This window comes from Nicotiana tabacum, chromosome 22 (assembly GCF_000715075.1).
Source record: "Nicotiana tabacum cultivar K326 chromosome 22, ASM71507v2, whole genome shotgun sequence".
In the NCBI taxonomy this organism is placed as follows: domain Eukaryota; kingdom Viridiplantae; phylum Streptophyta; class Magnoliopsida; order Solanales; family Solanaceae; genus Nicotiana; species Nicotiana tabacum.
Window position 1 is genome coordinate 69,552,819 of NC_134101.1, and position 72,089 is coordinate 69,624,907.

Here is a 72,089-nt window from a genome sequence, read left to right on the forward strand (position 1 = left end):
TTACCTAATTGGTGTTATTTTAAACCCTTCTATCAAAATGGTCACTTGTCACCAATTAATCACTGCTTTATATTCTTATATGGATATTGGACCAACTGAAACTCCTGATATTGACACTTGTATTTCTGATCTACACAAACATTTAGAAACATTATATAATTATTATGCTAACATTATTGATACTTCTTCTGCTGTAGATGCAAATATTCCTTCAAGTTCAGTTTCAACATCTGGGACCAGTGCTTTGGATGATAATGATGGTGTTGAAGATTATTTGATTTGGTCTACAATAGGGGAGCATCAACAAACCAGTAGCAGGAATATTGATGAACTTCAATTCTACTTGCAAAAATCAGCAGAGCCCCACACAAAGGACTTTCTACCACTGGGTTGGTGGAGGAGCAACTCAAATCAATTTCCTGTTCTTTCGGCCATGCTCGAGACGTGCTAAATGTGCCGATTTCAACAGTCGCATCAGAGAGCGCATTTAGCCAAGTTCAAAAATAACAAAATCAAAAAAGAACTTGCAACTTAATTTGAAGTATTGTATATTATTCAATAAAAATATCAAATGAAAGTCTTCGGAGCTTGATCCTTACATATAGGTCTTATTAAATAATTTTTTGTAGCCACTTACTTTCAAATTTTAATTTTAACATTATAAAATTTAAATTTCAAATTTAAAATTTTAAACTTCAAAGTTTAATTCTAAGCCTTAAAAGTTTGCAAACACTTAAGTATCAATAACATTGAATAAGAAAAATAAAATTTACTTTAAAAAAAATTAAAAATTCACGGCCCGCTAATAACCCGCTAACAACCCACTAAGCCCGAACCCGGACAGATAAAAAAAATCCGAAAAGTACCACCCGCTAACAGCCCGCAACGTTAAACGGACGAACTGATTTTTTTGTGTCCAGCCTGCCCGTTAAACACCCATACTTTCAAGGCATAAAACAAATTCACATAATAAATTATATATTTATTCATTTGTCATAAGATTAATTATCTTGATATGAATTTTAATGATTATTAATTTAGTGACTGAAAAGTTATTGTATACCTGTTGGATTACATGTAGTATGATGAGGAGTTCGGGCTCGGTTTGACTCAATCTTGTAAAAAGGTACGATTAAGCTTAGGCCGAGCTCAATTAGACTCGACTTGGCTCAATTCTTCTTGGTGCCTAGGGCTATCTTTACTATAACTACATTCTTACTTACTTGAGAGAGAGAGAAAGAAAGCAGTTCTGTAACTTAAAAACTCAATCCTACGGATGAAATTAGTCACTTAAAGGTGACTTAAATAAAGAAGCTGATGTTTCTATAAGCTAATTAAGTAAAGCCACTTGAATTGAGGCAAAGAAAACAATACTAAACTAGAGTTTGACAAAAACAATGTCCTGTTTAGTGTTTAATTAATTTTTAAAGGCCGAGACTTAAAACCTCCCCTTGATAAAATGAGTCAAACCTTAATCCTAATCAGAAGCTCACTGACCTTATCTTGGATTATGAAAGATGATTGGTTTTGACATTCCACCTGTTGACAGCAACATGAGTCATGGAATGAATTCCCTTTTACTGCAAATTACACAAATGTCACTAGCAAATCATAGTCAACAAAATTAAGCGTACAATGATCTTTCCTAGTGACATAAAATTAATTTTCTTTTCATTTCTCTTAGATAATACCAAGCAAAATTACACATGTCATCTCGTTAACGATCTAGTTATGCTACAATTATAATGTATGTATTTCTTAGATAATTTAAGGATTTTTATGCGGTTATTCCTAATGTTTATATTTCTTATGACAATTAATAAAGATACATGAACTATTATGGAGGGATTGCATAAGTTAAAAGGCAATAGTTGATTTACCACCTTAGACCCCACATAAGTTTTCGAAGTACTAGTTATGCAAAATTTTATATCAAAAAACCAAATGCTACCGTATATAAGGTTTATCCGTAAAATAGTACAGTTAAATTTATACATGATTTCTAGACAAGCGGGCTAATTTGATTATGAAATAGTATAATAATTGAAGAAATGTACAATACTTAGCTTTGAAATACAGACGAAATAACATAGATGACAGTTCCGGAAACAAGGTTTCCGAGCACAACAAGGATGAGATCAAAAAGCAAGAAAGTAATATTGTATTAAGTTTTGTATAGAATATAGTATAAGTTTTTCTAGAAAATTCATCTCAAGACCCGAATCAATAACAATGGCGATCTCAAGGTAATCAAGGGAATTGGAACTCAAACAACCAAGGCAATTAGAGTGGTGGTAACAACCAAGGTAATTGGAAAATAAAAACAATCAAGGAAATTGGAATGGTCAAAACAACTAAAGCAATTGGGGTGGAAATAGTCAAGGATATTGGGGAGGCAACAACCAAGGGGGATGGAACAATAACCAAGGAAATCGGGATTCGGGATTTCAAAGACCCCCGATGTATCAACAACCAAGAAACCCGCCTCCTTATCCTTCCTATAGTCCTAGATCTTCCAACAATGAGATGGGGCGAATTGAGAACATGTTCAAACAAATGATGGAGAAGAATGCTGACTCCGATGCTCAACTATCCTCTCACAACACTTCAATTCACAATTTGGAAGTTCAACTGGGGTAAATCTCGCAAGTTTTGAACACTCATCCTAAGGGGGCACTACCAAGTGACAAGGTGGTGAACCCGAAGGGTGGGAATAACACAGGACATGCCATGGCCGTGACTACAAGGAGTGGAAAAGATGGGGATGCAATCACCTCAAGTCAAAGAATAATTGGGGATGATGAACAAGTGATTCAAGAAGATGAGATTTCAAACAATGTGGTGCAAGCAAATGACGAAATGAGAATTGATATTGATGAAAATGTGGAGGATACTCAAGAAGAAGTGAACCCGTCTAGGGAACACATTGTTGACATACCGGAACCGGTAGTGCCAAAGGCTAAGACACCAATGTCAAGGCCTCCTCCTCCATACCCTCAAAGGCTTGCCAAGCAAAATGGCGAGAACCAATTCAAAAAGTTAATTGACATGATGAAGAGCTTATCTATTAATGTGCCATTGGTTGAGGCTTTGGAGCAAATGCCCGGATATGCAAAGTTCATGAAGGATTTGGTGACAAAGAAGAGGTCGATGAATTGTGAGACTATAAAGATGACACATCAAGTGAGTGCAATTGTGCACTCAGTGGCTCCTAAATTAAAAGATCTCGGCACTTTCACAATCCCTTGCACCATTAGAAACGCCAACTTTACCAAAACACTTTGTGATCTAGGGTCGAGTATCAACTTGATGCCCTACTCGGTTTTCAAAACATTGGGGATTGGGAAACCAAGACTCACTTCTATGAGGCTAAAAATGGCGGATCGTACTATGAAGAGACCATTAGGTATTATTGATGATGTGTTGGTTCGAGTTGATAAGTTCATCCTCATGGCGGTCTTTGTGATTCGTGATTGTGAATTGGACTATGAGGTGCCTATTATTTTGGGTAGACCTTTCCTTGCTCCGGGAAGGCACTTGTTGATGTGGAAGCCGGCGATCTCACCTTCCGGGTGGGTGATGAAAAGGTGGCTTTTCATGTGTGCAAATCTATGAGGAAACCGAAGAGCAATGAAGTTTGTTCGTTTGTGGACTTAGTGACCGAGATGATTTTTGATGATGCTAGTGCCATGATGAATGTTGATGATACTTTGGAGGCCGTATTGCTTATTCGTGATGATGATGAGAAGGATGGCTATGTGGAATGTGTGAATGCATTGCAAGGAATGAGATCGTACACTTATGAACCCCGCAAATTGTCCTTAGATCTTGAAAACCGGAAAACTCCTCCAACAAAGCCCTCAATCGAGGAGCCTCCCACTTTGGAGTTAAAGCCATTGCCTCCACATCTCAGGTATGAATTCCTTGGCCCGTGTTCTACTTTACTGGTTATTCTTTCCTCTTGTTTGACTAACGTGCAGGTAGACTCTACTTTGGCGGTGCTCCAAAAGAGGAAGAAAGCTATCAGATGGACATTGACGGATATTCGGGGTATAAGCCCCGCCTTTTGTATGCACAGGATTATTTTGGAGGAGGATGCCAAACCCTCTGTTGAACATCAAAGAAGACTAAATGAAGCAATTCAAGAGGTGGTGAAGAAGGAGATCATAAAGTGGTTGGATGCATGGGTTGTATACTCCATTTCCGATAGCTCATGGACCTCTCCGGTGCAATGTGTCCCAAAGAAAGGGGGCATGATTGTGGTCACCAATGACAAGAACGAGTTGATTCCTACAAGAACGGTGACTGGGTGGAGAGTGTGTATAGACTATCGCAAGCTCAATAAAGTCACAGGGAAAGATCATTTCCCACTTCCATTCCTTGATCAAATGCTTGATAGGTTGGCCAGCCGTGCTTTCTATTGTTTCCTTAATGGATATTCCGGTTACAATCAAATTCTTATTGCTCCAGAGGACCAAGAGAAGACTACTTTCACATGTCCCTATGGTACTTTCTCATTATCGCGGATGCCATTTGGGTTATGCAATGCACCATCGACTTTTCAATGGTATATGATGGCTATTTTCACCGACATGGTGGAGGATTTTCTTGAGGTCTTCATGGATGATTTTTATGTGGTTAGGAATTCCTTTGATGATTGCTTGAAAAACTTGGATAAGGTCTTGGAAAGATGTGAGGAGACAAACTTGATGCTCAATTAGGAGAAGTGTCACTTCATGGTCGAGGAAGACATTGTCCTTGACCACAAAATTTCCAAGAATGGTATTGAGGTCGACAAGGCCAAAATATAGGTGATTTCTAAACTCCCATACCTACATCCGTGAAGGGAGTAAGGAGCTTCTTGGGTCATGCGGGGTTCTATCGCCGTTTCATCAAGGATTGTTTCAAAGTGGTGAACCGCTTGTGTAAGCTTTTGGAGAAGGATGCCAAATTCCATTTCAACGAGGATTGAATTAAGGCATTCAAATTGCTCAAGTTCAAATTGACTACTACTTCTATTATCACCGCACTGGATTGGAGCTTGCCTTTTGAGCTCATGTGTGACGCAAGTGATGTGGCAGTCAGAGTAGTTTTGGGGCAACATATTAATAAAATCTTCCATCCGGTCTACTATGCTAGTAAGACCATGAACGATGACCAAGTCAATTACACGGTGACCGAAAAAGAGCTCATTGCTATTGTCTTTGCTACGGAGAAGTTTCGCTCGTACTTGATGGGTACAAAGGTAATTGTCCACACCGATCATGCGGTGCTTCGGTACTTAATGAGAAAAAAGGATTCAAAGGCGAGGTTAATGTGGTGGGTGCTTTTATTGCAAGAGTTTGATCTCGAAATCCAAGACCGCAAAGCCAGTGAAAACTAAGTGGCAGACCATTTGTCTCGTTTGGAGGAGGAGGGGAGGCCACATGACGGCCTTGAGATTAGTGACTCCTTCCCCGATGAGCAACTTCTAGCCATTTCAATGACCGAGATGCCATGGTTTGCCGACTTAGCAAATTATCTTGTGAGTGGTATTGTACCGAATGAGTTCTCTTCAAACTAAAGAAAGAAGCTCAAACAGGATTGCCTTGACTATTATTCGGATGAACCGTATCTCTTCCGGATTTGTACCGATGGTGTGATTCGACGATGTATGCCGGAGGAAGAACAAGTGGAAATGTTTTAGGCTTGCCACTCTTTACCATATTGTGGTCACCATGGTGGAGCGAGAACGGCGGCAAAAGTGTTGAGTTGTGGATTCTATTGGCCTACCCTCTACATGGACGCTAGTGATTTAGTCAAGCGTTATGATGAATGTCAAAGGGCCGGTGGGATTTCTAAGAAAAATAAGATGCCACGCACCACCATCTTGGAAATTGACATTTTTGATATATGGGGCATTGATTTTATGGGACCGTTCGTAAGCTCTTGTGGAAACACATACATTTTGGTAGTTGTGGACTATGTGTCAAAGTGGGTTGGGGTCATTGCTCTACCCAACAATGATGCTCGAAGTGTGGTGGCATTTTTGAAAATGAATAGCTTTACAAGATTTGTCACTCCAAGGGCCATTATATGTGATGGGGGATCACACTTTTGCAACAAAGATTTTGATACCTTACTCACCAAGTATGGTGTCACTCACAAAGTCTCGACCCCTATCATCCTCAAGCAAGCGGACAAGTGGAAGTCTCTAACCGGGAGATCAAGAGTATTTTGTCAAAAACCGTGAATGCTAACCATACAGATTGGTCGAAGAAACTTAATGATGCTCTATGGGCTTATATGACGGCTTACAAAATGCTGATTGGGATGTCTCCATACCGATTGGTGTTCGGGAAAGCTTGTCACCTTCCGGTGAAACTTGAGCACAAGGCTATGTGGGCATTGAAGAAGCTTAATCTTGAGTGGGATGTCTCTCCTAACCTGAGAGTGGCACAATTGAATGAGCTTGATGAATTCTGGTACCATGCATATACAAGTTCTTCCTTATACAAGGAGAAGATGAAGTACCTCCATGACAAGTACATCCGAAACAAGGAGTTCAAAGAAGGTGATCTTGTGTTATTGTTCAATTCTCGGTTACGGATGTTTCCGGGAAAGTTGAAGTCTAAGTGGAGTGGTCCATTTGAGGTTGTAAAGGTGACACCCTTTGGTTCATTAGACTTGAAGAATAAAAATGATTAAGTGTTTAGAGTCAATGGTCACCTGGTGAAGCATTATCTTGGAAAAGTTGATGATGCCCACGTCGTGGCATTAATTCATTTCAAGTGATTGATGGTAATCTGCGTCGTGCCGCGACGTTAAATCAGGTGCTTCTTGGGAGGCAACTCATATTTCTTTTTATTCTTCTTTTTCTTCTTTTTAGATAGGTTTTGTTTTGTGCTAACTGGTTTTGAAGTGAATTGCAAGAATGAGTGTGCTTTGCAGGAACTGTGCTAGAAAAAATGGCCAAGTGTTGAAACAGTGCGGACCGCATATTTATTGTGCAGACCGCACAATCTTGTAAGGGTGTTCATGGTTCGGTGTGGGTCGGTTTTTCCTAAAAAAAATCAAACCAAGTAAGTCAGTTTTTCAAATATTGGAACCAAACCAACCAATTAAGTCGGTTTTTTATCGATTCGATTTTTGTCGATTTTTGTTAGTTTTTTGGTTTTTTGGTTATTTATCATTTTTTTCTTAAATATGAGACATACACTACCAAACTCATATTCCGGCAACTACATTTTCAATTTAACCCTATCAAATCAATTGCTCTTTGTGAAATCTATCATCTACCAAGATATATTGATGATAATTGACTCAAATAGTGATGAATAATTTAATTACTCAATTAAAAATTGATTATTTTTAACATGAAATAAATTATTATACTTAGTAAAAAAAACTATCAATCAAACTAGAAGGCAATCAAGTAGATTATTATAATAGCAAAGAACTAGACTAAAAATACAAATGACTAATATGTACCATAAAATTTTAGAAACTTTATATAAAAATATACATATATATAGGTGTAATAATAAATTTAAATAGCTACTTTTATAGTCGGTTTGGTTTGGTTTGGTTTTTTTCCGGTTATTTTTTGATTAAAACCAAAATCAAACCAAATTTGCTCGGTTTTTAAAATTTAAAACCAAAACCAAATCAAACCTAAAAAGTATCGATTTTTTGGTCGATTTGGTTCGGTTTTTTGAGTTTTTATGAACACCCCTACAATCTTGCATGCCACAGCAGAAAGGAGTCTGCGGCCGCACAATTCTTTGTGTGGACGCACAACTGGAGACCCAAAAATGCTAACTCTCTGAAGTTTGCAATTGCGGAGAAATGGACAAGCTGAGGCTGCACTTGGAATGGTGCGGCCCGTAAAAATATCTGCGACCGCACCCAATTTTGTGCGGACCGCAGATAATCAGAGGGACCAGGTACAAAGTGCGGACCACACACAAAATTGTGCGGCCGCACTCAGCTGCACATTTTCAACCTATAAATAGGCCCTCATCTTACTGTTCCAAACTTGATACACTTTGAACTCTTGGAACCTAAGCAAGCACAGTACACAAAAATTGTTTCAAACATCACACTCATTTCATCGTCCTAGATTCTCCCATGCATCCTTCATCGCTGGTATATTCAATTCGTGTTTAAATGTTTTCAAAATTTCTTAGTTTTTGTCCTTAATTAGTATAGTTATTTTTAGGCCTAAATGTCAGATGATTCATCATGTGTGCTTAAAATTGTGTGGGTAATTTTATTTGTACTCATTTGGGATTGGGTAAATCATGTATCATGTCTAATTTGCCAATACCATGTCTAAATTGTGCAAAAAAATTGAAAAACCTAAGTTTAGTGCCGTCTATTTTTGAATTGTGCGGCCGCACATGAAATTGTGTAGTCCGCAGATCCTTAGTTTTAGGGAAAGTCTGTGCATTCAATGTGAGGACCGCACTAAAAATTGTGCGGTCCGCAGAAAATAATTTGCGGCCGCAGATCCAAACTTCAGAGAACTGGTATTACTGTGCCTGGAATTGTGCGGCCACACTCACTATTGTGCGGTCTGCACTTCAATTGTGCAGCCGCATTTCAAAATTGTGCGGTCCGCACAAGGCAGTCTGCGTTCGCACTTCAAAATTGTGCGGTCCGTACAAGGCAGTCTGCGGCCGCACTCAGAATTGTGCGGACCGCACTTTCATATTTGCATACTATTTTGTCTGCAACTTTTTACAGCCTGTTTTTACACTTTAACTGACTCATGTTGCTTTGTATTTAAGACAATGGTTCGATCAAGAGGTCTAGGTGATACTTCCAAATGGAGGGGTGAACCCTCCCGAGGTCGAGGCAGGGGTACCCTACCATTCTCCGTGTAAAAAGTGATTGGTAAGAAGATAACAATTGGCTAAGGTAGACAGCCAGAGCCCTCCGAATCAAGTTCTTATATCCTGTCTAGGGAAGCTTCCGAGGGTCACTCAGTGGAGGAACAACCTGAGGCCCAATCTCAACCACTACAGTTACCTGGGAGATACCAACTCAGAAATTAACCCTCTACCTTAGCAAGCTCTTCTGAGGGTTCGGATGAAGGCAGACAAGATTGAGAACCCTCCTCTACATACACTCCCTCTACACCAGTTGCAGTGGATGCAGGGGTGGAGCCCAATAGCTTTGATACGAAGTTAAGGGCTAAGAAGCCCTTCTCCTAGTATTCTCTGAAGGACCCAAGTAACCCAAAAAACAAGGGTAAGTCGACTACTACCTAGGCCAGTCTGATGAGCCATCGGTGGTAGTTGCAGATTCTGCTGCTATGCCTTCTACAACTTCCATGCCTTCCACGACAGTCGGTCCTTCCACCGAGACAGCTGATATGCCACCAACTCCATCTTCTAGACCATCAGCTTCAGTATTAGTGCCTTCCTCCTCCACATATCCACTCACTGCACTGCGAGTCTCCCATACATAGATGAGTCTCAACAACTGGATACAGACAGCTACTGCAAAGTTGTCTGACATATCCAGTACTGTTGTAGCTCAGTCTTCTACCCCAGCAGCACCACAAGTTCCTCCGTCAGTGGAGGAAATATTAAAGAAGATCTTGGACAATTAGAAGGCCATCATGGATACATTGGTGGCACATGGGGAGCTATTGAGAAGTTGGGTAAATATGTGAAGAATATGGGGAGATCACAGGTCTCAAGAAAATCAATGGACAAGTTGAGAAAAGAGGTGACCAAGATAGCAGCTGGTGATCTTCCATTTGACTTACTGATGGAGACAAAACTATCAGTACCAGCAGACCCAGCAACACCATCAACACCAGTGGCACCAGCTGGCCAGTCTAACGAGCCAGACCTTGCTTCCCATACTGCTGAGGAGGTGCATCAGATGTTCACCAACCCTGTTACTCCCCGAGCAGAGGATGATGAGATCCAGTTGGAGGAGCCTGAGGCTGGTGATGCTGCCATGCAGACTGAGACCACATAGGGAGTTCTCTTTACTCTCTTCCCTCCCTTATTTTGATTTTTGTTAAGCATTGACAACAATACTAATTCTTATTCATGGGGGTGGTCTATTTTGATTTGATATGACATTGGTCTATAATAACTATAATACTCTTTTTATCTTTATTTTCTTTTTCATTATGTATATATTCCTCCGTCTCTATTGATGTATATATTCTCTTTCCCATTCTCGGTTTGTATATTAATTTTTGCTTTCAGTAGTTACTTCATACCTTCTTTATTTTGTTTCTTAGTAGTTTAGCTTCTTATTTACTTTAACAACTTCTTGTTGATTTGGTAGCTTCTTTTAATGTTTAAGTGATAAATAAGACTTTGGTTTTCTTAATGTCACGATTCTTTCCAAAGGTGGTTTTTGTTTGAACAGGTTGGCTCTTCCCAACGATGGATGTCATAACAACCTACTTAAGGAATTGAGTCCGTTTTTAATGATTAGGTAAAAACAGTAGTAATAATGAATAAAAGGGTCAAGCATGCTTCACTTAGTACCAACACACTTAGCTACACACTTATGGTTAAAAGCAAGTTCTTGGAAAGAAATGGCTCTAGTTAGTGACCTTGTGACTCTTGTGTTGACTTAGGCAATCATCGAGTGGTTTAGTTGAACCATTAGCAATTTTCAATCTTGAATACGGTTGTTGTGGTCCCTCGCCTCCATCCTATTTAATAATCCAGCTGTGTGAGAGGTGAGATATTTTGTTACAAATCCAAGTACCCGTGCGAATGGTCTAGAACTTGTCCCGAATGTGTTTCTAGGCAAAATTCTAAGTTTTTCTTGGCTTGATAAATAATTGTAGGTTCTCCTTGGCCCGTTTTAAAATTTCCCATGTCCCACCAATGATGTTATCCCTAGTCAACCCTTTTGAACTTAAAGTCTTTCTCATTTGATAACCAGGTTACAAGCCTTTACCCATTTTGTAGTGACCCTCTCTTGGCACCCGAGCTTTCTTTAGCACTCATGAGAAGCAAAGTGGCAAAAACATAAGTTTGGGGGGAGATGCGAGGAGTTTGAAAGTGGTATCAAGGTACAAAAAGAGAAAAGAAATGAAGAAAAAGAAAGAACAAAAGAAAAACACAAAAAGAAAGTGAATAAATTGAAGAGTTGATGGGATTCAAAGAAAAGAAAAAGTGCAAAGCATGGAGAAAACAAAGAAGGAGAAAATGAATATCATGACCAATAAAGAGTGATTTCAAGTCTCTCTAGTTCCCCTAAGAAAAAAAAAGAAAAAGACAATGACTCAAAGAGTCGGCAAGACATGAGCCAAAAAGAAAAAATGGAGTGCTTAAGGAAAGATGAACCCCTTCTATTCCAACATTTCCTACCTTAGTCCAAAAGCCTTCATTACATGCTGAAAAAGCCCTACGTGATTTCAAGCCGAGTGAGCTTACATTAGTGGTGATTTACATGAGAGGCAATCATATGGTACTTAGAACCGTACTTGTGACATTCTTTTGAGAGTGATGAGCGAACGTTTCACAAATCATTGAACTGAGTGCTACATTCTTAAGTGATATGAGCTAACGGAGCGTATATGAGGAGGAGTTTAGGATCCACAGTGACCTACATGAAAGTGCGAACTTTCTTGATGAGTAAAGTCAACTCTTAATGCTCAAGTGTCACATTAGAGCTATTTGCGCTTTAACCATCAAAATATTGCCTTGTTGATGATTCATGAGTGTGTGGGTAATTGTTGGTCCCAATTGATGTATGTTTGATTCACCTTAGCTTAGCTGGAATAGTTCTTTTATTGTGGAGGTGGAAATTACCTTATTTGCTTGAGGACAAGCAAAAGCTTAAGTTTAGGGGAGTTGATAAGTGGGGATTTTGACTAATTATTTGCGCCTTTTGACTTTCGTTTTAGTTCAAAATATTTTTAAGGTATTCTTGAAAACTGATGAAATATGCTTACTTACAGGAGTATTGGAAAATGAACCAAAGTGATGAAATTCAACTCAAGAAAAAGTGATTTTGAATAAGCACAAAAATTAAGCAAAAAGGGCTAAAGTGCGGACCACAGAATTCTGTCTGCGGCCGCAGAACAAGAAGAAAATTTGACAGTGTTGCACTACAAAAGAGCGGACCGCACAATAATTGTGCGACCGCAGAAGTCAAGGTTCAGAGAGTTAGGAATTCAAGACAATCAAGATCTGCGGACCACACTATAATTGTTCGGTCGCAGAAATCAAATGTGCGATGGCACACAAAATTGTGCGGTCCGCAGAACTCAAGATGTGCGGCCGCACCCAAAATTGTGCGATCCGCAGAACTCAAGAAGTGCGGCCGCAGTTCAGAATTGTGCGGACGCATAAACCACTCCTGTCAAGAGTTGCAGCAAAGTACGGACCACACACAAAATTGTGCGGCCGCAGAACCTCCTAAAGGGTAATTTTGTCCGAAAATTCTAGCTTTGTATAAATAGACTACTTTCACAAAATTAGGTCAAGTTTTGAATATTTGAAAGTTGGTAGCCGTTTTTCTTTACTGTTTTAAGAAACTTTATCATAACTTGTTAATTTTACATTGGATTTTCCTCTATTTATCATTAAATATGAGTTTAATCATCTTTTCTTCTTTATTTTCTGCTTCACCTACTATGAGTAGCTAAATTTCTAGCTAGGGTTGTGACCCAACCCTAGTGTGGGTACCTAATGGGTATTTGATTTAGGGATTGTTTATGGTTGGGTGTGTAACATTTAGCCTAGTTCTTACTATAATTGTAGAATTAATGGTTGCAAATATTGATTCAAGCCTATTTGACTTAGTCTCTACTTGAGAAAGAAAGACTTAGTTTAGGAAAACTTGGCTAACAAGAAATTGGGATGAACTCAAGAAATTGATAGTCCCAATTAAAGGGTTGAATCTAGAGATACTAACTTGATCATCTATCATTTATTTTGTGCATTACCCATTTGGACTTGAGAAAGCCAAATTGGGCAAAATCACTCTATTACCGAGAGGTATTGAGTGGGTAATTGTGTGTTGATTGCTATAATACACTCCGACCAATAAAACCCGCTCTAAAGCCCACAACCCGTTAGGCAAACACCTAAGTGGAAGTCACAACCCTAGATCTTTTACATACTTGAAAAACAACACCAAAAATATTATTCTCTAGCTTTATATTTGCAAATTGTAGCATAATTTAGAAGTAGAATCAAAACACAATTTGTGGAAGTGCATCTTACACACTTTACGTGCTTAATCCGAATATATACCTAATCTCATCTACGCTCCCTGTTGATTCGATCCCGACTCCTAGTTGGGTATTATTATTATAATCGAACACTTCACAACCCCAAACTGAGGTGTGATTTGGGCGAGATCACTCCTCATCAGCGTTATCGGGAGTTGTCTCCCGAAGCTGTCGAGGATTTTTCCTGTCATGCACCGGCGTGACGTCCTTTCCCTCATTGCAGGTGTCACTGATTAAATCCTAAAAATAAGACGGATCCCCTCGAATTTCTGGTTGTACGTGTTGTTAACAGTATTATCTGCCATTTTTTATGATTTTTTCTAAAACAAAATAATCAAATCGCGTTAGTAAATAAGGCAAAGATCAATTTAATTGCACGCCTGTCTAGGCCCCACAGTGGGCACCAAATTATTTACCCGTAAAATGGTACAGTTGAATTTATACGTGGTTCTTAGATAAGTGAACTAATTTGATCCTAAAATAGTGTAATAGTTAAAGAAATGTACAATACTTAGCCTTGAAATACAGACGAAATGACATAGATGACACTTCCGGGAATAAGGTTTTCGGGCACAGCAAGGATGAGATCAAAAAGCAAGAAAGTAAGATTATATTAAGATGTGTATAGAATATAGTTGTAATACCCGATACTTAAGTTAGGACATTTTAGTCATTAACGTAATAAATAAAAGAAAGAAAGAAAATATTACATGGGCCAAGGCCCACCCTATTAAAACATGACGGGATTTAGGGATTGGGAAAGCCAACTCCAAACTTAAAGAAACAAAAGGAGTAGTTGCTGGAACAACTACTTGGACATCAACGTCATTGGCAAGCAAGTGAGGAAGATAAATTGTTGGCAGTAAGATTTACAATTAAAGGAAGAAGGATTGGACCTATATAGCAGCTTCAAGTGAAAACTATCCTTCGGCAAAAAAAGGTTAATTTTTTCCCTTATGTTGATTCTTCTTTAGTTTCTGGTGGATTCCTTTAAATCTCGATTTTTGTGTTTATGGGATTCTATCGGGTATTGAAAATTTAATACAAAAAATGGATATTATGGACAATAATATTTATGTTTCAACTTATATACATGATTAAGAAAATTGAATAGTATAGGGAATAAACTATATAAATTGCCTTTTTATTTAAAAGATTTTGGACTAATCTAAATTACTCATAGCATGAGTAAATATAATTTGACGAATTGATGATAAAATATAAAACTCGGAGGATTGTGCCTAAATTAGTGATGAATTTAGCCTAAATGAGGCAATTAACACGAGATCGGTGTTGATGTTGTTATAGATTGATTGAAGAAAGTCGTACGGATCATTCGAGGTGACGAGTTTGGTATTTCGCACGAAGTACAGTGAGTAGTAATCTTACCGCAGTTTGTGTTTTCATAACTTGCATGATTTACACTTGATTTTTAATATGAATATGTTACCGATTATTTTGAGTTGCATGTGGGACAAGTCTTTTACTCGATATGATACCGAAATAGTTATTTGAGGTGATTACCGTTGTTTTAAATATTCTTGTTGTCACTAGATATGTTTTACCATTACTTGAATTTACGGTTATTGAAATGAAATTACATGATTTGATAAGAACCGAAATGCCCTATATTGTTTTAAAATATTTTCTTATGAGTATATACGGATTACAGAGATAAGTATAAATGGGAGTAGACTTTGAAGGATCACGTAGCTAACGTCGGGTTTATTAGACCTGGTGCACCTTGTAATTACCGATTACCGTTATATCCCTCGCTAGTGGGAAGGTAGAACTAGCATACCGTTACTGATTTCCCTCGAGTAACGACTACCGTTATATTTGACTTCTTGCGAAGAAGTCCACAGTTATACCGATTACATGATCCGTTAATTGGAACCTCCCAAATATGAATATTGATATTACACAGTATTTACCGAGATTATTACCGAATTGTCAATTGATTTATATTACATGAAAAACATGATGAGACTGATTATTGTTTATTGTTTCTAAAAGGGCATTCTTATGATATTGTTTGTTTAATATATATACTAGCATGTTTTCTGATTTGTCCCTAATAAAAAAACGGTTGTGGTTAAGTGTTATTACTCACTGAGCTAGCGACTCATTCCCCGCTAAAGTTTTTTACAGAGACAACAGTTGACGCGGGCAAGGATTTCGTTAATTAGAACGCACAAGTTGATAGTTCTTGGTGAGCCTCGCATTTGTTCGCGTGGGCGGAGATTTTATTTATTGTTATGGTATTTTCTTTGAACTCTTAGAGCCGCTCCATAGTCATTCTTTTAGTGTCATGGGTATTCTTTTGTTATTATAGATTTATGTTGAGTAACGCTCATTCTTATCAATGTTGGAGATAAATTAGTATTTCTAGCTTTTAGTGGGTGGACTATTAATGGTAAATATTTATTTTGGTTAATTGATAAAGTTATTGTTGTTTGAATTGATATTAGGATGTTTGTTGTTGATTTGAGATAGGAAAACTTTTGGGATAGTACAGAAATAGGGGAAACACTATCCGATTTTCTGTTAAACATTGATGAGGCTTACTTAGGGGCACTTGCTCCTAAGTGCCGGTCATGATCCTAAATTGGGTCGTGATAAAGTTGGTATCAGAGCTTAGGCTTTAAGTCCCGAGTCATGGAGAAATGTTTAGTAGAGTCTTGTTCATGGGTATGTAGGCGCCCATACTTATGATCTTGAGGCTACTGAACATTTAGGAATGTTTTCCCCTCTTTCATTCTTTGATCGTGCGTTGAGATAACTTGAGATTGACTTTGGAGTATTTCTTTAGCAGATGGCTAGGACATGCACACCCTCATCTGCTGGACGTGGTGCTGGATGTGGTACTACCCGAGGTGGCGATCAAGTTGGGGTTCATCAAACTAGAAGACATGTTGCTCCTCAACCTGAAGTTGGGAACATGGGTCAACCCCAAGCTACTATGCCAGATCAAGTGCAAGAACAGGGGGTTCAGGACGCTCCATCACCAGTACCAACTGTTGTACCTACTTTTACCTTACCTGCAGACGCAGTGGCAAGGTTAATGAATGTGTTAGAGGCATTGGTGCCTACTCAGGGTGGAAGTTCAGCTCCGCATGCTACTTTACAGACACAAGCACCTGCACAGACTTAGACTTTCAGGAATAAGGAAGTATCCCTACAAGAGTTCCTGAAATTGAAATCACCAAAATTCACAGGTTCCGATAATTCAGCAGATCCTCAAAGTTACTTGGATGGGACACTCAAGGCATTGCGTACTCTAGGATGTTCTAGTGAGAGGGCCGTAGAGCTCGTAGCATACAAACTAGAGGATATGGCTAACACATGGTATGAAAATATATTGCTAGGAAGGCCAGCAGGAGCAGCCCCACTGACATGGGACGAGTTCAGTAAGTTGTTTATGGATCATTTTCTTCCAGATAGCCTGAGGAAAAAATTTTCTAGAGACTTTGAGAGATTGGTTCAGACTCCAGATATGGATGTGTCAACCTACAACACGAAGTTTTGTAATCTAGCTAGATATGCTCCTTACTTAGTGCCTACCTATGAAGCTCGAGTTCGGAGGTTTGTTGATAGGTTGGTTGGTCGTCTATACACTGTAGTAGCCCCACAGATGAAGACTTTGTCCTACACTGATGCAGTCGATCTCGCTAGAAAGGTTGAAAATAAGGGACGTGATGAGCGTGCAACTAGTAAATTACGTAAGAAGGCCAAGACAGGAGGATCTTTCAATGGCGATTTTAGTGAAAATCGTAGAGCAGGAAATCAAGGACAACAATAATAGGGTCCTCAGACAGGGACACATTTGCCATCACAGTACGCATATAGACCACATTACAGACAGGGTACTAGAGGACCATCATCATCATCTGGACATCATAATTCTTGGCAAATATATGCCACTGCTCTAGTCTATCAGACCTGTGGTAGATCACATTTGGGCCAGTGTCTTGTTCTGACTGGAGAGTGCTTTCGATGTGGCCAGTTGGGACATCACTTGAGGGATTGCCCTCAGCCTCCGAGGAATTTCAACTAGGATTCTATCCAGTCAGTTGCACCTACTAAAACTACTCATAATACTTCAGGTGCTACAGGTAAAAGAAATAGAGGTCGAGGTGCTGGAGACCGTGCTACTATGAATCAATGACAAGGGAATGCTGATAGAGGTCAGGCGGGAGTTTTTGCATTTACTAGACAGGATGCTTAGGCCTCGAGTGCTGTGGTTACATGTATTCTTTCTGCATGTTCATGTGTTGCACTTGCGTTAATTGATCCGGGATCTACTCACTCCTATGTGTCCACGTAGTTTGATTTGAGGTTTAGTAGGCAACCTGAGCTATTAAATGATCCTTTTCTAGTTGCTACTCCTGTTGGAGAGTCTCTATTAGATGAATACGTGTATCATGCTTGTCAGATTCGGGTTGAGGGTATGGATACTCTAGCTGACCTTATTGTACTTGATATGATTGACTTTGACATGCTGATCAGAATGTATTGGTTATCTTCTTGCTATGCTATCGTCTATTGTCATGCAAAGATAGTTAAGTTTGAGATACCAAACGAACCTAGTTTTGTTCTAAAAGGGGGTCAGGTTCCAGAGACTTGCAAAGTTGTATCTTTTATGAAGGCTCAACAACTTCTGAAAAAAGGTTGGTTGGGTCTCTTAGATATTGTAAATGACACAAGGAAGGAAATAATTAATATAGAAAATGTATCGGTAGTTAGAGAATTTTCTGATGTATTTCCTAAGGATTTACCAAGATTGCCTCCAGTACGAGAAATAGATTTTGGTATTGATTTGCCACCTGACACCCAGCCCATATCGATACCCCCATATCGGATGTCACCATCATAGTTGAAGGAGCTAAAACAACAACTGCAGGATTTGTTAGATAAGGGTTTTATCAGACCGAGTATATCTCCATGGGGTGCACCAGTACTATTCGTAAAGAAGAAAGACGGATCCCTGAGAATGTGCATTGACTACATGCAGTTGAAAAAGATAATAATACGCAATAAATATCCTTTGCCTTGTATAGACGACACGTTTGATTAGTTACAAGGAGCTGCCCACTTTTCAAAGATTAACCTCCGTTCTGGTTATCATCAGCTTAGAATCAAAGATGAAGATATTTCTAAGACTGCTTTCAGAACTCGATACGGGCACTATGAGTTTCTTATGATGCCTTTCGGACCGACTAACGCTCTAGCTGCATTCATGGATTTAATGAATAGGGTGTTAAAGCCATTTATGGATAGATTTGTAATAGTATTTATTGATGATATCCTGATATATTCTTGTAGTCAAGGAGAACACGAGAATCATCTCAGGACTGTATTGCAGACATTCTGAGAACATCGGCTTTATGCTAAGTTCTCGAAGTGTGAATTTTGGCTAGACTCAGTAGCATTTCTGGGGCATGTTGTATCCAAAGATCGAATTATGGTAGATCCTAAGAAGACAGAAGCTGTGAAGAAATGGCCCAGACCTACTTCTCCTATAGAGATTCATAGCTTTTTAGGCTTGGCACGCTATTATAGGCATTTTGTGCAGGATTTCTCCAGAATAGAAGCGCCACTAACTAAGCTAACACAAAAAAATGAAAGGTTTCAGTAGACGGAAGAATGTGAGCAGAGCTTTCAAAAACTTAAAACGTGTTTGACAACCGCACCCATATTAGCCTTACCATCGGGTTTTGGAGGATTTACGGTGTTCTATGATGCATCGAGGGTGGGATTAGGATGTGTTCTCATGCAAAATGGCCGCGTTATAGCTTATGCTTCGAGACAATTGAAAAAGCACGAGCAAAAATATCCTACACATGATTTGGAGATGGCTGCAGTGGTATTTGCTCTAAATATTTGGAGGCATTACCTATACGACGAAACTTGTGAGATTTATACTGACCATAAAAGTCTAAAGTATATCTTTCAGCAGAGAGATCTATTCTTTGGTAGCGTCGGTGTATGGAACTACTCAAGGACTATGACTGTTCTATTTTGTCTCATCCTGGAAAAGCCAATGTGGTGGTTGATGTATGGAGTAGAAAATCTATAGGGAGTTTGGCACATATATCTCTTACAAAGAGACTTTTGGCCAAAGATATTCAGAGACTAGAAGGTGCGGGTATCAAATTTAGTGTCAGAGATTCAAAGGCATTGTTGGCTTGTGCTCATGCTAAGTCTTCATTAGTTGAGCGCATTAAGGCCACCCAATATGAGGATGAGCGATTTTGCAAATACAGAGATGAGGCCTTAGCTAGTAAAAGCAAGGATATGATTGTTGAAAGTGATGGTATTCTTCGAATGGGTGACAGGCTATGTGTCACAAATGTAGATAGGTTGAGACACTCTATTCTTGAAGAAGCTCAGAACTCTAGATACATTATACATCTGGGATCCACAAAAATGTACCATGACCTGAAGCAATTTTATTGGTGGGAAGTTATGAAGAAAGATGTTGCTAACTTTGTTTCTAACTGTTTGACTTGTCAGCAGGTCAAGGTTGAGCATCAGCGACCCGCAGGACTGTTATAACAAATTGAGATTCCAAAGGGAAAATGGGAAAGAATTGCCATGGATTTTGTCACCGGTCTACCATGAACCCTTAAAGGTTATGACTCTGTATGGGTGATTGTAGATCGATTGACAAAATCAGCACACTTTTTGCCAATGAAGATTACATATAGTTGAGTAAGATATGCATAGATATTTATGAACGAAATTGTCCGACCTCACGGAGTTCCAGTATCCATCATCTCTGATAGAGGATCACAATTCACTTCACGCTTTTGGAAATCTTTTCAAGAAGCATTGGGTACACGAGTAGATCTTAGTACTGCGTTTTACCCACAGACAAACGGGCAGTCTGAACGTACTATACAGATCTTGGAGGATATGTTAATAGCTTGCATTCTTTAGTTTGGAGGTAGTTGGGACGCTTATCTACCTTTAACTGAATTTGCTTACAATAATAGCTTCCAGTCCAGTATTCAAATGGCACCGTATGAAGCACTATATGGTAAAAGATGTCGTTCTCCTATCGGATGGTTTGAAGCTGGTGAGACTAACTTATTGGGACCTGACTTAGTACAAGAAGCTATGGAAAAGGTCTAGTTGATCAGACAGAGATTGCTTACAGCTCAAAGCAGACAAATATCTTATGCGGATAAGAGAAGAAGAGACTTAGTGTTCGCAACTGGAGACAAAGTATTCCTACGAGTCTCTCATATGAAGGGTGTGATGCGATTTGGGAAAAGAGGAAAGTTGAGCCCCAGATTTGTAGGACCATATGAGATACTAGACCGAGTGCGAGCTGTGGCTTATCGTTTGGCACTTCCTCTTGAGTTGTCTTTTATGCATCCAATATTTCATATCTCTATGCTTAAAAAATGTATATCGGACTCCTCTCATGTGCTTGAAGCACCGACTATACCGCTTGATGAGAAGTTGTCTTACGAGGAGGAGTCGATGGTAATTGTTGATAGACAAATAAGAAAACTACGGTCAAAAGAAATATTGTTTGTGAAGGTCTTAAGGAGAAATCATACAGTTGAAGAAGTTACATAGGAAGTGGAAGATGCTATGCGAGTCAAGTATCCTCACTTATTCCAGTCTACATGTATGCACTTGATTTAAATTCGGAGACCGAATTTCATAAGGTGGGGAAAATATAATACCCGATACTTAAGTTAGGACATTTAAGTCATTAGCCTAATAAATAAAAGAAAAAAAAATAATTACATGGGCCAAGGCCCACCCTATTAACACATGACGGGATTTAGGGATTGGGAAAGCCAATTCCAAACTTAAAGAAAAAAAAGGAGTAGTTGCTGGAACAACTACTTGGACATCAACGTCATTGGCAAGCAAGTGAGGAAGATAAATTATTGGCAGTAAGATTTACAATTAAAGGAAGAAGGATTGGACCTATATAGCAGCTTCAAGTGAAAACTATCCTTCGGCAAAAAAAAAGGTTAATTTTTTCCCTTATGTTGATTCTTCTTTAGTTTCTAGTGGATTCCTTTAGATCCCGATTTCTGTGTTTATGGGATTCTATCGGGTATTGAAAATTTAATACAAAAAAGGATATTATGGACAATAATATTTATGTTTCAACTTATATACATGATTAAGGAAATTGAATAGTACAGGAAATAAACTATATAAATTGCCTTTTTATTTAAAAGATTTTGGACTAATCTAAATTACTCATAGCATGGGTAAATATAATTTGGCGAATTGATGATAAAATATAAAACTCGGAGGATTGAGCCTAAATTAGTGATGAATTTAGCCTGAATGAGGAATTAACACGAGATCGGTGTTGATGTTGTTATAGATTGATTGAAGAAAGTCGTACGGATCATTCGAGGTGACGAATTTGGTATTTCGCACGAAGTACAGTGAGTAGTAATCTTACCGCAGTTTGTATTTTCATAACTTGCATGATTTACACTTAATTTTTAATATGAATATGTTACCGATTATTTTGAGTTGCATGTGGGACAAGTCTTTTACTCGATATGATACCGAAATAGTTATTTGAGATGAATACCGTGGTTTTAAATACTTTCGTTGTCACTAGATATGTTTTACCGTTACTTGAATTTACGGTTATCGAAATAAAATTACATGATTTGATAAGAACTGAAATGCCATATATTGTTTTAAAATATTTTCTTATGAGTATATACGGATTACAGAGACAAGTATAAATGGGAGTAGACTTTGAAGGATCCTGTAGCTAACGGCGGGTTCGTTAGACCTGGTGCACCTTGTAATTACCGATTATCGTTATAGCTCTCGCTAGTGGGAAGGTAGAACTAGCACACCATTACTGATTTTCCTCGAGTAGGGACTACCGTTATATTTGACTTCTTGCGAAGAAGTCCATAGTTATACCGATTACATGATCCGTTCATTGGAACCTCCCAAACATGAATATTGATATTACACAGTATTTACCGAGATTATTACCGAATTGTCAATTGATTTATATTACATGAAAAACATGATGAGACTGATTATTGTTTATTATTTCTGAAAGGGCATTCTTATGATATTTTCTGTTTAATATATATATTAGAATATTTTCTGACTTGTCCCCAATAAAAACGGTTGTGGTTATGTGTTATTACTCACTGAGCTAGCGACTCATTCCCCGCTAATTGATGGTTGTGGTTAAGTGTTATTACTCACTAAGCTAGCGACTCATTCCCCGCTAATTTTTTTACAGAGACAGCAGTTGACGCGGGCGAGGATTTCGTTAATTAGAGCGCACAAGTTGATAGTTCTTGGTGAGCCTCGCACTTGTTCGCGTGGGCAGAGATTTTATTTATTGTTATGGTCTTTTCTTTGAACTCTTAGAGTCGCTACATAGTCATTCTTTTAGTGTCATGGGTATTCTTTTGTTATTATAGACTTATGTTGAGTATCGCTCATTCTTATCAAAGTTGGAGATAAATTAGTATTTCTAGCTTTTAGTGGGTGGACTATTAATGGTAGATATTTATTTTGGTTAATTGATAAAGTTATTATTGTTTGAATTGATATTAGGATGTTGGTTGTTGATTTGAGAAAGGAAAAGTTTTGGGATAGTCCAAAAATAAGGAAAACTCTATCCGATTTTCTGTAAAATACCGACGAGGCTTACTTGGGGGCAATTGCTCCTAAGTGTCGGTCGTGATCCTAAATTGGGTCGTGACAATAGTATAAGTTTTTCCAGAAAATTTGTGTCCTCTACAATGATAACTGAGCTCACTATTTATAGCTATCTCTAGGGGAGAAGATCCTAGGATCGCGCCCTCCTTTAATGTCAATTATGAGGGTCATTGATGAAGACGTAATGGTGAGCATAAATGCCAAATTCTCTGTGACGGACCGTCGCTCTTAATGCTGCAGAATATTCCCTATTAAATACTACCGGGCGCAGAGCATTTAACACACCTTTATGAACGTTATCCTTTCCGGTGACAAGCGAAATGACTGTGTTCGGTCTTCGGCCATCCCCGTATCGGATCCACATATCCTCCCTTTAGACGATCGCGTGTCATATCATATTTCACCCGTACAATAAGTAGAAATACAAAATTTTATATGAAGATTAAATTATCTTCTACTTTAAACCAAACCACCCTTGCCAAGAAGTGGTTTGCCTATATGTATTTGGGTCCCGTTCCACCAACGCTTATTTCTGTTTAAGTGAGCTTCCACGAATCATCATGAGGAGCCTAACCAAATTTCATGTCTTACAAAAATATATTTTTTGTAATTTTAATACCTTTTTCCTAATTTTAAAAGTTGTTCCTGTTCATGTTATTCTCTTTTGCTAATTTTAAAAAAAAAGAAGAAAAGAGAGGTAGCAGGAGTGTGTACTAAAATAAGAAAACCTTTTTCATAAGTTGCAGTATCCACAAGCACCATCCTCATCCAATCACAACCCTCCACCTTTAGCCTTCTCTCTCCAAATTCCAATTATTATTTTTATTTCTTTTGGGGAACGTAAATTTAAATTAATTCCTCAAAGCTTATTACTAGATTGTTTACTTATTTCTTGTTCTTACCATCTTTTTTCTTGCTCTCTCTCTCTTTTCTTTGTTGTTGAGTCATAAAGGGAAAGGGAAGAAAGCAAACACAAATTTTCTCTGCTTCTTTCCTTTTTTCTCTCCTCAGACAAAGCCCCTTCAATTCTCAAATTCAGAGTCCTTTGTACTATTTGCTCACTTGGGTTTCAACAATTTTCAGCTTTTCACAGTGTCACCTTGTTTCTTCAGCTAGTGAGCTTTAATTATAGAAAGTTCTCTCCTTTTTCTTTTTTTCAAAATTATTCTGGGGGTTCAGATCTTAATGAGAATATTTTGTAAGATTTAACTCGGCGTGAGATAATCTTTGTCTGTTATAGTTAATCCCCCCCTTTTTTAAGATTATCATAGAGCTTAGGATTTTTTCTTTTGACATTGAAAAAGTTGTGTCTTTTCAAGATTCCTCAGGTTGGGGAGGTGGCTATGGTTAAAAAAGGTATTCTGATTCCTTATAGATGCTGACTTGTTGATTTAACACTGATATTGCCATTGTAAAATCTCAGCCTCTCTACATTTACTCTCTCAGTCCTTTGCTTCCTCAAATTCAAAAGCTTTTTCTTAAAAAATGCATTCTTGAACCATCTTTAATTTCTTGTAACTTTTCCCTCTGTAATTTGATTTTTGTGAGGTGGGGTTTATGGAGATATTATCACCAGCTCCTTATCTTTCAAATTCAAGCTGGTTTCTTGATGAGGAAAAGAGCACAAAATGGACTCCAGCTGAGAATAAGGCATTTGAGAATGCTCTTGCCTTTTTTGATAAAGATACACCAGATAGATGGCAAAGGGTAGCAGAAATGGTTCCAGGGAAAACAGTTGTTGATGTAATTAGGCAATATAAGGAATTAGAAGATGATGTGAGCAGGATAGAAGCTGGATTAATTACTATTCCTGGTTATACTACTACTTCTTCTTCACCTTTTACATTAGAATGGGGGAATAGTCATAGTAGCTTTGATGGATACAAGCAGTCTTATGTTGTTGGAGGCAAAAGATCTTTGTCCAATAGGCCTCCAGAACAAGAGAGGAAGAAGGGTATTCCATGGACAGAGGAAGAACACAAGTGAGTTTTTTTCTTCATTATTGTTTACTGTATTTGTGTTCTGTGTGTACTTCTTTCACTGTGTTTTTTTTTAATTGCATGTTTGGCTTCTTTCTGTATGGACCACCCTATAATTTTTCTTGTATAGTTGTATCCCTATAATATCACACAGTTCATTTAACAACTTGGCAAAACATGTCAGGTAGTGGAATAATGAACCACCACCTAAATAATTATATGTGACAAGTTGACAATAATTCAGAGTGTTAGGAGTTCGATTCAGTTGAACCCATCATTTTTAGCGCAGCTTATAAATATATATTCCATGTGAAAACCCCTGAAAAGTAGCATAAATATTAAGTTTGGATCCATATTTTTAACGAGTTCAGAATCTTGAACCTATTAAGTTTTCTGGTTGTTCTTCACTCTTGGGTGCTGAGAAAGCTGACATGTACGTTAGACTTGGTTTATCTGTTAAGTTTCTAAGATTCTTCAAGCATTGATGTTTATATGATCAAATTTCATTATTGACAAGGGGATTTGCTTGATTCTTGTTCAGGTTGTTTCTAATGGGGCTTAAAAAGTATGGAAAAGGCGATTGGAGGAATATCTCGCGAAATTTCGTTATTACTAGAACCCCAACTCAAGTGGCAAGTCATGCTCAGAAGTACTTTATCAGACAACTTTCCGGTGGCAAAGATAAAAGACGCGCCAGCATTCATGACATTACAACAATAAATCTCAATGATAATCAAACGCCTTCACCGGATCACCAAAAACCAACTTCAATCGATCAATCCACTGTGATTTCCCAGCAGCCAAAATCGGCTGACAATGCCATGCACAAAATTCCATTTCAGTGGAGTCAGGTGAATAATGGCTTTAATTATGCAGAAGGAAGTTTGTTCGTGTCTCCTCCTTATGGAGGTAACTCTTATGGGGACATTAAAATGCAAAGCCAAAGTCTGCAGCAAAGAGGTGCTATGCGTGAGCCTTACTTTGGATCTCAAAGTATGAATTTTCAGCTTCAATCGGCACAGCCTTACTATCATGCATGACATAGGCATATCCAAAATATTAGAACTTTGATCAATGCGTCAAAATATGCTTATTTTCAATTCAGTATCCAGCTTCTGTTGTCGTTCTACATCTCTCTTGTATTGTGAATATATGTTGCTTGGCACTTTGAGTTAGCCATGAGTTAGTGTGTCCTTTTAGGAAGTCCAAGATCCTTACTCTCTGAAGTGTGTACTTAAAACCATAGTACAAGTGGAGTTCACAGTGGCAAAATGAGCATAGAGGAATGGACAGAAACCTGTAAAATCCTTTTGAGGGCATAATAGAATTACAAGAGATGGAAGGAAAATGGCCTGATTTTATGTGCATTTCATGAAGATCATGGAGTATTACTAGCTATTGTACTCTAAATGAAAATCACAGACAAATAAAGGTCTGTTTGAAATTTTATGGCATTTGAGATTTGACTATTGATTGTAGTAACACCGGATATTCCTAGCGAACATTTCAGCTTTTCTTTTGAATGCAAATGTTTCCCTGTTGAAAGACCTAAAAATGTAGTGCTTCAGACTCGGGAGAGATAAATGTTTGAAACGGGGTACATACTTTTTCTTGGAGACAATGAGCCAATTAGACTGAATAAAGAAGCACTGTTATTGGATGGTGAGTGCAAATTGGCCTAGTCACAAAGCACTTATCTAACAGTCTTAAGGGTGTTTTCGCAAGCATAAGCAGACACAATTACTCTCTAGTTTTTTGACACAGCTTAGAGAAAACAATTACTTATTAAATTTTGAATCCATAGTTCAGAATTGCATGTGGACTCAGAGAAATTGAATACATCAAGTTTAAATCCTGGATCTGATCGGTGTCTGACTTGCAAGCTTTCTAGTTGAAGCTGAGTCTACACTCCACTAACTCAAGCATCCTATTCTTCAAAACCTTCCCATAATCCAAAATCCCCACCCCCTTTTTCCTTTTTCTTGGAGATTATGTATCATCTTTTTGAGATCTTTTTCAAGGGATCCTTTTGAAAAAAAATCAAGATCCCACTTGTAGGAACATTGATTAATGAGTAAACTAATATGATCTAAAGGTACAAAGTAAGATTCATGGCAGATTTCTCATACTAAATAATGGACTTGTCCTTTCTTTTGGTATTTTGGTAATCAAATGCAGTGACTTTCTCCTTTTAGACTCATTCACTTGAAAAGTTTCTTGAATGTATTAGTCAGTTTTGGAGTGACTATTGCACGAGTGGAGTGCTGAACAAGATCTAATCAATAGTCCAAAGAATATATGGTTGCTTTCTTATTTTAATACCGTATCATACCAACTTCTTTTTTCTTTAAAATGAAAGGAAAAACAAAGATTTCACTTCATATGAAAGGAGCTAGTTTTTGAGTTGAGCTAAGCTCAAGGATCCGTTTTCTTAAAGTGGTAACATTGTCAGACTCATCCTTATTGTTGGTTTACCCAATGTTAGCTGCATATATTATACTGTCCACGCTCCATATGTCTGGTCTTTGATGTGCGGGTGGAGGGGGTGTTCGAGGCTACATCGCGTTGAGTGTAGTTGCTCCAACTGTAGAAATGACTTTCAGAAGGCCAGTAGCAGCTAGCTTACTTGGACTTATAGTATACTCAAATCAAACTCATCAAGTAGGGGAGGAATTCTCAATTTAGGGTGGCAAGAGCATTATGCTTAATTGGTTTACTAAAACAGTACCACACAGGAACTGACAAAAAGTAACATTCTTTTATAAAAAAGAAAAGAGCATAATAATCTGCAAGTTGCAGAAGGGAAGTCACTAAGTCAATTTATTCGAATTTTCATCTCCTCTTTCACCAACTACAGCCACACATGCTAGTCCAACACCTCACACTTTCGGCAAACAAAAGTTGTTTTTCTTTTCTTCTTAAATACATTCGGATTACAATATTCTAATTCTTCCTCTTGGAAGATATTCCAATGGATCAAGCAGAGGACCTTGTTTACATTTTACAAATGATGCTGCAATTACTGCTAAGGTGGAAATAAGGTTAGCTCTGTGGACCACAGAGATCTCTGAATGATCTCATGTGGGGGCTTTTCTTCCTTATCAGAGAAAAAAAAAATCATTTTTTTAATAATCCAAGAATCTTCTAAGCCAGCTAGCTAACACACTTCAAACTCGGTGAATAATGGACTGCCCTTTGTAATTGGCAGGGGTTGAACTCATGACATGCGCCTAATCAACCCATCGTTACACTGCATTCTTACCACTGAACTAAAGCATCATAGAAAAAGAATCTAATAGGGATGGAAAACATACTGCAGCGTATGCATTTTCTAGTAAAAAGGGACAATCTTTTTTCAAATGAAAATGAATATACGTCATGTAAGGCTGTAACTGCGTAACGTCATAGGAGAAAAGGCAAAATCAAATTTCAGCATTGAAGCAATCATCATAAATTCATAATCTTGATTGAACATCATACAAGAAGATACAGCTACTACCTTCTCTTTTTTGTTATTTGAGATACAACAGTAATATATAGATATTTCAATGTAATTAACTTCTCCATTCAGAAGCAAGAATCCAGCTGAAGTTCTCTTCAAGGACTTCAACCAAAGAATAACTGGCTGGTATGATGATGAATCCGTGACCATCTCATTTAAGCATTTAAGTGCCTGTCATTTTTTCTTGTTTAGGCTGTCAGACCAAATCCGAAAGGAAATAGAGGATCGGAATTCCCTCGAACGTGCATTGGCAATTGATCAACAGTTTTAAACCATGTCACAGGTAGTTTCCCTTGAAATGGATAATCTCCAAAAAGGACATCTGTGATTCCTGTTCCTTCAGTTCCAGGCAACCAAGCTGCAACAAATGCATCTACTTTTTCCAAGAGCGATGGTTCTAATACCATAGGTCTTCCAGAAATCAGAATCGTCACTGTAGGAACTCTGTCACCAACAAAGATTGCAATTTCTGTTCCATTAAATGGAATTTTTAACTCTGGATCGTCACCACCAGTTTCACAATATGGAGCCTCACCAATGGCCACGATGGCAAACGAGAAGTCTTGATTAGCAAAAGTTTCTAGCGTAGGATTTGGCTCAAATACTATCTCTGTTTCCTTTCCTATCACTTTCCTTAATGCTTCCAATATGGTTGTGCCTATACAAAGTGGATCATATATCCAATTGAGTTTACGATAGTAATGTGCAAATGGTAGTCTGTTTCTGTTAATCATATTACAGATGGATTTGGTGTGTAGTCAAACTAAGACACTTAAATCGAAAAGGAGGGAGTACTTACCAACTGTGATTCTGCCACTTTGTCCTGTCCATGTAGCAGTCCACCCTCCACACTGGTAACCAAGATCATCAGCATGAGTTCCAGTGACAAGGATCTTTTTGGCATTCCTATCTAGAGGAAGAAATGGTTTCTTTGGATCTTTCCCGTTTTTCAACAAAACTAAGGATTTACGAACGGCTTCACGTGCTACATCTCTATGTACCTTAAACAATGTGACACAATAACATTAACCTAAGTCAGATCCAAGATGATGAATTCCAGAATCACCATTTTTCAAAGGCAAGACAGCTTAAAGAAAACTATAACAGAGTCTAACGAGAACAATAATTCCGGGCAAAGTTCGGTCTGAAGAATCAGCATTGATCAGATCATCAGAATCACAATTGCATAGAACAAAGAACTGGAAACATGTAATCTCATTAAAACTTAAGCATTTCGTGAAGAGAGAGTATAATAAGACAAGGTTCCGGTAAACAGTTTCAACATCAGTAGTGACGAAATTCTTCTTTCTTATTTTTTAAGAAGGGTCGGGAAAGGCTATTTATCAATTTTAAGCAGGAGATTCTTCTTAGATTCAGAAGAGTGTAAATATAATCACAATAGGCGACAGAAAGAAGTGAGAATACCTCACAACCAACCAATTCTATCAATGATCTATCTGTAAATGGATGTTCAAACAATCCAGCAACAAATTTGACTCTCAAGATTCTTTCAACAGCATCATCTATCCTGGCCATCGATATCTCCCCAGATTCTACCAGTGATAGCAGCTCCTCTAAGAATAATTCATATCTAAATGGCACCATCACCTGTAATATTCACAAGATGCAAACGGAAAGTTTGAATTGGGCTAAACAGCTGCAAATTTTGGCTTCAAACACTGTTTTGATCCTACCATATCAATTCCAGCATTGATGGTTGACTTGATTGATTGACGATAATCTGATCCATGAGGGTCAGTAAGCCGGTCAAGTGCTTCCCAGTCTGTAATCACGAGACCCTGCACCAGAATATTGCTTTTATCATATAACAAAGCTTCTCCGCATCTCACAATAATTATCGCCCCATTAGAACGAAATAACTAAACAAGAACAGAGGTTCTCTTAAAAAGACACCGCAGAAGATAAGATGAAAAAATCAAACACTTGGACCTCTCCCATACACCCCCTCCCCCCAAAAGAAAAAAAGAAAAGAAAATGTAAAAGCAAAGAGAACAAAGGAATAGGAAGAAAATGATTTTTCATGTTAATTATCAAACTTAATCCAGATAAAGAAGTCATATTTTAGTTCTTTTTTTCAGGGATGCAAGTGAAAGTTCGGAAGAACATATCTTTCTGCGCTTTTATTCAGGTGTGCAGTTAAGTTCAAATATTTTTACCTTGAATCCAAGCTTATCTTTCAAGACCTCTGTCAAAAGATAGCGATGAGTGTGCATTTTGTCTCCATTCCAGCTGGAGTAGGATGCCATAACAGTGCAAACTCCTCGGGCGATACAGTCTATATATGGTGCTAGGTGGATATTAAAAATTTCATCATGCGATGCTATTGTATTTCCTTCGTTTGTACCATTCTCAGTTGCCCCATCACCTACGAAATGCTTTGCAGATGCCATGACATAATTTCTGAAATCAAGAAACAAGTGTCAACATTTCTGTATTTGAGAAAGCAGGTTTGTAGAAGTAGCATAAATGACAGATAGATAGAGGAAGATAAGAGGTGCAGAACTCCAAATAAAGTAATCTATGAGGTACATGTTATAGTAGGATATCATAAATACTTAGTTACCAAAGTAAGATATGGACAACATCATTATATGAAGACAGATCAATCGTCCATTCTGTACTTGTTAGTATTCTAATGCTTATGAAAAGGTTGCTTGAAACTAGCTGTCGACATTACAGTTTGATGTAAACCATTCTACTAGTTTGTCAAAAAAACTAAAGCACTTCCAACTGAAGCATGTTTTGACAAGTGAATAATTCTGACTTCAACTTTGCAAGATGACAAGTTTTGAATAAATGAAATTATAGTGCTCATCATTATCTCTACCTTCCAGCAACATAAGGATAGCCATATGGATGTCCTTCTGGTGGCTGACCTTGCAATCCCGTAACAAGAGAGGTCATTTTTCTGACAACTTCAGTATCTTCACTGTAACTCTCGTAAAATCTTCCCCATCTAGGGTCTTTGGCGACCTGGCATAATTCAGTTGGATCATATATTTTTGGATTTGGTTAAATACCATTACAGAAGAAACTGCAAGAAGACACTAGAATTTCCTTTTAAGTAACAAAAATCTAACAACTTATTTTCTTAACTTGCATATCTAACAGTCTTGGAAAGTCTTACTTCAAGAGGAATCTTGATAGCTAAGACATCCATGAGCAAGGGACTATGTTCTGGAGACTGTGCAGTACCAGTTTTCTTAATGAATAACATCCAGATAGACAACTAAGCTAAGAAAAACTAAAAACCTAATTAGAAGATCAACCAGTAATAAATCTTCATTAGTAGTTGTAAATGTTGGAACATGAAACAAATAATGCTTGCTTTGCATTTATTCCAAGAAGGCACAAAACATTTCTCAAGATATCTACTTCATTAATAGCAAGTGGGAGGAATATTTTGTAACTCAAAGGGGTTCTTAGTCAAGCCAAATTTATACCAACAAGCATCAAATTTAGTCATCTTTCCCAAAAGTAGCAATACTGAAGTTGAAAACCAAAGGAAAATTTTCTTTTTCACTTACAGCAACACAAGGAGCAAAAGCATACGGAGCTCCACATGCCCTAGTTTCAAGAGCTGTCACAACTCCTATCCTTCTGACTAAATCAGCATCTCTGCGAAATGTACACCTTTATTATCAGCCTTTCTAAAACACGAAACCCACTTCAATACACTACTCCTTTTACTAATACCGCTTCACAAATATACGCGCAAAGGCAGATTCAAGATTTTAAGTCCGTGATAGCCCATCATATAGTAATTGATATAAACAAAGAATAGATAATGGCTCGAATCACAGTACACACACAAATATCACTAGGCGATATCGTCGTATTTATCTAAACTTTAGTGAACAGAATTAGCGGATACATGTGTTAGTGGAGTTAGTAAATAGCCAATAGAATAATCAAGGTGCTCAAGCTGATCCGAACACCACGATAATTAAATAAAATACCTCAAGACACTCAGCTACCTACACTACACATACAAGTGCATCCTATAACTAACCTGGTGGCTCCAAGCCCAATGTTGTGAGGAAAAATAGTGGCACCCCAAACATTATTATTCCCATGAATAGCATCTGTTCCATAGAAAATGGGAATGCCAAGCCTGGTCTCCACTGCACCTTTTTGAAACTCATCAATCATGTCAGCCCAATCACTTGACTCTGCATTCTCAAATGGTCTACTCCCACCTCCACTCAATACACTCCCTGCAAATTTCAAAACAAATTCAATAATTAGAAAGCCAAAAAACAAAAAATAGATAAAGGGGTTAATGAATTTTACCAATATAACGATCTCTAATAACAGAAGGATTAGCAACAGCTCGTTCGATCTGGGTCATTTGACCAATCTTTTCTTCAAGTGTCATTCTTGATAAAACATCTTTGACTCTTTCTTCAACTGGTGCATTAGGATCTTTGTAAACACAATCCATAATTGAAGATGAAGAATCAAGAGATCTTAATAAGTACTTAGATAGCCAGATAGATTTTACAAAAAATAGTTGGAGGAATAGGACAAGGGGCTAAGGTTTCTATTTATACTTATACTAGGACTAGGATAGGATACGACGGGGACGATTTTATAATAAAAGGAAAAAAGATGAAGAGATAGTGGGAAGTGGGACCCGCTATAGTTGAATAAGATATTGAAGCTGACGAGGCTCGTACACTTGTATGATGTTTCATTGGGTAGTTTTTTTAAAGATTCACTTAATTCCACTCATGTGAAATTAAAATATTTGCACTTACTTTTGGCACCATAATATATACTCTGGCTATGATATAAACTTAATAGTTTTTCTATATATATATATATATATATCACTCCTACCACTTGGGTAAATGTAATTTCTTTCCTTTTTTATACTAAACCTGCATTAAAAATATTTATTGGCGCTACAAACTTGAATCATGTTCCATAATAACACATTCTAGAGGGATGGCCAATGACATTTGTTCCAAAATCAGATGAAATTTGTTTCTTTAATTTTCTTTTTTAGGTGTTGTGAAAATTTTCAAAAAGGGTTTTGAAATGAATTCTTTAAATCAAATGTCATTACAAGAAATTTCTCAATGAGCAGTTTTTACATATAATAAATAGATTTTTTCAAATGACTTTTGGTTGAATATTTTTAAATATTGACAAGTTTTTTTTTTTTAAAGCACTTTTAGCAAGAGAAAAGGAAACTATGCTCACGTTGGATATTTGAAAAAGTTGGCGTTTGTGAAATAGAGTAAGTATTCAGTCAAGTTTTCAGAAGGAAAATGAAAACCTTTATTCAAAATTCCTGTTTTTGGGTGTGTTTGGTATGATGGAAAATATTTTCTCGTTTTTCATTGTTTGGTTGCTCAAAATAGTTTGGAAAATGTTTTCCTAAAAATCACATTTTCCTGAAATTGAAAAATAATGACTTCCCTAGAAAAAGTTAGGAAAATATTTTCCAAAAACTCTACCTACTCTCACATCTAACCCCAACCCCCTCCAACTTCAATTTTCTGTTTTATCCTGTTTTTCTGCGCCACCCACCCGCTCCAACCTCGTCACCTCCCACCGCGCAAAAAAATGATTATTTTTAATTTTTTTTTTTGTATTTTCAATTTTTTATTTTCTATTTTTTCGTTTTTCTGCACCACCACCCCTTGCCGATTTTTTTTTACTTTTGTTTTTTTATATTTTTAATTTTCTGTTTTCTATTTTTTTATTTTTCTGCACCCCCCACCCTACCCCCACCCCGCAATTTTTTTTTTTTAAAAAAAAATTCAGTTCTGGTTTTTTCATTTTTCAGTTTACAGGTTCGAAATTTTACGAGTTCCAAAGTTATGAGTTCGGAGGTTTATGTGTTTGGATGTTCATGGGTTTAGAAATTATAGAGTTTACTGATTCGAAAGTTTGAGGGTTCGAAAGTTTAGCGGTTCAGAAGTTTATGAAATTTGTGGGTTTAGAAGGTTATTGGTTCGAAAATTTATGGCTTCATATTTATTATATCTAAATTGTTTATGAATATTCTTCAGAAATTATTTTTCTTAATTTGTGTACCAAACACCAAAAAATGAGTAAGATTACTACTTATTTTTCAAGAAAATATTTTTAAAATATTTTTCGTTATACCAAACACACCCTTTATTGCATCATATTCTTGTTTATGGTCTGATCTCTTATGTGCATTCTAATTTCCGTGATTATATCAATGGCATATATATATATATATATATATATATATATATATATATATATATATATATATATATATATATATATATATATATATATATATATATATAAAAGCAAATCTTTCGAAATGTTGTTCGCCTTTTTAACCCTTTAAACATAGAGTTTACACCGGATAAAATAGATATTTAATAATTTCCCCCCCTAATATTTAGGACTGTAAAAACAACTAAAATCGTAATTACTAAATCTTTCCTTATTTGAACTATGTAAAAAAAAAAAAAAAAGTCCTACAATTTAGGACTTTAAAATCAATTAAAATTTTAATTTATAAATATTCTTTTCTTATTTAAAGTATGTTATTACAAACTATATTTACGAATCCTCATATTAAGACTTTGAAGTCAATTAAGATATTTATTCAAAAAAAGCTTTATCTATCGTATATTTATATTTTTCAATATTAGGAATACAATTATATTCCTTAACAAAATAATATCTTGACATACAATATTCTAGAGCAAAAATTAAGGTCCAAAAAAGTCATATGAAATCTAAAAGGACTTACATAATCCGAAAGTATTCCTACTCAATTATATTCCTACTCAATCCTTTTTTAAGAACTTCTTTTGTTCTCTAATTTTGCAAATCCTAGATAAATTTATATATATCTATATTTATTTTTATATTTATCTCTCTCTCATAGCGAAATTCATAAGTACATTTTTGGTTGGACAAAATAGTAAATACAAATACAGTTTAATTTTTACAAAAAATAAAGCTGCCATATGACAAAAAATGAAAAGGAAGAAGAGAATAAGTGGAAACTCCTTCAATAACTATATCCCTAACAAAGAGTGATTGTCGTTGGTTTAAAAAAGGAAAAGAAAATTTTGAAAGGGGTTGCGAATAGATCGGCCGGTTCACCAATCATTGATGGTTCTAAAACGGCTAAGCCTACATTGCATGCAATAGTACCTAGAATTACTATTCAAAAAATATATAAAAGATCATTGGGCCATGCGGGCTCTCCATAATAATTATTACCCATACCTTTAGCCAATTTAGCTCTTAATACATGATCATTCAAGTCAGATTTTTTTGTTATTGGGATAGGTGAATTCTTATAGATCCATCCCCCGAGGGAACTGGACATGATACTTTTGAATCATCCAGCTCGAGCAAGAATAAAAAGAACCAAATGAATCCATATATCCATATAAATATATATATGGTACCTGTATTTACACATACACATATATGATACAGGAATGATTCAATGTAAGAAAAAATTGACTGAATTCTTTTTTACGGAGTTATTAATATCCCTATTAAGAAAATTCAAAATTGTCGTAGGTTTAAAAGGAAAAAAGAATAAAAGAACAAGAAGAAAACTTAAATGCAATATATTTATAAAATATCTTTATAGGAAACCGTCAGTTAATATCTCACTTTTTAATTTTCTCTCTATGGACACTAAGGTTTAGTTTCCTTGTTGGTCAATGTATTCATCAACTTAATTTTATTCTTAGTGAACTTCTTAAATTAGGATTTTAGAAACGTTATCTGCTGAAATTGCGAAGGAAGAATAATAATTTTTGAATTTTAATTGATGAAATTATAAAATTAGAACAACTTTTTGACTGAACACATTGATGAATTATTGAGAACTTCTATGGAACAGTTTCTTCTTTTATTGAGTTAAGTACGTAGGATCAACATTTATCATTTTTAGGAAAATAAACTTTTATTTTATAGCTTAGACACAATATTTCAATATAATATCTATATGACTTTTTATAATTCTTTTATTCATTGAGATAATAGTACACGCGCAACGCGCGTATCATAAAACTAGTAATATATATATATATATATATATATATATATATATATATATATATATATATATATATCCAAAAGTTTTTATTTCCAAAAAAAGAAAAATAAAAAGGCAAAACGTTTTTTGGAAACAATCTGAAAGAAAAAGAAGGGATCGCTTCAAAACCCATCTTTGATTCAATAAGAAGAATAAAACCCATTTTTATGTGTAATTTTCAAGTAGTTTGATTGAGTAAATTTATTTAATACTGTCAGAAGAATGAACTCTTTCTTTTTTATGTATTTATTATCGCAGAAAAATAAAAAGGCAAAACGTTTTTTGGAAACAATCTGAAAGAAAAAGAAGGGATCGCTTCAAAACCCATCTTTGATTCAATAAGAAGAATAAAACCCATTTTTATGTGTAATTTTCAAGTAGTTTGATTGAGTAAATTTATTTAATACTGTCAGAAGAATGAACTCTTTCTTTTTTATGTATTTATTATCGCATTTTTACTTTAAGAAGAATTTTGGGGAAAAGAGGGAAGCTCTTATAGGTTACTCCTACAGTAACCAATAAGAAACTATTGATTAGACTGGTGAGATCCACTTCCATTAATATTGAAATTGGTGACAACATGTGTTATATATCTGCTCCCATCCACTGCAACTGCACATCTCCTATCTGTTTTATGGGAAAAAATAGTTTAAGACCGCTGCTCTTAATATACTATACTTTCTTAGATTATTTCGTTTTATTGGAAAAAAGCGAGAGAGAGAGAGAGAGAGAGAGAGGTAGAAGTAGAATGCATGATTGGTGCAACTTGTTTTCTTAAAAAAGATTGGTTACTATAAGAAGAAGGACACAGTTCCTGAAAATTGGAGGCCATGCCCGATCCCATTTTTTGGCACACTCTATTAGCTGGGAAAAACAATTATACGTATTATTGCAAAATTCCAACTTGTGGCAATTATGAGTTAGTTTTACCACTTGCTTCCCCCATTTTGTTTGTTGTGCCACTTATTCAATTTTATATCGGAATACTTTCGTGCTATGTTTAAATATTATACTTGGTCATGAAACTTGTCTCGATACAAAGTTGAACATGTGGTCTAGAATGAGATTTTACCCAATATCTTATGTTTTATTTGTTGTTAAGACGACTTGTCTAGACAATTCAAAATTTCTTTGTTAGAGGGCGCAATTGACCCTTTAATAACTGAATCACAGTCACTGGGCATTCTGAATTTTGAGTTGGAAATAACATTATTTTTTATATAGTGAAAAATACAGTATCAAAGGCTATGGCAATTAGCCAATTACTGGTTGAATTAATTATTAAGTATTTCTAATCTCCCTGAATTTTCATGGCTTCTTAATGTGTTGTCTAACAAATCTTGCTGAATTTCCTCTGTAGGTAGTAACCAATCTGCCAAATATATATATCTCTGTTCTAATGTTAATGAGTTGCTCTAATATTATAATATTACAACAGTTAAAAGGTACTTTAGTAAACTAATATATAATATTATACGACACAATCAAATCAAACAATAAAATTGTTACTATTAAATAATAACAATTTATACAAAATTGTATCCACAAACCAATATAATAGAATACAAGTAATATATTAGGTACCAATCATGAATAAAATAGAGTGTTTAAGTGCATGCCTCTCCTTTTGCTTGGTGAGGATGTCAAACAAAATAAAAATAAAAATATTATTAAACAATAAAATGTACTTACAAAACAATACATTATAAAATGAGGGGTAACAGTTAACAATCATCCATCCAACAAAGTTTTATGAAGTGGCTCTCGATCATTTTGCTTGTTTAGGTCGTCAGAAACGAAGCTGCAACAAATGCATCTACTTGAGATGATTCTAATACCATAGGTCTTCCAGAAATTAGAATTGTCACTCTGTCAACAACAAAGATTGCAATTTCTGTTCCATTAAATGGAATTTTTAGCTCTGGATCGTCACCACCAGTTTAGCAATATGGGACCCTCACCTCACCAATGGGCAACGGCCACGTTAGCTAAAGAGAAGTCTTGTCTAGCAAAAGTTTCTGGCGTAGGATTTGGCTCAAATACTATCTCTATCTCATTTCCAACTATCATTTCCAGTATGGTGTATAGGCCAAAATCCGTCTTTCAGAATATTTAGCGTAATATGACATTAAAGAAAGTTATCGGTCGAGCTCGCCCAAGACGCTGCGAGATCAATGGCCGAGGTGCCGACATGAGCCGTGGTCAAGATAGTGACGATTATCGTAATCAAGATGCCAGCAAGGGTCGAGGTCGAGATCAACCACTAATAATAAGACTTGTAACGGTTAATTTGTCAAAATAAGGTATTAAAAGGGAATATTCTAGTGAATATTCCCTGCACTTGTACTATTAGGGTTTCCTAGGAAAAAAGTCACATATATATATAGAAAGAGGGGACAATGATAGGGGCATGTAATATTGATTCTGATAAGAACACTTTCGAGAAGAGGACTTTTCCTCTGGCAAAAACACAAAGATTATCTTTTTACAAAGATTCTTATTCATATTGTTCTCCACTCTCCATCAGATCCGAGGACCGTTCATGTGAATCTTGGATCTATCTCTCATTCATCACTGTCAGGCAAAATATTCGTCCAACTCATCCATTATTAGGTGAATCATTCTCTTTATTTACTTAAATGCTATTTATTGACATTTATTGTTGGCTATATCTCCCTTAATGTTCTTGCTTTAAGAGAATTCAATATTTATTGTCACCAACCACATACGAAATCTGTCCCATCTAATATACATCTTTGTGCTTAACATCTAGAGTTATTATCCTTAACTAGATCTAATCCCTCATTATATAAATTTAATAGTTTAGCCAAAAATTATATTTTTTGGTCAAATAATTTGGCGCCGTCTGTGGGGATTTTCTAGCTAAGTTTTTTAGTTTCTTCTATATCTACAACCAACACTGATTACTGACGCAAAAAAGAAAAAAAAAAACTAAAAGAAGAACCTTTTTTCTCTCTGCATGCACAGATCTAACGTGGCATGTAACAAAGAATAATGAGTGACCTCCCAACCAACCTCATGGACATCATCCACGAAAGCTCTGAAGCAGTGGACGAGGACACAACGCCCAACGCCTCCCCTAGGCAAGGCAGATCACCCCCTCCCCATTGCAGCATCACAAAATCCCTTGGCATAGCCTCTACATCCGTAGGAGAGGAGACACCGCCAGTGATAAAGAAACTCCTTGAGGCCTGGCTGACTGATACACTGACCAGCGTCCTCCATAAACTCGTTCAGGATGCGGCCGCAACAAATGTGAGAACCTGTGCTGCACCACCAGTGAACACGCAACATGATCAACCTCCCCCCCACCCGCAATGACATGTATCACTCACAATGTTGTTAACAATGCAGGCGATGGCACTCTCATAACTATTCTGAAAAGGATGGAGGAAATGGAAAGTGAGAACAAGGCACTTCAGGACCAAATGAGGGAGCACCAAGAAAGGGTCGATAAAATACCGGGCGTTGCTAAGTTATTGTCGAAGAGAGATACTGGTCGATTCGTTGAGCAGCCATATAGTGATAGTGCTGCCCCACATGCCATACCGAAAACTTTCAAAATGCCTTCTTACCTGAAACTATACGACAGCACGACCGACCCTGAGGATCATGTGACTCACTACGTCACCGCTGTGAAAGGCAATGACCTCGCCAAAGAACAAGTATCCTCCATTTTGCTGAAGAAATTCGGCAAAACCCTCACGGGAGGGGCACTAACTTGGTACTCGCAACTACCAGCTCGTTCCATCGAAACCTTTGAGGAAATGGCCAATAAGTTCGTGACGGCCCATGCCGGAGCCAAGAAGGCCGAGGAAAGAGTGAGTGATATCTTTGCTATCAAACAGTCCCCGGGAGAAGGACTGAGGGACTTCCTCGCCCGTTTCAACCGAGTGAGAATGACTTTGCCCAATGTATCAGAAGGAATAGCGGTAGCTGCTTTTCAAAATGGGATGAACAGAAATGGTTCAAGAGCAACGAGAAAATTATTAAGTCCGCTTATGAAATAATTTGGATGAAATACATGATGCATACTGTGCCGAAGTACGAGCAGACGAAGACGACCTCAATGGGCCAACTCATCGACTGACCTCAGTACAAGCAGAATCCAGAAAAGATTGGAGAAGTGATATCAGAAGAGATCCGGCGACTTCATGGCCGAACCGGGAACGACATCTCCCATATGTTAGAACTACCGCTGTATCCTCACCTCGCAATGAAGAAGGCCCACCCCGATCAAGAACAGGGACTCACCAGAATGAAAGAGGTATGCCCCCTTTATTATCCGCTCACAATTTTTGCGTGTCACCTACATAGATCGTCTACGCCTTGGAGAAGCTTGGACCAAAGGTAAAGTGTCCACGAAAAATAAGGTTAGACCCGAATACCAGAAAATCAGACGTCCTCTGCGAGTTCCATCAAGAGCGAGGACACAAAACCGAAGATTGCATCGCCCTAAGACAGGAGGTCATAAACATGCTGCGACAGGGACACCTCCAAGAATTGCTGAGCGATCGGGGAAGAACCAACTTTGCCAGGGGACGCGAACAACATCAAGGGCCATCGAAGATGCCCTCGCCAGCCCATACCATCCACATGATCATCGGCGGAGGAGACAACGCTTCTATCAACAGCGTGAAGTTTACCACGACCCACAAGCTCAAACGGTCGATCACCCATGAACGGTATGATGAACTTGAAGAAAGTATCATCTTCGATAAGTCAGATACCAACGGTTTGGCATTCCCTCACTATGACGCTCTTATTATTACTTTACGAATTTTGGATATCGACGTAAGATGGATTATGGTAGACGACGGGAGCGGCGCGTGTATTATCCACCCCTGAGTAATCACACAAATAAAACTCGAGGACAAGATAGTACCACGCTGCATCATACTAACAGGATTTAACAATGCAGTTGAACGAATATTCGTTGTGTGTTTGAATAGAAGTGATATTAAGGCTTTGGGCAGTGAGGCCATTGCCTTAGGCCCCCAAATTTTGAAGGCCCCCAAATTTATTTTAAATTCTTATTATTATTGTTACTATTATATATTATATAATTTATATAAATAATTAGAATAAAAAAAGTGTTACAGTATATTTTTTGTTACTTGATTGAGGCTATTTTATACAATAAATTTATAAATTATGATAATTTTCTTCCCTCATTAATTAGTATATTTGACAAGAGTGGGTTGCTCTAGTGGTGAACACCCTCCACTTCCAACCAAGAGGTTGTGAGTTCGAGTCACCCCAAAAGCAAGGTGGGGAGTTCTTGGAGGGAGGGAGCCGGGGGTCTATCGAAAACAACCTCTCTACTCCAGGGTAGGGGTAAGGTCTGCGTACAAACTACCCTCCCCAGATCCCATTAGTTGGATTATACTGGGATTAAGGGCCCCCGAATATGATTTTGCCTTAGGCCCCGAGATCTGTTGAGTCGCCCCTGATCACACTCCCCGTCCTGACGGATGGCGTCACTCTGGAGACCACATTACACATCATGGACCAGGACACGACATACAATGCCATGATAGGGCGACCGTGGATACACACCATGAGGGCCATACCCTCCAGCTTGTACCAAGTCATCAAATTCCCAACTCCATGGGGCATATTCAGCATAAACGGGGAACAACGCATATCCCAAGAGTGCTACTGCATCGCCCTAGACTGCACCGCCACCCAACAAATGAGAGATAAAGAGAAGGAAGCATAGCAATCAATAGGGTTGAGGTCGGTAGGCGGTGACATCGAAGACGTCATCAGAGACCCCGATGTGGCCGAGGCCGTAGGATAGACCATAGAGGACCTCGACCCCGTTCAGCTAGACGTCAACGACTATAGCAAGAAAGCTTACATCGGTTGCAAATTCCAAGAACCGGGTAAGTTTCGCAAATTTCTAATTGCTCACGCGGACTTGTTTGCTTTTAGCCATGCAAATGTGCTAGGTATCCCAAAGGAGATCACCCCACACAGATTGAACATCGATCCACTCTACCCCCCGGTAAGGCAAGTTCGACGTAAGTTTAATTCCGCAATCAATGACGCGGTGCACGAAGAAGTGGAAAAATAATTGGAAAATGGCTCTGTTAGAGAGTCGAAGTACCCCAATGGGTCACCAACGTGGTCATGGTGAAAAAGAAAAACGGCAAGTGGCAGATGTGCGTAGATTTCACAAACCTGAACAAAGCCTGCCCCAAGGACTCGTTTCCACTACCCCATATCGACCAACTCATCGATGCGACAACCGAGCATGAGTTGCTGAGTTTCTTGGATGCCTACTCGGGCTACAACCATATCCTTATGGAGGAAGAGGACCAGAAAAAGACCACCTTCATCACCCACCGGGGGACGTACTGCTAACAGGGTTATGCCTTTCGAATTGAAAAATGCAGGGGCAACTTACCAAAGACTGGTGACGAAGATGTTCAAAGAACAACTCAGAAAAACGATGGAGGTATACATCGACGACATGCTGGTGAAGTCCAAAAATAAAGAAGATCACATCGACTATTTAAGAGAAGCCTTCGGCATACTCAGGCAATACAGCATGAAATTGAACCCCGAAAAGTGCGCATTTGGCATGGACTGAGGAAACTTCTTGGGTTTCCTAGTGTCGCAGCGGGGTATCGAGGTCAATCCCGACCAAATCAAGGCCATCGAAGGTATACCAGAGCACTTGACCACCAAAAAGCAAGTCCAGAAGCTAACCGGCCGTATCGCCGCTCTGTCAAGGTTCATCTCGCGATCCTCCGATAGGTGCCACAAGTTCTTCGGTGTACTTAAAAAGGAGAACGACCTCCAATGGACCCCTGAGTACATCCAAGCACTGAAGGAGTTAAAGGTGTACCTGTCCTCGCCACCATTGCTCTCAAAACCGGAACCAGGACAACCTCTCCTCATCTATCTCGCCGTGTATGAAGTAGCTATGAGCGCAATCTTAGTCCAAGAAAATAAAGGTACGCAATCTCCCATCTATTACATCATCAAGACACTAGTCGATACCCTACCTTGGTCGTAGATTCACAGAAGCTTAGATCGTATTTCCAATGCCACCTTATCTCGATCGTCATGACTTTCCCCTTAATAAGTATTTTACACCAACCCGAACTTTCGGGCAGATTGGCCAAATAGGTCATCGAACTAAGCGAGCACGATATTATATATCGACCGCGAATGACGATAAAGTCTCAGGTCCTTGCCAACTTCGTTGCCGGCTTCAGTGCGCATATACTACCCGAAGTCGAAAAGTAAGTCGTCCACGCTTCTTCTCAAATACACGACCTTTGGGTCCTATACACCGATGGTGCATCTAATGCGTCGGGGTCCGAGCTGGGACTCGTACTCGAAGTCCCAACAGGCGAAGTGATTCGCCATTCCATAAGGTGCCCGGACATGACTAACAACGAGGCCGAGTATGAGGCCGTAATTGCAAGACTAAGACTAGCACTCAAATACCGGGCGAAACGGCTAAGGCTGCGCTACAATTCTCAGCTCGTGGTCAACCAAGTCACAGGGACTTTCCAAATCAAGGAGCAAAGGTTACAAAAATACCAGACTGATGTCTGCAAACTACTACCCGAGTTTGACGAATGTCAGCTCGACCAGATCCCCCAAGCGCAGAATATTGAGGTGGACGGCCTCGCCAAATTGGCAGCATCCACCAAAAACATCACAACCGGAGACCAAAATGTGGTCCACCTCCTCAACTCATCGATAGACCAAATCGAGGTAAGAACCATAAACCTAACTTGGGACTGGCGCAACTGTATTATTACATATTTGCAGGACGACATACTCCCCAATGATTAAAAAAAAGGCCAAGAAGCTGTGAATGCAAGCGGCCAGGTACAACATCGTCCACGATGACTTGTACAAAAGGACATATGGTGGCCCCCTAGCGAAATGCTTGGGCCCAAATCAGACACGGCGCGTCCTTAAAGAAGTACACGAGGGCCATTGTGGAGCTCACCCCAACAATCAAGCTTTGGTCAGTTGCCTCATACAAGCAGGATACTACTGGCCCACCATGAAAAAAGAGGCCGCGAACTTTATGAAAAAATGTGAGCAATGCCAGAAGTACGCCCCATTGATCCACCAAGCGGGCGAACACCTACACTCAGTAACTTCCCCTTGGTCGTTCATCAAATGGGGAATGGATATTGTGGGCCCCCTCCTGGTCGGACGAGGTAATGTACGATTTCTCTTGATTTTAACTGATTATTTCTCTAAATGGGTGGAAGCAGGAGCATTCGCCCAAATACGCGAACAAGAAGTAATCGCTTTCATATGGAAGAATATTGTATGTCGTTTCGGCCTCCCCAAAGAAATCAACTGCGACAACGGACCCCAATTTGCAGGAAAGAAGGTTGCCAACATTTTTGAAAAATGGCACATCAAAAGAATACTATCAACGCCTTACCACCCCGCGGGTAACGGGCAAGCGGAATCCTCCAATAAGTCAATACTGAACATCATAAAAAAGAAGCTCGAAGACGCCAAGGGACTATGGCCGGAGATATTACCAAAAGTACTCTGGGCCTACCGAACAACGCCAAAAATGAGCATAGGGGAAACGCCATACTCGTTAGTCTATGGGACTAATGTAGTAATACCGGTTGAGGTCGGAGAGACCAACCTAAGATACTTTCGCGAAAGTGGACCCCAGAACGATGACAGTAGAAGGCAGGAACTCGACGAAGCCGGGGAATGAAAAGATATAGCCTGCGTAAGAATTGTCGCCCAAAAGCAGCAAGAAGGACGCTACTATAACAAAAGAGCAAAGATCAGGCCACTTAAGGTCGGGAACTACGTGCTGAAAGCTAAAACACAAGCAAGCAAAGATCCACGGGAAGGCAAACTAGGAACAAACTAGGACGACCCCTACAAAATCACGGCAGCGGCAAGCAAAGAGTCATTCACACTAGAAACAATGGAAGGAAAGCGACTACCAAACAACTAGAACATTACACACCTCAAGTACTTCATCTTTTAAAGGATGAGGTCCCCAAAGTCGCACTCTTTTTCCCTCACTCGAGTTTTGTCCAAATTGGGTTTTCTCGAGGAGGTTTTTAAAGAGGCGAGGACGGGGATACTTCAGGATTGAGGTACGCACAGACGAGGGCACTGGATGGCTAGTTTATTGCTCGATCTCTTACTATTTATCCAGTTCGACCAATGAAGGGACTAGATAGACTGGGATTGGGGCTGAACTACCAGCCATCGCCCGAAAAATATGTTAATCTCTCCAAGAATATGAATAAAATACAAGTACATGAAGTTTATTCTCGCTCTCCCCAAGTAAACGTTACATTCGACCTCATTCGAATCCACGCCTATTCGGCCCACGACCCCAATCAATTAAAGGTTACATTCGACCTCGTTCGAATTAACACCGATTCGGCCTACGGCCTCAATTAATTAAAGGTTACATTCGACCTCATTCGAATCAACGCCTATTGGCCCATAGCCCCAATCAATTAAAGGTTACATTCGACCTCGTTCTAATTAACACCGATTCGGCCCACGACCTCAATTAATTAAAGGTTACATTCGGCCTCATTCGAATCAATGCCTATTCGGCCCACGACCCCAATTAATTAAAGATTACATTCGACCTCGTTTGAATCAATGCCTATTCGGCCCACGTCCCCAATTAATTAAAGGTTAAATTTGACCTCGTTCGAATTAACACCGATTCGGCCCACAGCCTTAATTAATTAAAGGTTATATTCAACCTCATTCGAATCAACGCCTATTTGGCCCACGGACCCAAATAATTAAAGGTTACATTCGACCTCGTTCAAATCAACGCCTATTCGGCCCACGACCCCAATTAATTAAAGGTTACATTTGACCTCGTTCCAATTAACACCTATTCGGCCCACGACTTCAATTAATTAAAGGTTACATTCGACCTCATTTGAGTTAACACCTACCCGGTCCACGACCTTAACCAAATGAAGGCTACTTTCAACATCGTTCAGCCTACTCAAACAAATTTGTTACGACAAAGGCAACCAAACTACAAAATCAGAAAAGCGCACAAACTCGAACAAAGAAAAGGAATCAGGTACGAATAACAAAACTAACACTTCATACTATAGAATATTCTTTTACAAAGGCTGCACGCCTACAAAAAATACACTTGAATTTGCGGCTAAACCAAAAAGAACAACAACTAATTACCGCCTGACCCAGTAGTGCCACCATCTTGATCGCCCAGACCGTCTCCACCTACCTTCTCGCCATCGCCATCGCTAGCGGGATATTCATCCTCATACCACGCATCCTGTTCGATCTGATCCACGCCCGCAGCCTCATCATCGTCGCCAACATTCGGTGTAGCAGGATCATAGCCATAAGAAAACCGAGCTTTACGTGCCTTAGCACGAGCGTCCTCAAAGTCGGCTTCTGAAACAGCCCCCGTCCCCATCAAGTCCCTGAATATATCCAACTGGGCCTCAGCATGAATCCATTCCTCGTACAAATCTCGCGGAACATCAGGAAAGGTAGAAGTGCGGGATGAGGATGACAGAGCTAACAACTGTGCCTTCTCAGCCTCTAGAACTGCGACTCGATCACTAAGGCTCGAAGCATCTTTCTCCAGCTCCCCTTTCCGCTCATCAAGCTGCTCCTCCCTGAGCCTGGCCGTCTCCAAAGCACTCTCCCGCTCATAACGAAGAATGCGGATAACGATTGTGAAAGCCTCCGCCTTTCTCGCAGTCGACAACTGGGCTAACTCCACCCTCTCTAAGCCCTCCACCTTATCAGCAACCTCCCCACTCAGAGCATAAACTTTGAGTTGACACTCCTCGAGCTCGGCGTGCAGTGAAACCACCTGGGCTTGAAGATCGGCGCATTGAGCCTCCACCCCCTTTCTCACCTCAAGTTCCTTTTCTTTGTCCCTCAACGCTCCATAGAGTTCTCTACATTTTCCAATGACCCTCATCAATTCGTCATCCTTCTCCTTGAGTTCACTTCGGAGATCCTGGAAAGTGCTGCTTCCACCAAACCGCTGCAGATCTCGTGGTGCTTATCACAGTATTTGCGATATTTCCGCTCCATCTTCTGGAAAATAGCCTTACGCCTCTCCTCTCGGCGGGCACTCTCGATCTCCAAGATCACGGTATGAAAGAAATATATAACAAGTAAGAACAAAACTGGACTCGACAAAAAAAAAGAAGAAAACATAAAAAATGAAGAAAGATCAAAGGCTTACCCTAAGAGCGAGGCCGGCTATACTCCTTGACAGAGTGGCATCTTTTAACTTCTCAAGGGTATTACCCTCCACATCGGAACAGAGGGGACCAAGGGAAGGGACCACATCCTCCGTATCAACCAGCAGGTCCCGGTCCAAGGGGATCGCGATAGTCCGCGTGGTCCCCTCCAATCTCACCTCAAGTCGGGTAAGTCTTCCCCCATCATTCTAACTTCTCGGTGTCCATATCGGAGCCCGTCTCGTAACCTTCTTCGGCTACACTTTTTCCCTTTATGTCATTTCGGGAAGAAGGATCCTCGGCTGGTAGCGAGGTCGATGGCTCGTCCTCCCGTAAGACGTTAGGGACTCTCGCTGACGGCCCTTCAAAATCCATCATGACCTCAGGAAGAGATATACATTCCTCGGCCCCCGACAACGGCAGAATCGTAGGCGGTAACTCGGTGCCATCTCCAAGTTATATGGTCTCCATCTCTTGGAGAAGCAAGTTATCGCCATTCGGTGATGATCGTTCCTTATCATCCTCGTCTACTAAATGATGCAAAGGGGAAGTCGAAAGCCCTGCTGCAGGAGTAGTTGACGACCGAGCAGACCTAACCGCAGCAGAAGGAATAGAAGCGGCCTTCCTCTTACGGAATACCGGAGCAGGTGCCTTCTGCCTTCTCGAAGGTCCCCGGGCTAAAAAAGAAAAATCAGAAGACTGTCACTTCCCGCACAAAACTGCAACGAGCAAACAACCATGGGGTCGAAACAGTATAGACAAGATAATTATGCATGCATAAATAAGTACGTATAGACGAACTTATAGGTCGCGGAAGGCGCAATCCCAAATTTCTTGATAAAGGCCGAACATTCACGAATCCCCATTGTGTGAGGCAAGATCTGGCTAACCCAGTCATGAATGTCCCCGACCAAGGAAGGGGCTGAAGTCCCAGCTGCACGAAGAAGGGACGAAATGTTAGACTACAACTAAACCAGGCAAAATGAATGGTCGGCAAAAAGATACTTACGAGCGTAATTCCAAGCCTCAGGGAACCCGGTTGCGTTGGTCACCACATCCTCGGTCTTGACAAAGAAATAGTTGAGCCAGAACTGATGATTCGCATTATCGTCCATCTTCACCACCAAACTTTACTTCCTCGGTGGCGAAGGTGTAGCATCGGCCCCCTATAGAAACTAGGGGCGAAGAGATGCATCAGGTGGCAAAGTGAGACCCCACAGCCAGCCAACTCAGCATATTTCGTCAGCATACGGATAAACTTATAGATATAGGGGGAGAGCTGGGCCGGGCAGACGCCGTAGTAGTGGCAAAATTCCTCCGCCAATGGGAGAAGAGGAAAAGAATAGCCCACGTAGAACAGATACGCATAGAACGCGTAATATATTGGGCGATGTATCTATACAACATCGTGCCCCGCCGGAACCAGATCGATGTGAGCCGGAATTTTGAACTTTTTCCTAAACGCTGCGAGGTCAACCTCGTTCATCACCGACTCCGAGACCTTAGGGTCATCTTCGGGTAACTTCAAAAAGTCAGATCTAACCTTTTCACTATGAGGAATTATTTCCTCCACCATAGGGAACCCCTCATCTTTAGGGGCAACGAAAACACCGTCGCTATGAAGAGGTATGCGCACTGCCAAAGGGGTAAGTGCCATACTAGAACCAGAGGGTGCGTTAACCATATTCTTGAGAGAACGGATACGCAGTGAAAAAGCAAGAAGGAGACAAGGGTTTGATATGGAGAATAAAGAAAGGGACACATGGATTCAATAATGTAAGCATGTAAAACAAACACAAGGGACCTCAGGTCTATATTTATAAGATTTCAGACACCAAGACCTAGAAATTAAGCCATCACTGCCCAGCACAGATATCAAAACTGCAGAGGCACGGGAAATGACGCAGGGCATCGGGAAGGTGCGGCACACTGACGTATGATGTCATGATGTCATTCTGAAACAATGCATCCCCAAAGTTTGCAGAGCACGAAAAGTCATGTCGCCACCTCGACTAAAGCGCCGTAACCCATCTTACTCGCCTCATTTTGTCAACTGCGACTTACAAAGTCTGCTCATCAAGGCCGTTTGAGCTCAACCTTAATAAGCAGAGGGACTAACTGTATAGGCCAAAATCCTTCTTTGGAATATTTAGCGTAATATGGCATTAAAAAAAGTTATCGGTCGAGCTCGCCCAAGATGCTACGAGGTCAATGGTCGAGGTGCCGATATGTGTAACGACCCGACTGGCCGTTTTGAGTATTTTCACTTCGCTCGATAGTTTACAGGCATGAGTAGCTCCGTATGATGCATTATGACTTATGTGATTTGTCGTTTTTAATTTTTAGGTTATTCGAAATCGAATTGGAAGAATGGATTTCATTGTCAAAGCTTTAAATTGGACGAGTTGACCAAGTTTGACTTAGGAGCGCGTCCGGATGGTGATTCGGAGGTCCGTAGTGAAATTTGGCTTGAAATGGCAAAAGTTAAAATTTTGGAAAGTTTGACCGGGAGCGGACTTTTTGATATCAGGGTCGGAATCAGATTCTGAAAATTGGAATAGGTCCGTAATGTAAAATGTGACGTGTGTGAAAAATTTAAGGTCAATCGGATATAATTCGATAGGTTTCGGCATCGGTTGTGGAAGTTGAAGTTTCAAAGTTCATAGATTTCGATTTGAGGTGCGATTCGTTATTTCGATGTGGTTATGCGTGATTTGAGGTCTCGAGTAAGTCTGTGTTATGTTATTGGACTTGTTAGTATATTCGTATGGGTCCCGAGTGGCCCGGATGAGTTTTGGACGAGGTTCGGATCATTTTCACTTTATGTGCAAAGCTGGAGGCTGCTGGTTCTGGTATGATCGCACATGCAGTTAGTTTGCGCAGGTGCGATGGCCCCAGAAGCGACAAAGGCGTCGCAGATGCGAGAATAGTGCTGGGTGAGGAAAATCGCAGAAGCAGAGATTTGGGCACATATGCGATGCCGCAGGTGCGGCAGCTCGAGCGCAGGTGCGGAGTTGGAGGGTGTCAGCAGAGGTCGCAGGTGCGATGTCATTTTCGCACCTGCGATGGCGCAGATAGGGCAGCGAGTTGCAGAGGAGGAAATGGTGAGGAAGCCGGGCAGCGCAGGTGCGAGGTGTTTCCACAAAAGCGGTAGTCGCAGGTGCGACGAATTTTCTGCAAATGCGGATGTGCTGGGCAGAATGTTATATACAAGGGTTCACGATTTTGGCTTCATTTTTACATTTTCGAGCTCGGATTGAGGCGATGTTTGGAGCAATTTTCACCATATAAATTGGGGTAAGTGTTCTCTACTCGGTTTTGGTTATATTCCACGAATCTATCTTCGATTTTTGCTTTTGGTTGATGAATTTTAAAGAGGAAATTGGGGGTTTTGGCCTAAAGTTTCATAATATGAATTTTCGAGTTTTGAACATCGAATTGGAGTTGGATTTGAGTGAAACTAGTATAGTTGGACTAGTAATTGAATGTGTTGTTGAATTTTGTAAATTTTGTCAGGTTTCGAGGTGCGGGCCTGGGTTGGGCTTTTGGCCAATTTCGGACTTTTGATTCAAGATTTGATCTTTTTCGATCGGGATTGGTTCCTTTAGCTTTATTTGATGTACTTGAGTTGTTTTTGGTTAGTTTCGAGCCGTTCGGAGGTCGGAACGTGCGAGATGGCATCGTTGGAGCACCACTTGGCTTGTTCGGCAGTGACATTGACTTGTTTGAGGTAATTAACTCTTCTAATCTTAGTGCTGAGGGTATAAAATCCCTAAATACGTGTTACATGATTGGTATTGAGGTGACGCACATGCTAGGTGACGGGCGTGTGGGCGTGCACTATGTGAATTGGGACTCTGTTGTTTCCATGTATAGTGGTCCTACTTTGTTGATATCCGTGTTTTCATCATGTGATAAAGTAGTTAAGCTTTCAATCATGCTAGATATCATGTTTAGGCATTTTGCCGATATTGTTTGGACCCATAGTGGTCGTTTCTTACGGTCATCTCACCGATTTTATTGATATTTCGTACTCAGTCATATTCATGCATTCATATCATATCTCAGTCTTAGTTATTTATCGATACATCATATCATTGTTGTCGGGCTAGTTTCATGACATTGTGAGCCCGTGAGTGAGACTGGAGAGATTGATGATTGAGTGAGGTCGGGGGCCTGTTTGTGAGGATGTTGTCATTATAGCACGTGAGTTATCCGTGCGATTCCAGATATTGATATTAAGGCACGTGAGTTGTCCGTGCGGATTATAGCGCTTGGGATGAAAGGAGCCCCTCCGGAGTCTGCACACCCCCAGTGAGCGCAGTCGACTATAAATAGGGATCGGGCTGCATGCCGCAGCGGGTTTGGTATAGCGTTGAGTGTTTGAATGTACTGAGCATAGTGAGAGAGAATGCGAGACAGTGAGATTGAGTACTCTGAGAGTGTGAGTACATGAGCTCATCATCGAGATGCATTGCATTTGACATGCGTACTTGAGATACATGCATAGAGGTGCATTTTCTTCTGCTACCCAGTTTTGGGGACATTTATGATTTTACCAGTATCTTGACATGTAGGCATAGAGAAGTACCTTCCTCATACTATCTGAAAATGAAACATCTTACTATTTGTTGAAAGGAGTTTTGGGAAAAAATCACAATTTTCAAACTTACTCGTATATTGGCTTTTCGGTAAAAGATTTGGATTTTCATTGAGATACTTGAAAAGAAATGCCTATTTTTCTGGAACTGTGAACGAACTGAGCCTTTTATTTCTGAGATACTCGTTTGTTACTTGTACTATGCTGTTATGAACTGTTGTGGAATATTGGTGCTGGACCCGATCCCTTTTTGTTAGCTCGTCACTACTTTCAACCTAAGGTTATGTTTGTTACTTATTGAGTACATGGGGTCGGTTGTACTCATACTACACTTTTGCACCTTGCGTATAGATATTGGTTGCTGATGTTGCTGTGTTCGATGGGAGCTGGATTGAAGATGTACCTGCGTTCCAGTTGTAGCTGCCTCTTGTTCGTGGTAGCCTTAGATCTATAAAACTCTGTTTATGTACTTTTCAAACAGACTATGTATTTATTTCATTTCGGCTTTGTAAACTCTATTCTTAGAAGCTCATAATTTTTACTACCAATTCTTGGGGAATGTATTAGATTCAGATATTTTTTTACTTAATTACTTTATTAATTATTATTAAAATTGATTAGTGGTTAATTGGCTTACCTAACGGGTTGGGTTAGGTGTCATCACGACTAGTCGGATTTTGGGTCATGACAACATGAGCCGTGGTCAAGATAGTGACGGTTATCGTAATCAAGATGTCAGCAAGGGTCGAGGTCGAGATCGACTACTGATGATAAGACATGTAACGGCTAATTTATCAAGATAGGGTATTAAAAGGGAATATTCTAGTGAATATTCATTGCATTTGTACTATTAGAATTTCCTAGAAAAAAGACCCCATATATATAGAAAGAGGGGACAATGATAGGGGCATGTAATATTGATTCTGATAAGAACACTTTCGAGAAGAGGACTTTCCCTCCGGCAAAAACACAAAGATTACCTTTTTACAAAGATTCTTATTCATATTGTTCCCCACTTTCCATCAGATCCGAGGACCGTTTATGTGAATCTTGGATCTATCTGTCATTCATCACTGTCAAGCAATATATTCGTCCAACTCATCTATTATTGGGTGAATCTTTCTCTTTATTTACTTAAATACTATTTGTTGACATTTATTGTTGTCTATATCTCCCTTAATGTTCTTGCTTTAAGAGAATTCAATATTTACTGTCACTAACCACATACGAAATCTGTCCCATCTAATATACATCTTTGTGCTTAACATCTAGAGTTATTATTCTTAACTATATCTAACCCCTCATTATATAAATTTAATAGTTTAGCCGGAAATTATATTTTTTGGTCAAATAGATGGCAAATACAAGAAGATACTTAATGAAACATTTTCCTCCTTACATTTATATAAAACTGAGATAGGACGAATGACGTATTATATATGCCGCTAAATGTCACAAATTCAAATGCGAACATTCATTTGATCATTTTTTGTCCTGACTCCTGTCCATGTAGCAGTCCACCCTCTACACGGGTTCCAGTGACGAGGATCTTTTTGGCATTCCTATCTAGAGTAAGAGAAATACTAGTTTCTTTGGATATTTCCCCCCTTCAACAAAATTAAGGATTTGTGAACGGATTTACGTGCTACATCTCTATGTGTCTTAAATAATGTGACAAAATAATAATTGACTTAAATTAAAATTCAAAATGATGTTAAATATTAGAAAAAAGTGTGTTAGACTTAGAAGCATGTAAATAAGAATACCTCTTAACTTAAAGACTATAGATCCTTCTATTTTGGGAGGAATAAAAAAAAAAAGTAAGAATACCTCACAACTAACTAAATCTATTAGTGATCTATCTTTAAATGGATGTTCAAACAATCCATCAACAAATTTGACTCTCAAGATTCTTTCAACAACATCATCTATCCTGCTCATCATATTTTCCCAGAGCAGATCCCCCAAAAATAATTCATATCTAATTGGAACTATAACTAGCAAATATTCCCAAAATGCTAATGGCCATCTCATGAATTAGGCTAAAAAGCTGTTATTTTTTGCTTCTAATACAAGGTTCTAATCCTACCATATCAATTTCAGTATTAATGATTATCTTGATTGAATTACGATAATCTGTTTCACAAGGATCATCAAGTTGGTCAAGCGCTTCCTAGTCTGAAATCACGAGAATCTGCACCAAAATATTATTCTATTTTCTTTCTGTATTATAGAAACAGAAATGAAGAAGAAGAATAAATCCAAGACCACCTTGAAGCCCTCTCTTAATATCCGAGGTTTAGGATTATTTCCTCCTATAAATTAATGGATTAACCTCACCGGTATAATAGTACTTCAAACACTAGTGTTCAACGAACTCAGAAGTCGACAACAAATCATACTTACTTTTTGTTAGAAAATGATGTACAAAAGGAAGAAGGAAATTCAGAATTTTTGTAAGAAAAATATGAGACAATGACCAGGTGTTTCGAGTCAACAGAGAGTTAAAATGAAGAGTTGTAACTTTTTCTTTCGGGCTACAACTCAAAAGTGGATATCTGCGAAAATGACTATTTACAAAAGCCGAATGTTTTCGAAAAACTAAAATGGAGAGAAAAACAAATGACCTTTATGAAAACGACATTAATATTAACAAAGTAAAGTAATATTTATTGATTCAAAAAATTAATCAATTAATTGACCAAATTCAAATCAGAGCCGAGTGACGACTACGACACTAGACTTGCCTTCTTCTCAACTTCTTAAGAACTAGAACAAGTGCATTTGTATTTAAAACCAACAAATTTTCTTTTCTCCTCCGATATGAAAAAATATTCCTTTGTAAAATAATCTTTTTTACAAAGCTTATCTTCCAATACCTCTATCAGAAGATAGCGATGAGTATGCAATTTGTCGCCCCAGCTGGAGTAAGATGCCATAACAGTGCAAACTCCTTGGGCAATACAGTCTACATATGGTGTATGTGGATATCATTTCTTTTTGTGTTGTCTACAATTCGGCCGGTCGTTTTGTATATTTGAGCCTCATTTTTCTAATTGATTCTTTTCATATGTGTATTTAGAACACTTAGTCTTATTTTGAATGCTTAAGTTAGAAGAATTGACCAAGATTTGACTTTTGAGTAAACGATCTTAGATTGGTGATTCGATGGCTCTAATAGGTTTATATGATGATTTTAGACTTAGGAGTATGTTTTGATTTAGATTTGGAGGTTCCTAAAAGGTTTTGTCTCCATTTACCGAAAGTTGGCAATTTGAAGAATTGGAGAGTTCATAGGTTTAACCAAAAGTTGGCTTTGATGTTATCGGATTTTGATTGGTGTTACGGGGCTTTATATAGATTCATTTAGATGATTGGAACTTGTGCATTAAGTTTGGTTGTGATCCGAATTGTCTAAGTATGATTCAGACGCGTTCGACGAAACTGAAATGCTTGGAAGTTAAGAAATGGATTTTGATCTTTGATTCTCGATTTTGATATTATTTGTGGTGTTTTGAGCCTTTGAATAAGTTTGAATAAGGTATTCAGACTTGTTGGTATGATTGGACGTAAGCCTGGAGGGCTCGAGTGTGATTTAGGGTGGTTCCGGACTACTTTGGTGTGTTTGGTAATTTTCTGGTGTCTGGTGAGATGCACCTGCAAGGAATTGGGCGCAGGTGCGAAGGTTGCACCTATGGATGGTGCTGCGCATTTGCGAGGTTTGATTGCACCGTTAGGTTTTATTATTATAATGATCGTTTCATATTCCCTTAATTGTGGCGTGAATTGGACGTGATCAATTTTTGGTGTTGTTGAAGGGGAGTTTACGGTGTTAGCTATATACTTGAATTTGTTTCTTAAGTATCTTCGTTTACTTTTGTAATTCTAACTTGTTGAAGTGATTGTAGGATTTAAATGGCGAACAACAAACTTGAATATATACCATTGGTAGAGGTGGATGGCGAAGCGGAACAATTTGATGAAATGCCAAAAGTTTCACAACAAAACCGCCGAGGCCGTGGGCAACAAGACAATGTGCCTCCACCTCCCTCACCTCCACCACCACCACAACCACAAGCGGTGCAACACGAAACTTTTTCCCAATAAAGGATATGGAAGTGTCATGGCCCCCCTCGCATTAGGGCGGGCAACTTTCAAATTACCAATGTGATGCTCACTTTGCTCGAGCAACAAGGTTATTTCACCGGGGCGCCGACTCAAATGCTTACAAGCATTTGAAAGATTCCGTAGATACGTGTTGGAGAAGCATACAAATAAATATTTCGGAAGATGCATTAAGGCTTTTTCCCTTCTCACTAAGGGGTAAGGCTTTGGATTGGTTGGAACACTTACCTAATCATTCTATACATATATGGGATGAATTGGCGGCGAAGTTTATTTCAAAGCTCTTCTCTCCCAGGTATATGACAACTCTACGGGATGAAATATTGGCTTTCAAACAAGAGCTCAATGAACCTTTGCATGAAATTTGAGAGCGGTATCGAACTATGGTGAAGGAGTGACCGAACAATGATATGACCGACAACATGATCCAATAAAATTTCTATCGTGGTATTAATACCACAAATCAATGTGTGGTCAATCAATTGGCTGGAGGCAATTTTATGGCAACATCTTATGCAGAGGCATGTGAGATTCTTAATGAGATGGATGAAACTTCTTCGGCTGGGTAATCCCGAGCTAATATTGCCCAAGGTGATCCCAACATGATTCACCTTCTTAAAAAATTACAAGACCATGGGCAAGCTATTGCCGAATTGGCAACAACCATGACTCAACTCGCTAAGGCTCAACTTCATCAAACTTAAGCTCCTAAGCAAATTCATGCTATGGAGGGGGTGAGTGTTTTGGCCAACAAGAAGAGGACTATAGGTTCCCACTTTCAAACCCAGGTGGAGATTTATGCACATGATGATGGTGGTTATGATCAAGATAACTCTTATCAAGAGCAAGGAGAAAGGTATAACTTTTGAACAATTACCAAACGGAGTTCGGGTTTTCAAAGACCCTCAATGTACCAACAATCGAGCGACCCACCTCCCTATCCTTCTCACGGTTCATGTTCTTCAAGCAATAAAATGGGACGTATTGAGAACATGTTCAAGCAAATGATGGAAAAAAGCGGATTCAGATGCCTAACTTGTCTCATACAACACATCAATCCGTAATCTTGAAGTTAAAATGGGGCAAATCTCTCAAGCTCTTAATACTCGTCCTAATGGTGCATTACCAAATGATACGGTGGTGAACCTAAAGGGTGGTAATAACACGGGGCATACTATAGCAATTATCACATGAAGTGAAAAAGGTGGGAATGCACTCATCTCCGATGAAAAGCAACTTGTAGAGATGACCAAATGTCCCAAGAAGAAGAAGTCCCACAAAATGAAGTTCACTTGCATGATGACATTCGGATTGATATTAATGATAGTATGGAAGAGACCCGAGAGGAGGTGAACCTGTCTAGGGAACACATCATTAACATGCCGGATCCGATAGTGCAAAAGGCTAAGGAACCCTTGCCAAAGACCTCCACCTCCTTACCCTCAAAGTCTCGCTAAGCAAAATGGTGAGAATAAATTAAAAAGTTCATTCAAATGATGAAAAGTCTCTATATTAATGTGCCATTGGTGGAATCTTTGGAATAAATTCACGGTTATGACAAGTTTATGGAATATCTTGTTACTAAGAAGAGGTCGATGAACTTTGAAACGATCAAGGTCACTCATCAAGTGAGTGCAATTGTCCATTCCATGGCTCTTAAGTTGGAAGATCCCGTCGCTTTAACCATTGCGTGTACTATTGGAAGTGTCGATTTTTCTAAAGCTCTTTGTGGTCTTGGGGTAAGTATCAATTTGATGCTCTATTTGGTGCTCAAAACTTTAGGGATTGGGAAATCAAGACCTATATCTATGAGGTTGCAAATAGTTGATCGTACGATAAAAAAACCGTTGGGTGTGGTTGAAGATGTATTGGTCCGAGTTGATAAATTTATTCTCCCGGCAGACTTTGTTATTGTTGATTGTGAAGTTGATTATGAAGTGCCTATAATTCTTGGGAGGCCTTTCCTTGCTACAGGTAAGGCCTTTTGTGATGTTGAAGCCGGAAAACTCACTTTCCGGGTTGATGATGAACAAGTGGTATTTCATATGTGCAAGTTTATGCGCCAACCAAATAGCAGTGAGGTGTGATCTTTTGTGGATTTGGTGATCGATGTCATTGTTGATGATACTAGTACTACAATCAATGTTGGTGACATGTTGGAAGCCGTTTTGCTCAACTTTGATGATTATGAGACAGATGGTTTCATGGAATGTGTGAATTCATTGCAAGGAATGGGGTCTTACAACTATGCACCTCGAAAGTTATCATTAGATCTTGAGAATAGGAATACTCCTTCTTTAACTGAAGAGCCACCTACCTTGGAGTTGAAGCCATTGCCACCTCATATTCGATATGAATTTCTTGAACCCTTTTCTACTTTACCAGTTGTTCTTTTCTCTTGTTTGACTAATGTACAGGTAGATTCCACACTGGCAGTCTTACAAAGGAGGAAGAAAGCTATTGGATGGACTTTGGTGGATATCCGGGGTATAAGCCCCAAATATTTCATGCATAAGATCAAGTTGGAGGATGGTACTAAACCGTCCATTGAACATCAAACAAGACTCAATGAGGCTATGCAAGAGGTGGTCAGAAAGAAGATTATCAAATAGTTGGATGCAGGGGTTGTCTATCCCCTTTTCCGATAGCTCATGAACTTCTCCGGTCCAATGTGTCCCTAAGAAGGAGGCATGACGGTTGTTAGCAATGATAAGAATGAGTTGATATATACATGAACGGTCACTGGTTATAGAGTTTATATGGATTATCGTAAGCTCAAAATAGTCACAAGGAAGGACCACTTTCCTCTCCCTTTCATGGATCAAATGATTGATAGGTTTGTTGGTCGTGCCTTCTATTGCTTTCTTGATGGTTACTCGGGCTACAACTGAATACTTATTGCACCAGAAGACCAAGAGAAAACCACCTTTACATGTCCATATGGTAATTTTGCTTTCAAGCAGATGCCTTTTGGATTGTACAATGCACTAGAGACTTTTCAATGGTGTATGATGGCTATCTTCACTGACATAGTGGAAGACTACCTTGAGGTCTTCATGGATGACTTTACGGTAGTTGGGGATTCATTTGATGATTGTCTTGCTAATTTGGATAAGGTGTTGGCTAGATGTGAGGAAATAAATTTGGTACTCAATTGGGAGAAGTGTCATTTCATGGTTGAGTATTGTCCTTGGCCCCTGCCTCGGTGGATAAGGCGAAGATTGAAGTTATTTCTAAGCTTCCACCCCTGCCTCGGTGAAGGGTGTGAGGAGTTTCTTGTTCCATGTAGGATTCTACCGGCGATTTATCAAAGACTTTTCTAAAGTGGTGAACCCTTTGTGCAAACTCTTCGAGAAGGATGTCAAGTTCCATTTCAATGATGATTGTATGGCAACTTTTGAACAATTGAAGCTCAAGTTGACAACTACTCCTATCATTATATCTCCAAATTGGAGTTTGCCATTTGAGATCATGTGTGATACAAGTGATGTAGTGGTTGGGGCTATTTTGGGGTAATGTATCAACAAAGATTTTCACTCAGTCTACTATGCTAGTAAGACCATGAATAGCGCCCAAGTCAGCTATACTGTTACGGAGAAGGAGCTCCTTGCCATTGTGTTTTTTATTGAGAAGTTCCGTCCATGCTTGATGAGTGCCAAAGTTATTGTTCACACGGATCATGCGGCACTCCGCTATCTTATAAGCAAAAAGGAATCTAAAACCCGTTTGATGAGATGGGTGCTTTTGTTGTAAGAGTTTGATATTAACATCCAAGACAAGAAGGGAAGTGAAAATCAAGTGGCAGACCACTTGTCTCGTTTGAAGAGGAGGGGAGGCCACATGATGGCCTTGAGATAAATGACTTTTTTCCCAATGAGAAATTCTTGGTACTTTCAATGAAATAGGTACCATAGTTTGCGGATTTGGAAAATTTTCTTGTGAGTGGTATCATTCCGGAAGAGTTCACTTCAAACCAAAGGAACAAAATATAGAGGGACTGTAAAGACTACTATTGGGTTTAACCGTACCTTTTTCAAATTTTCACAAATATGGTAATTAGAAGATGTGTGACGGAAGAGGAACAAAGTGATATTCTTGGAGCTTGTCATTCTTTACCCTATGGTAGTCACCATGGTGGATCAAGAATGGCGGCTAAAGTCCTAAGTTGTGTTTTTTATTGGCCTACTCTCTACAAAGATGCAAATAAGTTTATGAGAAGATGTGATGAATGTCAACGGGACGGGAAAATTTCAAAGAAATATGAGATGCCCCTAACAACCATCTTGGAGATTGATATTTTTTATGTTTGGGGCATTGAATTCATGGGCCCTTTTGTGAGTTCTTGTAGTAATGCCTATATTTCGGTCGTGGTGGATTATGTGTCTAAATGGGTTGAAGTCGTTGCGTTACAAGGTTTTGGACTCCTCAGGCAATTATAAGTGATGGAGGGTCGCATTTTTACAACAAGGCTTTTGACATTTTGCTTGGCAAGCATGGTGTCTCTCACAAAGTGACAACTCCATATCATCCATAATCAAGTGGTCAAGTGGAAGTTTCCAATCGAGAAATAAAGAGTATCTTGTCCAAGATGGTGAATGCAAATCGGTCGGATTGGTCTAAGAAGCTTGATAATGCTCTATGGGAATATAGAGCGGCTTAGAAAATACTTATCGGAATGTCTCCATATCGGTTGGTGTTCGAAAACGCTTGTCATCTCTCGGTAGAATTAGAGCACAAGGCATGTGGGACTTGAAGAAACTAAATCTTGATTGGGATGTATCTGCTAAGTTGCTGGTTATACATTTGAATGAATTGGATAAATTCTGGTATCATGTATATGAGAGTTTGTCCTTGTACATAGAAAAGATGAAGTACTTTCATGACAAGTAAATTTGGAACAAGGAGTTCAAGGCCGGAGATCTAGTGTTGTTGTTCAACTCAAGGTTGAGACTGTTTCCCGAGAAGCCTAATTCAAAGTGGAGTGATCCGTTTAAAATTATTGGTGTGACACCCTTTGGTGCTTTGGACATGAAGAACAAGAATAATAAAATATTTCGAGTCAATGGTCACCAAGTGAAGCATTAATTGATTAAAGTTGGTGAAAGCCATGTGGTCGCGGTTATTTACTTCAATTAAGGATGCTAAGATATTACGTCATGCCACGACGTTAAATAGGCGCTTCTTGGGAGGCAACCCAAGTTCTGTTCCGTTTTCTATTCTAGTTTAGGTGTTGTTTATTATTTTTTAAGCTATATTTAAAGTGTGTTGCAGTGATCAATGTTAGGTATTGGGAGATGTCTGAAGATGTGGCTTGCATGGGAAACTGCAGACCGCACTTTTATTTGTGTGTCCACAAAAAAAGGAAATGCGGATAGCAGAAAATTGATGGCGATTGCAGATTTTGACTGCGGACTACACTTGCAAAAGGCAGATCAGGTTCTAAAATGAGGGTTCTCTGAACTTTTCTCCCAACAGAGCGGAGCCATCTTTGTGGCCTATCAGATAATTTTGCGATTGCAGGAGAGCACTTTCAGAGAAGTCACTGAAACTAGGTTTAAAGAAGTGCGGTCGCACTTGAAAAGTGCGGACCGCACAACTACATGCTCTCCACCGCCCCGGTAACAGAGTGCGGACCGCATTTGGAATTTCGCGGCCGCACTTACCCTCTCTTTAACCTAGCCCACGCGGAAGTATAAATAGAACAATAGGTTTTCATTTTACACTTTTCGCTATTTTCACCCTCTGACTGAGATTCTACTGAGGAATAATTTGCTTTCACATTTGAACACACACAGCCACCCACTCCATTCGTTCTAATCACACTGTCATAATCTGGTATGCATCACTTCAATCTTATTATTATTATTTTGAATCTTTTTTTTGCTTTTTAACTTATTTTTAGGCCATCTATAATAACATCTCATATCTATGTTCATGTAAGGTAGTTTAAGAATGGGTATTCGTGAAATCATGCTTAGATGGGGTTGGGTCTGTTGCTATCATGCCTTTACCTTATTACCCAGTTGGATTGAACACATAATTGCATAACCTAGGTGGAAAACAACCTTCGCCCTTAAATGTTCTTGATTGTGCGGACTGCATTTGAAATTTTGGGGACCGAAATTGGTGATTTAGGTAGCATGGTTGATACCCCTAGTTATGCGGCAATAACTTATTTGTGCGGCACTTGAAATTTTGCGGCCGCAAAGAGAGGTCCACACTGTCCTTTAGAAAACTTCTTCTCTAGGACATGAGTACTTTTACTCAAGTGCTGACCACAGTTGGATTTCTGTGACCGCATTTGCATGTTCACACTGTCCTTCAGAGATTCCTCTATGAAGGTTTGATACATCTGTGCAGAAGCGGCGCCGCACTTGGATTTCTGTGGACCGCACTTTCTTTTTGCGTACCGCACAATGAACTCCATATTGTTCCTATGCTTTCTTGTACTGCTAATATGACTCTTGACTGCTTTGTACCTCAACTCAATAATTGACAACTCTCTTTGTGCATAACAGATAATGGTACGATCAAGAGGAAAGGGGGAGACATCCAAAGGAAGGGGTGACTAAGGAAAGGACAGAGGAAGAGGTGCCAAACACCCTAGTGTACAGAAGGAAATTGCCAAGAAGAAAACTGCTGGGCGATAGAGAGGTAAAGGCCTCTTCGATTCTGATTCTTATGTCCCGTCTAGGGAAGCCTCCGAAGGCAACTCATTGTCCCAGTCTAAAGAGTGCAATGAGGAGCAATCCCAGCCACATGGGCAGTCTGATCCCTAAGCTGAGCCTTCCATATCTCAGAGCACCTTCCAAGCCACAACTAGTACTAGCCATGAGTCGAATGTAGCTGCACCAGACTCTGATTCTGATGATGCCCCCGATGACGAAAAAGGGAAAATGTTGCAAGGGGTGGCATAGTAAGGACAAAGAAGAAGATGGTCTGGGAAGACCGGCTCTTGAGCTTCAACGCTTATATGGACTTCAGAAGGTGGTGAAAAGAAAGGTCCCTAACTCATAAAAGTCAATTCCTTACCAAGGACTTAAACAAGTACAAACCGGTGGTCCTCGAACAATTTACGAAGAGAAAAGGCTGGATGCAGTTCACTGAGGAGCTAGTTGATGTCAAGGAACACCTTTTCCAGGAGTTCTATGCCAACACGACGCAAATTGTAAAAGGGACAAAGGTTACCAAAGTGTGAAACTTCAAGGTGAAATTTTATCAACGCACTTTGAATGCTTACTTAGGACTTGAGGATGTGGAGCCAAAGGAATATCTGGCCAAATAGCTGAGAAGGATGAAGTCCGACCGTGGCTCGTGGAGATTCTTGCACTTAGGCCTACTCCTCCTTGGATAGGTGCTGGAGTGCCAATCTTCCACAAGACTTTGTGCTTCAAGGCGAAGGGATGGCATACTTTTGTTTGTATGAGATTTGACCCAAGCCAGAATGAAAACAACTTACTTTTAGAGAGAGCGGTGCTTGTGGCTTCTATCATGACCAGGTACCCGATCAATGTGGGTGCCGTGATATCGGCTGATCACTTCCAATTCACACCCAATTAAAGAGTATGGAACGGTCGTTGCAATTATAAAACCCTACGTAAGTCGGGATCGAATCCATAGGGAGTTTAGTTGGTGTTATGGTAAACACTCAAGAAAAAGAACTTGAAATAACAAGATTTAACTTTCAAACAACAGTGTGAAATTATTATCTAATTTAACTTCTAGGAGAGTTAACTAACTAATAAGTAAATAAAGATTGCAATATTTTGATGTTTTTGTCAAATAAGGGAAAAGCCTAGGGATTTAACCTTCACCTAGGTGTAAACCTAATAGCTAGAGTAAATCTATGCTTGTTTGGTAGATCGAGGTGTGTTATGATTCTCAATGCTCAAGTACCTACTCAATATCTCTTGGTCAAAGAGCGATTATGCCCAAATTGGCTTTTTCAAGACCAAATGGGTAGTAATCTAAGCAATCGATACGAGTCCAAGTGGGATTATCCATATCTCTAGTTCAAATCCGTTAATCAAACTAATCAAAACTTCAACTAGTTTAATTTCTCATTAGCCAAGTTTTCCTAGACTAGGTTCCTCTTTCTCAACTAAGAACTAAGTCAAATAGGCATGAATCAATATTTGCAACCATTAATTCCAGATATAAAGCATAAACAAGGCTAAATAACATACACCCATCAATAACAAGCATTAATAGTAAATATCCTTTAAGTTTCACACATTAGGGTTGGGTCACAACCCTAGATAAAATCTAGCTACTCATAATCATAAACATAGAAATTGGAAAAGGAGAAGTAATTGAAGACATAAAACTAAAATTTAAAGGTAAAATTAGTGGCTCTTCTCTAATTCTGGTCGCAAATTTCCCAAAATGGCTACGTCTAATCGATCACAGCTGCTACAGTACAAAAGTTACCCTAAAAAAAGTGTTTCTCATCTATTTTTAGTGCTCTGAAATTTGCTGATAAAAATGCCACCTGGGAGGTTCTGCGGCCGCATAATTTCATCTGCGGTCCGTATTTCAAGTTAGTGTTCTTGCAGTACTTGTCAGTTATAGGGATTCTGCGGCCGCACAATTTTAGTTTCTGTGACCGTACAATTTGGCCGTGGACCATATTTTAAGGAGGCTTCAGACTTCTGCGGTCACAAAATTTAGTGTGCAGACCACACTACTGTTAAAAATCTCCGAAGCTTCAAGTTATAGTCTACGGCAACACTTCACTTTCTATGGCCACAGTCTGCATTTGCGGCCGCAGAACAAATTCTGTGGACCATACCCCTCTTGGAACTTCTCCTCCTGACTGTTTGAGATGGGATATCTCTTCTTTGAGTTATATTTCTTCATTAAGCTCACATCCTCCACCATACCTGCAATTCATATATTTTTATTAGATTCAGAAACAAAAATCACTACTTTCGGACTAAAGGGAGAAAAAGGATGAAATTGTCAACAAAGAGTGATGGCAAGTCTCTATAGCCTCCAAGAATAAGGAATACCTCCAAGTGTTTGACAAATATGAGCTAAGAAATGAGATGTGAAGTGCTTAAAGAAGGGTGTAACCACTTGCATCCCATATAGTATCCTACCCCGGACCAAAAGCTTTCATCACAACCCGAAAGAAGTCCTATTTGATTTCGAACCGAGTACGCTTACATTAGTGGATGTACATGATGGGAAAGCCTGTGGTACTTGAGGCTTAACTTGTGATATTTCTTTGTGAGAGAAGAGTGAAACCTTTGTTGCACTAGAAATTGAGTGCTGAAATTTGAAGTGAGCAATGCAAATGGAAGGTAGAAGAGGAAGAGTTTGGAGTCCACCATGATTTACATGAAAGAACAAGAATCCTTGATGAATGAAGTCAACTCTTGAGGCTCAAATGTCACACTAAGATTACATGAGATGAGCAAGTTGCACCTTTTTAAAAAATTTGACACCTTATTTAGAATTGGCCAAATAGGTGTACGATCCCTTAAACTTGGCTCCAGTTTCCATTTTGACACCTTAACTAATCCCATTACCTATTGAACACTTCAACCCAAATCAATATATGCCTATTAAACACAAAAACTGACATGGCAAGAGAGTTGTATTTCACCCCCTCTTACGCGCGTGAATTTAATGGGTTTGAGATCATTTTTTTTTGTTTAAATCAAAATTGACTTTTTTTTTTCTAAAGGCCACCCATAATCACCTGATCCCCGATGAGTAACAAAAGCAGAAGAAGAACAACAATAAATATTTTTGCCGGAATTAATGGAGATCGCCGGAAAAGTCAGAACTCCGGCCAGGTCCAAAGAGACGACAAGCAACAATAATATGTTATCAAGGTTTTAACATTTACACACCAACCATAAAATCAGTAATAGACAGAACACAAACGAATCTCCGATACCACAACGATGGAAGACTAGAAATGGTGATAAATGTCGCCGATTTTAATGGTAGCCCCCGAAATATTAAATGTCCGGTTACTTCTTTCAATTATGCTCTTTTATCAGTTAAAACAACAACGAAACAGAATAATAGAGATGAAGGAGGAAAGAAAATGAGCAATGGTCGGTGATTGCTAGAATCGCCGGATTCTTTTTTGTTTTTTCCCTTTTTTTCTCAACTTGGATTTTTTCTTCTTCAGTTAGCTAAAAGAAGGGATTTTCAACCCAAAAAAGAAAGAAAAAAAATTGACATAAATTTCTCCCTTCCCCAGATCTGAAAATCCAAAAACGGTACCTGTGTTTTTTCCTTTTGGCTGATGAAAACGGTAGTCTTCTGGTGGTTGAAGAGCCAAGGAGATTGGGGAAGGCGGAGGTGGGTTTCTATGGAAGGGGCTGGTGGGATTCCATGGAATGAAAAAAGAAAGGGGGTGGTTGGGAAGAAGGTGACGGTGGGGGGGGGGGGTGTTTAAAATAAATCTTTTTTGTTTTCAAAACTTCTTTTTGACTATTTGGACCCAAATGCCACGTGTCTCCCTCTTATTTGTAATTTTGCTAAGTCATTCATGTGTGAATTACACACACCTTTTTGTTTTTACTGGTTATGAGTAAAGTGTTTAATAGATCACTTTATATAATATTAAAGTGTTCAATAGGAAAAATGCTAAGTTAAAGTATCAAAATGGAAACTGGAACCAAGTTTAAGGGGCCGTACACCTATTTGGCCTTTAGAATTCACGAGTGTTGTGAGTAATTGTTGGTCCTAACTAAGTATAAATGACTTTTGGGTGACTCGTTGAAATGATCATATAATGTGAGAAGGAGGGGACTAATCTAGTTTCTTGAGGACAAACAAAGACTTAAGTTTGGAAGAGTTGATAAATGTGGTTTCTAACCACTTATTAGTACATTCTTGCTATAGTTTTTAGTCTGAAAGTAATGATTTTTGTCTCCGAATCTAATGAAAATGGTTAAATTACAGGAGTGCTGGAAAATGTGAGTTCAATGAAGGAAAATAATTTAAAAAGGAGATGTTCTAGCCAAGTTCAACAAAGAGGAGAAATGCTAAGAAAAGTGTGGTTTGTAGAATTCCATCTACGGCTACAAAAGCAAGTGCGGTCCGCAAAAGATGAAATGCGACCGTAGAAGAAGAACTGAAGCTTCAGGGATTTTTGGCAGAAGTGCGGTTCCGCAGACTAAAATATGTTGTTGCACTTGGTCCGAAAAATAGGTTTGCACTAACAAAGCTTGAAAGATTAGAAAATGTGCAATTGAACAAGTCTGAAGCCTCCTCAAATGCGGCCCGCAGAAGTTCAAGTGCGGCCGCAGTAGTTGAAGTGTGGCCGTAGAAGCTAAAGTGTGACCACAGAACTCCTCCTACTAAAAGCACAACATTATCAACCTAGCTGAAGTGCGGACCGCAGAAGCTGAAGTGCGACTGCAGAACCTTCCGATGGGCATTTTTGTCAAAGAATTCGGGAGACCTATAAATAGGACTTTATGACTTTTTAGGGCATTGTTTCATTGTAGCAGCAGTTGGGTCGTTATTTTTAGTTATTTAGAGAAACTTTGAGCTACAATTAGATCACTTTTTCATTTTATTTTGTCTTTATGTCTTTAATTTCTTCTTTTTTTCATCTTTCTATATTTATTAGCATAAGTAGCTAGATTTTCATCTAGGGTTGTGATCCAATCTTAGTGTGTAAAACTTATGAGTGTTTAATATTAATGCTTGCTATTGATTATGTTAGTGTTGTTTGGCCTTGTTTATGCTTTAAAGTTAGAATTAATGGTTGCAAAGATTGATTCATGCCTATTTGACCTTGTTCTTACTTGAGAAAGAGGAATTTAGTCTAGGAAAGCTTGGCTAACAAGAAATTGAACTAGTTGAAGTATTGATTAGTTCAATTAAAGGATGTGAACTAGAGATAGGGATAATCTAAATTGGACTAATATTCAATTGCTTTTATAGATACATATTTGGACTTAAGAGAGCTAATTTGGGCATAATCACTCTTTAACCAAGAGGTATTGAGTGATTACTTGAGTATTGAGAGTCATAACAACCCAATCTACCAAGCAAGCATAAAGTTATTATACCTATTAGGTTTATACCTAGGTTAAGGTTACAACCCTAGGCTTTTCACTATTTGATAAAACCTCAGAAAAAACATTTCAATTATTACTTATTTGCTAGCTTAGTCAAAATCATTAGTAGTTGTTCGGTAAAATTGATACACATTATTGTTTGGGAGTTAAATTTAGTTATTTCAAGTTGCTCCCTTAAGTATTTACTTAAACACCCAATCTAAATGTAATGACCCGACCGATCATTTTGCTTTATAGAACCCCGTTTCCCTAAATAAGACTTTTCGTACTTGCTTTTATTGATTTATGACTTGTGGGGATGGTTGGTTCGGGATTTAGAAGAGTTTGGGTTAAAATCGGAACACTTAGTTATTTAAGGTTGGCTTGAAAGGCTAAGTTTGACTTTGGTCAACATTTTTAGTAAACGACCTCGGAATTGGGATTTGACTATTCCAATAGGTTTGTATGATGATTTCGGACTTGGGCATATGTTCGGATCGGGTTTTGGGCTACCCGGGAGCGTTTCAGCGCCTAAGAGTGAAAGTTGGTTCTTGAAGGTTTTTGAAGTTCTTTAAATTTGGGTTGGAGTAGGTTTTGGTGATACCGAGGTCCGAATGGAATTCCGAGACCGGGAATAGTTCCGTAATGTCATTTAAGATTTTCACGCAAAATTTGGTGGCAATCCGAGTAGTCTAAGTATGATTCGACGCGTTCGGAGCGATTTAGAAACTTGAAGTTCAAAGTTTGATTCAATTTGGTTTTGGGGTGTGATTATTAGTTCTGCTATTGTTTTACGGGTTTCGAGAGTTCGAGCAAGTCCGTATTATGTTTATAGACTTGTTGGAGTAGTTGGACGGGGTCCCGAGGGGCTCGGGTGCGTTTCCGACTGCCCGGAGTTGAGTTGAAACACACCAGATTTCTGCTTCTGGTTTCCTTCTTCGCGAACGCGATCAGAACCTTGTGTTCACGATGAAGGATTTGGGGTACTGTGGGCTGGGGAGCTTTTTCTCTTCGCATTCACGTGCGCAGGACCGCGTTCGCGGAGGTCTGGGTCCTCTAGCCTCGCATTCGCGTAACCTGGCCTGCGTTCGCGAAGAAGCCCTCGCGTTCGCGTAGGGTAGGCCAAGCAAGCCTCCGCGATCGTATTGCTCCTGTCGTGTTCCCGATGGGTAAATTTTCCTGGGACTGAGCCGTTTTCCTTCGTGATCGCGAGGCCTCTTTCGCGATCGCGAAGAAGGTAGACATGGGCAGAAACTTTTTTAAAAAATGGGACTTAGGCTATTTTAGCTCATTTCTTCCATTGTTGGGCGATTCTTGGAGCTCTTAGAGAGGGGATTTCACTTAGCACTTTGAGGTAAGTAATTTCTATACAATGTGAGTTAAATACATAGTTTATGGGTAGATAATAACATGTAAATTAGTGAAAATCATGGGTTTAGGTGAAAACTTAGGTTTTTGATAAAAAATGAGATTTAATCACGAAATTCGTCATGGAATTTAGTAAAAATCATATATTTATGTTCCTAAGGTTATGGGTAACAACTTTCTTTAAAATAATTTCGAAATCCGAGCATGTGGGCCCGGGGGTGAATTTTAGGAATCTTACAATTTAGGTTGGGTAATCACTTAAATGGTGGAATTATGAACTTTTGAGCATAGATTGATTAGTTTATGTAATGTTTGTATAGCTTCGAGTCGTTTGGCGTCAAATTTAGAGGTTTGAGCGCGTTCTTGAATTGGGAAGTAGGCTTTGAGATGAGGTAAGTCTCCTTTCTAACCCTGTAAGAGGGAATTAACCCCATAGGTGAATTAAATAAATATTTGTACCTAATTGTGGGGGTTACTCACGTACGAGGTAACGAGAGTCCGTACGTAGCTACTATTATGCTATGGTCCGGGTAGTCTATGACCCGTATCATGCTATACTTGGAATGCCTGTGCCCTTACTTGCTAATATAATTACTTAGTCATGATAGAAATTGATAAAAGAATTGTATAAGGTTAAATTTACTTACTTGAAGGTTTGTATGAGATACTTGACTGTAAATGAGAAACTTGTGTTTCTTGAAAATAATTGTTATTTGTGGATCGGGTCGAGCGCCTCGGTAATAAATAGATGCATCTATGGTTCGCACCGTTTGACCCTCCGGTAGTGCACAATTTAATATTATGTTGGACCGGGCCGTACGACCTCGGCATAATTGCGCATGCTAATTATTTGGAAATTCTCCATGATTTATTCTGCTTAAATGCCTTGATATGTAAGTTGCTAAATGGTATTACTGAAATTTATGTTATAATTATGAAAGGACTTAGCTCTTCCTGTTGTTGAACTGACAGTATCATTCATGATATCCATGCTTAGCGTAATACTTTTATTACATTTTTATTGGCCTAGTAAGTGTCGAGTCGATCCCTCGTCACTACTTCTTCGAGGTTAGGCGGGATACTTACTGGGTACATATTGTTTATGTACTCATACTACGCTTTTGTACTTAATTGTACAGGATCTGAGGCTGGTGCATCTAGTTACACGCCCGGCGCGCATACCTAATCTTGGACCGAGATTTCACGGTGAGCTGCCCCTTTTGAGCCGTTCAGCAGCATGCCGGAGTTTCTCTTTTGTTTTTATCTGTCTATTCTGTTTCAGACAGTAGGATAGTCATCTTTTGTATATTCTGCTAGTTGCCCACACACTTGTGACACCAGATCTTGGCACGTATTAGTAGACTTTGATTTTTGGGTTGTAATTCAATAGTTATAACTCCTTTTAGATGTTTTCGTTTTTTTGCCTTAAAAATCCTTTATTTATCAAATGCTTTAAATGTAAGTAAAGCTAAATGTTGGAATTGCTTAATAAATTTAAAAAAATGGAAATCACTTAGTTTTTCACTGTTGGCTTGTCCAGCAACGGTGTTGGATGCCATTACGGCTTGACATGGAGTTGGGTCATGACAACATGGTATCAGAGCACTAGGTTCACGAAGGTCTCACAAGCTATGGGCAAGCCTAGTAGAGTCTTGCGGATCGGTGCGGAGACGTCCGTACTTATCTTTGAGAGGCTATGGGATGTTAGGAAACTAATCATTATTCATCTCCTATCGTACAATTGATGGTATACTAAATTTCCTTCTTATATTCTCTCACAGATGGTGAGGACACGCACGACGGACGTTCCAGACCTGGGAGGAGCTGCTCCCCCCGTTGCTAGAGGCCTAGCCAGAGGCCGGGGGAGGGCACCGGCCCGAGGTAGGGGACGAGGGCAACCCAGAGCTGCCCTAGTAGCACCACCAGCGGATCTAGTGGAGGATCCCATTATTGAGGAGTAGGGCGAGGTGCCTGCCGCAGAGCCAGCCACGGTAGATTTCATGACAGCACCGGGCTTTCGGGAGGTCATGGGCCGTATGATGCAGTTCATGGACACCATAACTCAGGCTTGTTTATTTCCAGTGGACCCACCCACATCTCAGGCGGGAAGGGGAGCACAGACCCCTACTGCTCAGGCTCCTGGGCATGCGGTTGTGATATATCAGACTCCGGGTGCACTACCCGTGGGCAGATCCCAGCCAGTTGCGGCAGCAGTACCTGAGCCTAGACTGACTGCGGACGGTGATCCGTAGAAGTTATTGGACAGATG

General features: G+C 39.1%; 4 protein-coding genes across 4 annotated transcripts; 3 read left to right on the forward strand and 1 right to left on the reverse strand.

The window, feature by feature from the left end:
* The first annotated feature begins 19,192 nt into the window (after positions 1 to 19,192).
* On the forward strand, positions 19,193 to 19,859 carry LOC142175921 (uncharacterized). Its single transcript, XM_075242929.1, has 2 exons — positions 19,193 to 19,635; positions 19,724 to 19,859. The coding sequence occupies exons 1-2, from the start codon at positions 19,193 to 19,195 to the stop codon at positions 19,857 to 19,859; spliced, it is 579 nt and encodes a 192-aa protein (XP_075099030.1).
* Positions 19,860 to 23,768: 3,909 nt separating this feature from the next.
* Positions 23,769 to 26,336, forward strand: LOC107759117 (transcription factor DIVARICATA). The gene is made up of 2 exons (XM_075244463.1): positions 23,769 to 24,870; positions 25,409 to 26,336. The coding sequence occupies exons 1-2, from the start codon at positions 24,446 to 24,448 to the stop codon at positions 25,905 to 25,907; spliced, it is 924 nt and encodes a 307-aa protein (XP_075100564.1). The 5' UTR covers positions 23,769 to 24,445; the 3' UTR covers positions 25,908 to 26,336.
* A 1,938-nt stretch (positions 26,337 to 28,274) lies between these two features.
* Positions 28,275 to 32,956, reverse strand: LOC107759116 (uncharacterized). Its single transcript, XM_016576991.2, has 9 exons — positions 32,684 to 32,956; positions 32,403 to 32,607; positions 31,918 to 32,008; positions 31,218 to 31,363; positions 30,547 to 30,790; positions 30,064 to 30,168; positions 29,795 to 29,977; positions 29,169 to 29,370; positions 28,275 to 29,027 (listed from the first exon to the last, which is right to left on the reverse strand). The coding sequence occupies exons 1-9, from the start codon at positions 32,832 to 32,834 to the stop codon at positions 28,558 to 28,560; spliced, it is 1,797 nt and encodes a 598-aa protein (XP_016432477.2). The 5' UTR covers positions 32,835 to 32,956; the 3' UTR covers positions 28,275 to 28,557.
* A 25,029-nt stretch (positions 32,957 to 57,985) lies between these two features.
* On the forward strand, positions 57,986 to 58,507 carry LOC107759115 (uncharacterized). The gene has a single exon (XM_016576990.2). It carries the CDS (start codon positions 57,986 to 57,988, stop codon positions 58,505 to 58,507), a length of 522 nt encoding a protein of 173 aa, XP_016432476.2.
* Positions 58,508 to 72,089: the final 13,582 nt, after the last annotated feature.

Excerpts from the sequence above, each read along its gene's own strand:
- LOC142175921 (XM_075242929.1), top strand. The coding sequence starts at position 19,193 with ATGGAACTACTCAAGGACTATGACTGTTCTATTTTGTCTCATCCTGGA. Across the intron at positions 19,636-19,723 it reads CATCTGGGATCCACAAAAAT|GTCAAGGTTGAGCATCAGCG; the intron begins GTACCATGACCT and ends ACTTGTCAGCAG.
- LOC107759117 (XM_075244463.1), top strand. The coding sequence starts at position 24,446 with ATGGAGATATTATCACCAGCTCCTTATCTTTCAAATTCAAGCTGGTTT. Across the intron at positions 24,871-25,408 it reads TGGACAGAGGAAGAACACAA|GTTGTTTCTAATGGGGCTTA; the intron begins GTGAGTTTTTTT and ends ATTCTTGTTCAG.
- LOC107759116 (XM_016576991.2), bottom strand. The coding sequence starts at position 32,834 with ATGGATTGTGTTTACAAAGATCCTAATGCACCAGTTGAAGAAAGAGTC. Across the intron at positions 32,608-32,683 it reads TATTAGAGATCGTTATATTG|GGAGTGTATTGAGTGGAGGT; the intron begins GTAAAATTCATT and ends TGAAATTTGCAG. Across the intron at positions 29,028-29,168 it reads AAGTGGCAGAATCACAGTTG|GCACAACCATATTGGAAGCA; the intron begins GTAAGTACTCCC and ends CACTTTGTATAG.
- LOC107759115 (XM_016576990.2), top strand. The coding sequence starts at position 57,986 with ATGGAATATCTTGTTACTAAGAAGAGGTCGATGAACTTTGAAACGATC.